At 44.4% G+C, this 60,948-nt stretch overlaps 1 protein-coding gene across 5 annotated transcripts; it reads right to left on the bottom strand.

Moving 5' to 3' along the window:
- Positions 1-385: 385 nt before the first annotated feature.
- Positions 386-52,833, bottom strand: SIN3A (SIN3 transcription regulator family member A). Of its 5 annotated transcripts, none has more exons than XM_066592389.1 (21): positions 52,734-52,833; positions 39,260-39,468; positions 38,488-38,664; positions 38,247-38,353; positions 37,441-37,720; positions 33,440-33,706; positions 28,899-29,051; positions 28,538-28,696; positions 27,918-28,007; positions 27,524-27,642; positions 27,129-27,339; positions 25,931-26,047; positions 23,663-23,901; positions 23,381-23,564; positions 21,843-22,425; positions 21,440-21,609; positions 14,243-14,416; positions 13,442-13,534; positions 3,941-4,035; positions 3,436-3,634; positions 386-1,224 (listed from the first exon to the last, which is right to left on the bottom strand). In XM_066592389.1, exons 2-21 carry the CDS (start codon positions 39,434-39,436, stop codon positions 994-996), a joined length of 3,825 nt encoding a protein of 1,274 aa, XP_066448486.1. In that variant the 5' UTR covers positions 39,437-39,468; positions 52,734-52,833; the 3' UTR covers positions 386-993. The 5 variants fall into 5 exon arrangements, with proteins under 5 accessions (XP_066448486.1, XP_066448489.1, XP_066448487.1 ...); XM_066592392.1 differs by having other exon boundaries at positions 27,918-28,004; XM_066592390.1 differs by lacking the exon at positions 52,734-52,833 and adding an exon at positions 51,570-51,699.
- Between the last annotated feature and the right edge of the window lie 8,115 nt (positions 52,834-60,948).

The following is a 60,948-nucleotide window of genomic DNA, read 5'->3' as shown; positions in this document are numbered from 1 at the left end:
TTCATAACTAGAGTTTCTTATCTATGCTCAGGCAGTACAATGAACCCAACCACACATCCCCACCTGCTAGTGATAATGACAGCCTGTGCATCATTTAGGCTATAAAATTAAATGGCGCTCTCTACCGCTCTTGCACGTAGCTTCTGACATCCGATGGCCAATATAAAAACGGCAATACTTCATAATCTGCTTTATATAGACAGGCAAGACAAAAAATAAAAAGGACTCCATAAAAACTTTTAAAAGATATGCAACTTTCTGATGTTTAGTGTTCCTAAGGAAACAAGAGGTCGATTCTATGTTCTTCCCCCTTCTTGTAAGTACAAACCGGTAAGAATAGAAAGCACTCAAATTATTGCTGCGTCTTCTTTCATCAAAAACATAGTCATACCAAACCTTTTCTTTATTTACACAGTGTTTAAAAAAAAATGGGGGCAGAAGAGAGGACAGAAGAGTAAAAGATAAAATATAACACTCACACTGACGAGATACAGCAGAGAGGGGCCGGGGCAGTTTTCGGACAAGTATACTGCAGTTCTATATATATAAACCACACTCTCAATAGACTCCCTTTGGTAGAAACAGTATAAAGGAGGTTGTGGTTTCCAGATGTTCCCCCCATTCACTATGTTACAAAGATAACAGAAGGTTAAACTAAGACAGCGCTCGCTATAAAATAATGGATGGGACCGAAGATGAATGGGAGAACCTTTGTTATCGGTATTTACATACTTGTATTTACATACCACGGGTGAGCGAGTAGGCCTGCAAAGTGGTAGGGGGATTGGCAGGAGATTCTCGGTAACACTAAACCCCCTTCTCTACCAGAGGGGTTTGCAGTAACTCTTCTGGCAACAGAGAGCTTAATTAACCGCCCTCTAAGTGAGGGTAAAAGGTCCACCCATGCGTCTGTAAAAGATCCTGCTGGTTTAGACAAAAGACCTTAAGCTTCAAACAAGTCACTCCAGAAAGGAATAGCTGCGTCTCATCTTTTTAAGGGGTTTTAAAAGCTGGTCCATATTTTACTCGGTATTTGTTTATATCCACAAAATGTAGGGTCTCCGAGTCCCGGGTAGTGGCACAGGGTACCATACCCTCCACCCCCTCTCCCATCAGCCACTTTCTGGTATCTGCTGCCATCTCCCGGCTCACATGTTCCATATTCCACTTGCTCAGCCATGTTTGGAAGCGCTGGTGCAGTCGTTTGCTGACTCGCTCATGGGACTAAAGAAAGAGGGAAAAAAAAGAAAAAGACTTAAGTTTAAAAAAAAAAACAAAAAACAAAAAACAACAACTTTGTCTCAAAACTAAGACATTTTTATTCTTACGTGTCCCAGTAGATCTTACAATCCTGTGTCTGACTATAAGATAACCGGCTCCTCCCACCCACCCCCAATTAGTCCACCTGCAATCACCTGGACACAGAAGGGATCAAAAAGGAAGTGGACTCTTAGGGCTCCCTGCAGGATTTCTACAAGGCTTTTTATTTCAGGGACATGCAGAGACTTTTGCCGACTGACAAACATTGGGGAAACTATTATCTGCGGTTTATTCTTTTCATTGATTTCTAGATACACTGTTCCTTTAAGTTTGCAGTTTTTAAAGGTTTCCAGATGGAATTTTAAGTTCATTGCATGAATTACATACAGGAAGGAACACATATATTCTGCATCAGTAATTGTAAACCAAAACCAAGAAGGGGGAAGAGGTGTAAATCTATACTAGTTATTCTCCGTGTAGGTGCAACGGCTGGTGTTAACTCAAAACTACTGATGCAAAATAAGAGTGGCGTAAGGCTGCTTAAACCTCTCCTTCATTTATGTCCTTTTTTATTAGCTTTATTCCCAAACAGTTTTGGAGACCAGCTATAAGAACAGATCCCACTGACTGCAATGCGATTCCCATTTCTTAATAAATGCATCAGTTTTGGTGCAAAGAGGATCTATATTGAATGCTCAGAAACGCTATCTTTTCTCCGTAGGGAGAGCACCTAGACGGTGAGTGAGGAGACTCAAAAGGGCCATTCATGCTCCTCTGGGTAATATGCAAATAAGGGAGATGGAATACCACCTCCACAGGGCCAACTCCTACTGCACACCGATGAAGGGCAAATACCGTGAAACAGCTTTCTCTGCATGGAGTCTGGCTTTGCTTTCAATTCCTGGTCATTGTTACAAGGCTTGTATAGAGTCTAGTTTTGATTTGAAGGAATGCTGCCTTCCAATAAGTGGCGCTATGGAGGTATTATTCCATCCTCCTTATTTGCATATTACCCAGAGGAGGATAAATGGCCTCTTGAGTTTCCTCACTCACTGTCTAGGTGCTCTCCCTAAGGAGAAAAGATAGTGTTCCTGACCCCCATCTAAGGCCTCTCACTAGCAAAGCCAGAATCCTACTACACACTGATGAGGGACAAACACCCCGAAACAACTGTCTGAGCATGGAGTCTGGCTTTGCTTTCAATTCCTGGTCATTGTTACAAGGCTTGTATAAAGAGTCTAGCTTTGATTTGAAGGAATGCTGCCTTCCAATGGGTGGTGATGCAGAGGTATTGTTCCATCTCCCTTATTAACATTTAATGCTAAAATGCGGCATTACGGTCATGTGAAATTGGCCCACGATGCTCTGTATAATATATAGGACCAGTTCACTTCTCCGTCACATGGTTCCGCTGCGATTGCCGAAAATGGCATCCAGATAGAAAACTGGATAGAACCAGAAGCTTCTATCACTGAAATGAAGTCCAACATGGTCTCCTTTGCAGTGGAGCTCCTTTGGTTTCTGGCATTTGTGCAGTTTTTGACGATCCAGGTACAGCCTGGGGATGGAGATCTAAAAAGGCCCTTACATGGAAAAGACCATTTAACTTCAGAGGATGCCAGCTGAGTATTCTTCTCTGTATAAAACAGCATATTACATCTAGAGAAATCCCTACTTCTAGTAGACAAAATGGCATCGCCTTTCTACCCCCCCTCCCTCCAAAAAAAAAAAAAGTGCCGTTTGGCTAATAGGATTGCTGCATTCACACCCCACAAGGGCAGCGATTCACAGATGGCTGTGTATGTACATACACAAGGAAGCCAGTCAATCACCATCATGGGTGCAAGGGCAGCAGGGGGTGCGCCCCCTCATGAATACACAGCTCATAATGATAAATTTATTGTATTCCGGCAGTGATTCTATTATGTTGCCCCATCAGCTGAAAGATCAACTTCAGGCATTTTGGAAGCAAAAGCCATCAAACATATCAAAAGAACAGAAAAGGACTTGCTTCTTAATCCGTCCAGATAAGCCCTCTACTCGCTCTATAATGGGGCTTTCCTATCAAACAGATAGGATTTTGCTCTAGATCTCATGCCCCCCTTACACAGGACGATTCTCGTTTGCCCGAGCGAACAAGCCATATTGTCCTGACCCATTATAACGCCTACACACCTGCTGTGCCCTCAATAAGGCGGTACGACGGTACATGTAGTCCTCAGATTTGATGACATATACCATCTTGTAAGAGTTCAGCTTGAATTTGCATTGCAGCTTGTCCAGACTCTCTAGATTCTCCAGCGTCCGCTTTCCATTCCCTTCCTTCTCCTGTTGTTCGCGGCCTCGCTGGCACTTCCGGATTCTCCGCAGGTTCCTGTATAACAATAAAGGACTGATAACGTTGACATAAGTTTACATGTTCAAGCTTTTAAATTCTCTTTTGATCTGCGAGGGGGAAAAAAATACCCCCTAAAGTTTGGTGAAAAGAATTCATACAAGATGAAGCTCAAGAGTGGAGTGGTCAGACTAAATGTGAAGATAAGAATACTGGAATAGCTTCCCAACAGAGGTGGTAGAGACTAACACAAGGAAAAAACCCTACAGGAAAAAAGGCAAAATGTGGTTATTGACTTAAACCAGGGATAGTGTCGTTGGCACAGGTATCAGATGATGAGCTCACCTGGGTAAGAAAACAGGTTTCTGTGCGAGATGCTCTCTCAGCTCTGGGGAAGTAGAGTCACAGTTCATGTATCTTTCCACATAGTCCGACCAGCGCTTAAAGAAAGAAGACAATTTGTGCAGAATTAGTCCCAGAGCCCAGAATGCCAAGACCCACAACAGGCAAGCAGACAATAAGAGAAGAACTGCACAGCGGAGCAGCAGCAAGAAGACCAAGACGCTTACACCTAGGCTCGCTTCAGACTTTGCATATGCTCTAGTTTTCACGTTGTGTTTTATTGCAGCTTGAAAACCGCAGCATCCAGATTAATGTTTTATGTACAGCAGAGTATCCCATCTTCTTGCATTTATGACAAAAAAAATTGCAACCCCGTTTGTGGCAAAACTGTATGTACCAACACGTTTCTTTGCTGTGGATTTGGTCCCAAAAACACAATATTTGAACTGGACCTTCTGCACACTGCAACAAGTCAGATCATGTCAATAAATACACAATAGGCCCATGACTTGCACAAAGTCCAGTCTAACATATGAGCAATATAGGCACATTTTTGCACACGTCACGGGCCTATTGAGTGTTTATAGACAAGATCTGACAGCATTATAAGGCTCTAGGAGACTGATGGCTCATGCCGTTTGACTTGCGGTAGACCAAGGTGTAAAGGTTCCCTTATAGGTCACATGATCTTGACCTCAGGAGCACCAAGTTTATGACACCCTGCTGCTCGGAAGACATCTGGGATGAGAAAAACATACCAAAATAATCTTCTCACTCGGGCTCTTTCCCAGGATAGGGTGTGCTTTAATACCAAATAATCTATTAGTGATGCAGTTACTTCTTACCCATGAAGATTTACTGGCTCCATGGTAGCCATCATTAAGTAGCATGGGGCTATCCGGCTATCTCCGATACACCACATGCTCGGTTGTCTCTAGTCAAAATACTAATGAGCACCTGTCTAAGTGACTGAGTGAGTTACATGTGATGATGTCATCGTCATGTGAACAGTCACTGAGGCTCTGAGCTTCGTCCCTGATCACATGACAGTGATGTCATCACAGGTCCTAACATGCAAAGCCTGAAGGCATCCGTGTGCTTACAGGACCTGTGATGCCACAGTCATGTGATCAGGGGCGGCGCTCAAAGCCACGGTGAGTGATCACATGTCCTGTAAGCACAAGGCCCGTGACCACCCTTAATCCCTTTCACCATTACATTAGTAAGTGGCACCACCAGAAACGCTGGTACTAGTCATACACTATCCCCTTTGCATAGTTAATTATGGAAGCTTCATCAGTTACAGTTCTGGTAAATACCATAGCAAGAATTTTAGTTTAGTTCGTAACAAACAGTAATCAGAGTTTTTCAGGATTCAAAAAAAAAAAAAAGTGTCACACTTTATTCAACATCTCCCCATCCAGCCCTGGAGCCCTACACCCTGCTGCATGGAACACAGAACAAGATGGCTGCAGTCAAGTATCTGCTCAGCTAGTTACAGTGATTCTGCCAGACTGCTGGGGCCTATGACTGGATGAGCTGTCAGATCATCCACCATGAACGGCACACAAACCCGCAGCTGTTTCTTCCGAGCTTGGTGCAGCAGGACCCGTGGCTCCAGCGTGGTACGAGTAACCACTGGAGGTATGGAGTAAGACTTTACAGCTGTGGAAGGTCGTGAATAATAGAACACTTTAATGCTTCATTAAAAGGGTTTTCTGGAATTGAAAAAAAAAAGGGGGTTGCCTCAAAAAGATTACATCACATGTATATCATAGGAGGGGTCTTTTGCTCAGACCTGTTTTGGTTGAAACGCGTTCTTTGGTTACTCTGATGTTTTAGGCACAATTCTGGAAGACTTTCTTCACGTGAAGCTGGATTTTTTTCCTCTTATTCTTCTGCTTATACGAAGTAGTTTATTTTTTGCAATCAGTTTCCCTACTGGACTTCATACCATAAATAAGGACAATTGTGTGAAGTTTAGAGTTGTTTAGACCTTTATCTTGGATATCAATTGCTTACCATTCTGCACATGAAGTGGGAAATTAACCTGAGCACATCGTAAAATATCAGAAGACGCCATCTGTGGGGATCAGGGAGCCTGATGTCCAGCAGAATGTTGAAAAATGATGGGGTGATAAGTATTAAGAGCCCCAAAACACAAATTTTTATAACGAAAATGCACTAAAGTAAATGGGCTTAAAAACAAAATGCGTTGTCAGACTCTGCACAAATATTAAGCGGATCTCCTCACTGCCACTGAATGAGGTAATCTTACAAGAGAAGACGGCCGGTGAGTTGCTTCTGCAGACATCTGCATCTTGTGCATTCATTCAGAAAGAAGCCTCGTCTGTTGGCTGCCCACCATCTATACAGCTAGGCAGAGGACCCTGTCAAGCCTCCAATTCTGACTTGGGGGTGGAGAGGTGTATAGGGGACTCTCTTAGCATCCTATTGATGCTCTCAGCGTTTCCAAACTCCAGTCCTCAGGGACCACCAACAGGTCATGTTTTCAGGATATCCTATGGTAAGAACACCCGGGGCAATGTCTGAGGCACCGACAATAATTACATCACCTGTGCATCACTGAGGAAATCCTGAAAACATGACCTGTTGGGGGTCCCCGAGGAGTGGAGTTGGGAATCACTAGCTAGCCTGAGGTACACCCATCTGATAACAGATGCATTGTAAAGAGCAGGAGTAAGAGGAGAGGTGTGCTCAAGGCACAAGCATACCAACCTCAGAGCAACTGACTCAGTGGTAGACTAAGCTGCAGACTGGGTTAAAATAAATGAATATTTTTTGTTACTATAAAAGTGCGTTAAACATTAAAAGAATGTATTTTTATGAAGGACAGAATCCCTGGGCTTACTAAATGTTCCAATATATGAGGGCTGATTGAAAACTACTTAGACTGTATGTCCGGGTGGTGGATCAGGCGTTTGTGGACCTCATATACGGTGTGTGAGCCGGCAGCTGGCCAGCCATACTCTTCAGCATTTAGCGAAAACACTTCATAAATGCCATCATGGCAGATGACGTAAACCTCTATAAAAGAGCCGTTGCAAGAAGACACAAGGTGACCTTACATGCACTTTCTGCTCTCACTTTGTTGCTATGTGTTGAGCTCATTTGAGATGCAAAAAATAAAAATAAAAAATTCTAAAATCTGAGACCGCTGCTGTACTTTTAGAGAAATGTCCACTTCATCCTCTGGTGGCTCGTACAGAGTGCTTCACTCGCTGGGATAGAAGACTGGAGTATGCCTGCCAACTGCGGGTTCAGTGCTGCCAGATCTACTAGCTGGAACAATACGGGCAGTTCACAATCAGCCCTGGCACTAATATTAATGTATAAGCCAATCTAGTGCAAAAGACTGGAAAAAGTACTATGCAGGTCTGTACATCTAAACCAAAAGCCTCTATTGTTTGGGTCACAGCCTGCATTCATTGGGCAGGAAACAAATAATCTGACTTTTTTTATACTATATTTTAGGAATCAGTATTTTAGAGAAGTTGAAAGGGAATTCCAGAGGTTTAAAAAAATATAAATAAAAATCCATTAACCCCTTTGCATCCACTATCTGTATATGTGCATCTATCCATCTATAGATATCTCCTAATCATTGACGCACTATGCAGCTAGGCCGTGTATGTATGTATGTATGTATATATATGTATATATATATATATATATATATATATATATATATCATTCTCTATCTATAATCTATATCTATACACTTATCTATATCTCCTAATCGTTGATGCACTGTGCAGCTAGGCCGTATATATACACATGTCCTCCACTTTAGTAGCGAATCTCTCCGTAACGTGCTCTGGCGGTAAAGAGATTGTAAAGAGTGGGCCGGCACTTTGCCAGTTCAACCACAAGTGACAGGGAGTTGTAATGATCAGCTCCCGCCAATGAAAGGGATAAAACAGCGGTCAAAGGGAGACACATTACCAGGTAATGACGGGGGATGCCAAAAAAAGAAAAACGGGGACCTCTGTTCCCAGGTATTCCACTGATGATAGCTTAATCCAAGCACACATTTTTGGTAGTTCTACACAGGAGTATGAGAATTATTTTGTATAACGTTTGTAGCACTGCTAGGCTGGGGCCACAAATATCCAAATAGGACATTGTTCACACTTGTCAACTTGGTTGCAGAATTTCCTGCAACTGAGAACCTGTCCCATACATCTGGATGCAATCCACAGTACTGCAGTTTTCTTCACCTCCAGATAAATGTACATATATAAGTGTGGATATTAAAAATATCTTTCTCTAATGCAGATAATATAGTGTGTGTCAGATAGAGTACACCAGGCACTATAGAAACACTGACATCTATAGGAATTCCACCGTGTCCATTAAGGGCTCCTTCATATGGTCTAATTTTTTGGTATTTAAAAACACTTAAACCCCACCCCCGATGCATTTTAAATGCCCACACTGTTTTATGTAGCGATTTTAGTGGCATTCTCCAGAGTCTCTCTTTTCAGGTGACTTGAGAATATCCCTCATGTACACACTTTACTCTTCGTGTGTACACGAGGGATATGATTATTTCTGGTCATTATATAACTTTTATCCTGCATGTATCACCAATATCCCCTCTGCAGCCTCCATCTCTAATTCTCTGTGTTCCCTGGGCTGATGGATGGAGTTTAGTTGCCATGTCATCTCCCATACACTGCACACATGAGAAAGCAAGGTATCTTCTCCATCTCTCTTTAGTACACCCTTATAAGTAACAGCATCATGGAGGGCATTACTACAGCAGTACTGAGCAGTGTAGATGTTATTTTGGTAGCTGAGATACAGTGAACCACTATTTGTTGCAGCAGCAAGTCTGTAAGTCACTACGATTCTCTCCACCTCATTCAGGCCCCTCCTAACACCCTCTATAGACTTCTATAGTCTGCATGAGTCATCTCCTTCACTTTCTATTATCCATCTTGTCATCTCTGCTACTAGAGATGTGCATTGCTTGCCAACAAGCAGTGGACAGAAAATTAGAAGGAAGTCAGAACCTTAGTAGTCAGCACTTTATAAAAAGATTTTTCAGCAGAAAAATATCATTTAAGGTAAATAAAGTGATTCACATTTTTGCTAGTTATCACATAAGCACAAGTTTCTTGAAAGTTCAGTGATTATTTAAGTTCAATACTAATAAAAAAAAACCTTTTTTGGGCATATTTTCAACTGTAAGATTCCAATTTCCTCTCAATTATGCATCACGCTCCCCACATATTAAGGAGACCCTGACACAGATAGCGGGATTTTATTGGGTCACAGACAAATCTGCATCTGAATGTTGCACTTCTCAAAGCCATTATTCACAGCAGGGTTAGTATCACAGATCTTCTAGCCTTGCTATGAACTATGATGCCTTGTGAGACTTTTGGAGTGATCCAATAAAATCCTACTTTTAAGAGACTCCATTTACCAAATCCTTCTCCACTTTGCTTTATTAGTTTAGACTTGTACTAATCCTGAATACCACGCCACACGTAGGCTCCCTTTAAAGTTCAGCAGCTTTCGCCATTGTGAATGGCTCGGCTTGAAGATACTATCCAAACTGCAGATGGAATGTTCTAGAATAGGAGGAGCTGAGCAGATTAACCATTTAGTGAAGCGCCAATTTAATGCCCTAAGGGCTAACAAATTTTTCAGTTTTTTTTTTGGGAACCAAGTTGTATTCTTTAATGTCGTGATATTTGCATACATATAATTACAAAAAGGAAGTACCCAAAAGAAACAGGACCCTTCTTCAGGTAGGTGGGGCATTATTAGTACCAGCTTCGGTTGATAGTTGAATGTCCGCAGAACCCATCTGAGCGCTATGCCAGCCGACGAGGTTATGGAAGGTTGCATTTATCTTTTTTCCCAACAAGTTGTTCAGTTTTTCGCCTATTTTGTGATGTCTTAGTCATGTGAACAACATGTAGCTGCGAAATTTTGTTTCCTCTTCCACTGCTCAAAGCACTCGTACAAAAAAAAAGGCACAAGAAGCGAGTTCGGGGGGGCAAGTGTGTCCTGCTGTTTTTCATCAAAAATTGCTTAGCACTGAGCGCTGTGTGGGCAAACAAGAGACTGACTGGTTCTTCCATCATGACAGCGCCCGGCCCACATAGCGCGTTATAAAAAAATTTAATTAAATTCCATTTATTCTTACAGCATTCAGAATAAATAATGTGATAAAATGCTCTGGGCCAGCACCATTACAGGGATACCAAGTTTAGGCTGCTCCCACCCCTGTGCTAGGGCCAAGTTCAGGGTGTCTGTCTCTCCTCTCGGTTTTTGGAGGAAAAAAACTGATTCCCCCCCTCCCCCTCCCACATTTTATTTCAGTTTTTTTTGCTCCATAGATTGCAATGGGGTTTCAAATAAACAGAAAGCAACTGGAAAGGCTTTCATTCTTTAGGTTTCTGTTATTTGGACAGGAAAATAGTGCAAGTCTGCAGCGTTATTTTTCTGTCAAGCAGAAACAAAACTGAGGCAACAGGGGTAGGGGGCAGATCAGTTTTTCCCCCCACTTTGCTCCGTTTTTGGAGGAGAGGTACAGAGAGACGGAAACCCTAACCGGAGCCCGAACACAGGTGTGAGCAGTTTCTGCTTATTTTGCAGTTTCTCTACATTAAAACCTCAATTTTAAAGACTTGTTTTTGTGTCACCACATTCCCAGAGTTATATTGCTTTTGTTCTTCCATCAAAGGAGCTCTATGAGGACTTGCTTTTTGCGGGATGACCTACAAGTCTTCATTTATTTAAATGAGGGGCTGAGGGGCGACCTAATAACTATGTATACCTATTAGAGATGAGCGAACTTACTAGTTTAGGGCGTTTTTGCACTCGAGCACCGCTTTTTACGAGTAACCGACTACTCGGATGAAAAGATTCGGGGGGGGGGGGGGTAGCAGTGGAAACAGGGGGGAGCTCTCCCCCCCCTCCCCTCTGCTATCCCCCACTCCACCACGCCGCCCCCCGAATCTTTTCGCCCGAGTAGTCGGTTACTCGGAAAAAGCGGTGCTCGAGTGCAAAAACGCCCTAAACGAGTACGTTCGCTCATCCCTAATAACTATGTATAAATATGTCAGGGGACAATGCAGAGATCTCTGCCATCATCGGTTTATACCCAGGACTGTGACAAGCGGGCGCCCTCTATGTCTAGAGGAAAGAAGGTTTCTATACAGACGTCGGAGGTTCTTTAAGAGCAATGAGACTATGGAACGCTAGTGGTGATGGCGAAGATGCTAAGAGTACAAGAGGGGCCCGGACACCATTTTTTCGAGTGTAATATTATATGTTAGTCACTAATTACTCAGAAGGGTTGTTGATCCTGAGATTATTCTGATTGACAGAGTTGGGAAGGCTTTTTTCCCCTAAAATTTGGAAAATTGGCTTCTCCCTAAATGGGGTTTTTGCCTTCCTCTTGGGTGGTAATAGGCTGAACATGTGTCTTTTTTAGCCTTACACGCTAGGTTACGTTATTGTTTTTGTCTAGACAAGATTAATAAAATCTGCAATTCCAGCTTGGTTTCTCATTCTTATGGTGTTCACTGTAGAGTACAAATATGTTAAATTAATTCTGCGAGTCACTACGATTACATGAACACCAAACATATCGCTTGTGAAAAAGTAGCAAGAGTTGTCGTTTTTTTAATGTATTTTTTGCATCATTGCATTCAAAGACCCCCAACATTTTTTTCCTGTCAACAGTGCTGTTTGAGTTTTTGTATTTCACTCTCCTTATGGGACAAAATGTACTTTCAATTGGTACCATTTGGTGATCCATATTACTTTTTGATCACTTTTTTGTGAGGCAAGATGAACAAAATTAGCCATTTTCACCATGTTTATTTGCTTTTCTTTCCTCGGCGTGCTCCATAAAGGGTTAAAAATTGTACCACCTTATTTCTGTGGATCATTCCGAACACTGCGATACCAGCTTTCTGAGGATTTTTTAAAACACACACAGATATATATATATTTTTTTAAATATAATAAAAGGGGGAATGTAGGGTTTAGAAATTTTAAAGGTTTATATTTTTGAGCCTGATAGGCCTCTGGAGATGGCAGGCTTGTAGGCCATCTTCCAAACCTCCAGGTGCCACTGACACCCATAGTGACCCCATTATCACATCGCAGGGGTCTGATGGGTGACAGAGCTTCCGTCCCGTCAGCCTTTTACATGTCACGGTTGCATTCACCCTGGCATGTAAAGGGTTACACAGCAGGGAACAGAGGTTCCTCCCGCTGTTAAAACAGGTGCCAGCCACAGGGGGCCCATCCCGGTATTCTGATGCAGACTGCTGTGAAGAAAGGGGAAGGGGTAAGGCATATAGGTGGTCACTAAGGGCTTAATATACAATTTTGTGGGAAAAGATTCAGTATAACTTGTATTTTATGTGTTTATTTCTCTAATCATTCAGCGCTTAGAAGTCCAGTGGGTGGAGCTATCAGTAATTGATCGGTGTAGGACTATGCATACAGAAACAGCTGTCAATCGCTGATAGGACCGCCCACTGGACCACTAAACTCAGAATAAGCAGAGATTTAAGTGAATAAAACACAAGTTCTACTGACACTTTTCCCACAAAATTCTAATCAGTCTGCTCATCTCCTCCTGCTCTATAGCATGCTGTCTGCAGAATAGAATTCATTTTCCATGTGAACGGTTCCCTTTACAACAATGTATAGTTCACTGGAAATATGCACTTAGAGGATTCAGCATTATAACTGAGAAAAGTCCAATAAACTATCCCAATGGCAACCCGCCAAGTTGTGCAAGCAGCCTGTTACTTCAGAACAGTACATGATAGAGAACGCAACGTATTTACAAAGTTATCAGCTGGTTATGTAGATTCTGTCTATATATAAACCTTAATATGATCATTGGAGTTAAGTATTAAGACCACCTGACGATAACTGACAAAGGCCATTGAACATTGGGGGTGTTAACGATATTAGAAGAACAGGCCTTTACTGAGAAGTGTTAAGCTCTTCTTTAAAAACTGTAGCATAGAGGTTAGTGATTCAGGAAGAAAGTGAAGATGTAGAATGGCATCCTGATGAGAGTCAATGGGAAAAGGAGAGCAGGGGAAAAAAAAAAAAAAAAACAGAACAAATCACTAAGTCACCCTGGATCGTTAAAACAAGTTTATTATATTACAATTTGATTCTAGTTCCAAAACATTTTACATATTTTGGAATTTTAAGAATTCTCTGGATTCTGTAACAAACCACAGATTGGTAACATTCTGTACACATAAAATATTTTATATATTAATATATATTTATATTATAATCAGATCGGACACACTGCAGGTTTTGTTTGACCGGGGTGGGCTGTGATTTGATCTCAGAAGACGGTTTTCTAGGTGTTCTCACACATCCCCACTCCCCCCATGACCCTTTCCCCAATAGGCCCTGGAGGTCGGGGTCCTGCCTATGGTGGCGGTAACCGAGAGCCCCTCAGGAACGAGTAGGGCTTACCTCGGTCTCCGCTGGGTCATCTGAGTTTTCTTCCTCAGTGTCCAGCAGTTCAATTGTTAATTGGACCTGTCCACAACTCTGGGAGAACATCAACTGTACAAAAAAGAGGAAAAAGACACAAAAAGTGAAAGGATCAGACATTTTCTGAATTAAAAGTTTAGTCATAATTCTACTAACGTTCAGATTTATAAATCTCCTTTATATATCACCATTATTAAAAAGGGAAAAAAAGGGCACAAAGTAGTATAAATTTTAGCGCACAAACATCCGCCTACATCTAAACAGTCACCCATCAGAGTTTCAAAGTAAGGTGCTGCCTTGGGGGACTGGTTACTGAGGACTGTCATTTTAGCATTAGAGGCCAGTATAAGAAACAATATATTTTCTCCTGTGCTGGCTGTCCACGGGCGTAGCATTTTTCCACAGCGGGAGAACCCTAAAATCACGATTTTTATATGCGAGAGAAAAATTGCTGCGATTTTCCGCTCGTGTACATCAGGCTGCCCTTTCCATAATTATTCTATGAAACGCGTTCATGGCGTTCCCCCCCGTGCAGATTATTGCCGTGGGTAACGCAGTGAACTATCACCCATGGACAGCCGGCCTTAAGGAGAGCACCTAAACGTGAGTGAGGAGACTTAAAAGGCCATTTACGCTCCTCTTAGTAATATGCAAATAAGGGAGATGGAACAATACCTCTGCAGCGCCATCTATTGGAAGGCAGCAATACCTAAAGTCACTGTTAGACTCTTTATACAAGCAGCAGGGAACCTTCTTATCACAGAGTAACATGTAACTCACCTTGAAGCAGTTCTCATCAGCCATCAGCTGTTCAGCCTTTCGCTGGTAGTTGGCCTCACCCATTGTGCGGGATGTTTGGGTGGCCAGCAGACCCCCTGTAGCATTGCAGCCGCTCTCTGAGAGGTAGAGATCAGTCACTTGCACACAGATTTCATCACTGACTATGTGCTGGAGCTACAGGTATAAGAAAGAGGAGAAAGAAGAAAATCAGTTCTATTCAACAGAAACTAGACCAGCAGGACAATAACCCCCATGTACAGGGACAGTGCCGTCATAATGGAAAGTGGGGAACGTTAGTTCAGACCACACAGAGTTATCAAAACTGTCAATCCACAAATCAATTTTTTACCATTTCCCAGTATACTGTCACAAGGAAAATACTTCACCACTTTATGGCAGCTCTTACATACTGTGCCAGTCAAGTTTGGACACCTGACTAAATTTTGGTTTCTCTCCGTTCAGAGACATTTTGGGATAAAGACTTAAGGCCCATTTACACGCAAAGACAATCTTTCAAAGGATTGAAACATTGACAGTTCTAGCGATAGTTTTGCATAAACTGCTAATGGACACTAATGTCCATTAACAGTTTATTACCTTCATTTGCGTGTTCATGAGCCTCCAGCAGCTGTTTGCAAATCCCAGCATGTGGTCTGGACTTTGCACTGGGCTGCATTGTCTTCGCATGGGCTTCAGCTGAATACAATAATCAGCTGCTCCTGTGGAGAACACAGCCTGTGGTCAACCAAGTGCTGAAATGCGCTAAGTGTGCGACTTGTGGCTGATCAACCACACCAAAGTGCCCAAACTTTATAAATGTTATCTGAACATTTTATACACTATCTTTTTGTATGGAAGAAGAGAGTTGACCGAGTTACACCATTGGGAGAGCGTTGCAGGTTGTCTGTCCATTCAACGCACTGCCACAGCCTTACAGGCCAAAAAACACCACCTCACTTGCAGATATGGAATATGCCGCTGCTCTTCATCCAATACGCTTAGTAAACATTCAGCGGGGTTTGGTGGGAAGTCGTACCCCCAGCAGTTGTCCCAGGAGGTTTGTTACTTTCATCCAGAAAGAGTATACCATCGGGCAGCTCCACATCAAATGGTTAACGTTAGCATTGGGTGTCTGACAGCAATGACATTGTGCGTTAGGGGTTCTATTCATCTTAATGAGTATGCTTGGTGTGAGATAACATTGATATACCATGTGTAGTTGGATCAATGTATTATTAAGCTGCTGGCGAGACCAAAGTGTAGGAGGACATTGCGGTACTCCACTCCTCTTCAGACAGCAAGGATCATTTCTCGCTATTTTCCAAAAATACCCAGCTCTACATGCGCAGTTTTAGCTTGCTATATATATATATATATATATATATATAAAGATCAGTGAGATTAAACCTCTAGGGCCTGGCGTACGCAAAACTCCTATTAAGGGGTAGGTGGAAAGAGACTGATGTGGCTCTGGGATCTGAGCGTTGAGCGCATGTCTGCGTTGTAAGTGTCTATAAAAGCTGGTTCCAGAGATCTGGTAAAGGCTGTTGCAGTTGTTCAGATCACATTTTTAATGTATGTCTGTTATATAAATGTATGTCTGTTATATAAATTAGGCACATGAAAAAACATACAAATATAAGCAGTTTTAGGCATACGTGAGTTTTAAGCCTATACAAAGTCAAACATTTGTCCATTTTTACATAAAAACTGGATACTTTGTTTTAAAAAAAAAAAAAATCCAAGTTTTATTTTTAGACAGGAGAACAAAATAAGACTTTTAAACTTATCGTAAAATCTTTTTCTTGTCTCGTTCATTTGGGGGGGGGGGGGGGGGGGAGACAGCCTAGGATCATGGCTATAGTTACTGCCACTAGGAGGCAGACACAGCAAAAAAAGCCTTAGCAACTCCTACCAGTTATACCCCTCCTGCAGGCACCAAGCTAACCAGTTTGTATGCAAGCAGTAGGAGAAGCAAATCAGATAGAAATAGGTTAAAAGAAATGCTTAAAGTGAAACCATAAACATGAAGCAATGAAACAAGAGTTTACAACCATGTGCAACTCCAGGGAGGAGGCTTCAACAACAATGTGAGTATGGTAAGACGGTTTGGGAGGCTGCTATGTTCCCCAATGAATCAGATGAGAAAGCGATTTTATGGTAAAGTTCAAAAATCCTATTTTCTCATCCGCTGCATTGGAGGACACAGCCTAAGACTATAGGACGACTGCAGAGCAGTCACTCAGGGGTGGGAAAGAGAAGATCGAGAAACATGCAGTCTGCTTATGGACATCAGCAAAACGTTTCAACCGAGAGAGGCGTCAGCAGAAGTGAAAAAGTGTGCCCTCAAAATTTAGGAAAGGTGTGCAAAAAGCTCATGTTGCAGCCTTACAGGTCACACCTGCACAGCGGAGGCACCGTTAAGGTCCGCCCAAGAGGCGCCCACTGCCCGAGTAGAGTGTGTAGTAACACGAAAAAGGGGCTTCCCTGCTCTTGGCACAATAGGTCTCCACCACTGCTGACCTGGATCCATCATGAGAGGCCGAATTTGTAGGCCGCCAGTCCGCATCTCGAACCGCCTGGAATGACAAAAGAATCAGAGCACCTGAAGGAGAATGTATATTTTCAAGGTTCAAATAGTCTAATTTAGGCTTCCCTTGGATGGGTGGCGGAGGGACAGAAGGAAGGCAAAATGATGGCCTCATTAATGTGGAAAGCCAACTCCCCCTCACACAAAAAAGAAGGGGCGGAATGGAGGTTTGGCAGACAAAGCTGTGAGCTCAGAAACCCAGCGGATGAAAGTGATCGCAAGGCTTTCTTACTGGACAACAGACTAGCCAGGATGATGCGCAAGGGGGTGCGCCTGTAACACATCCAATACCAGATTAAGGTCTCACGGCTGGACTTGAAGGATCAGGGTCGGGAACTGCAGGAAGGCTGTGGTTTCAAAGAGGGTCTGTGAATTTGATTTTGTGAGGATTTCTTTTAAGCCAAGAACCTGAGGCTAGAGTGACTAAAGGAACAAAATCTGAGGCCATTTCTTCCGTACCAATCTTGCACGGCTGGCTTTATGCTGTGGAAAATGCAAACTCTTCTGCCCTGCAGCCTCAGAAATAATATTGTGGAGTTTGGTGCCAAAAGGATGCGAACCGAAAAAGAAAAAAAAAAAAACACAAGTTAATGACTGCTTAGGAGGTGGCATTGGCAGCACAAGATTTAAGTCATAGTGTGTGACACAAGGTTATCGAAGCAGCTGATACGCGAGCCAATAGTCTGGCCGTATTTAGAGAGGCTTCGCAAAAGTTCCTGCTTGACCTATCTGCTGGGCAATGTCAGCTATTAGCCCATTCAGTAATGGCAAAAACAGGCCAGTGCCGAATCTACAGCCTCAAAGAAACCTTTGACAAAGGATTCTATTTTTTTCTCCCGTACATTCGTAAAGAACGAAGCATTAGCCATAAGCATGATGATAGGTTTGGACAAACAGGACGCTCTAGGTTCCACTACTGGTGAAGACGACCATTTCTTCACCAAATCCTTTGTAAAGGAGTACAGTATGTCCAAATGCTTAAGCTTGGTAAAACGTTTTGCAGAGAAGGTTCCATCCCCTGGCTAAAAAGGTCTTCAAATTCTGTATGGAAAGGCATTTCAGGTGCCAAGACAACCGATTACGTGGATGCAGTTGGCAGCTGATCCTTCACCTGAAGGGTCTTTTCACTGCCACCATTAGGCAATCGACCAGGGAGGAGAGCTTAGAGGACTTTTCCTCATCCAGGTCAGAGTCCAAATGAGACTTGAAAAGTTCACCATTGGAGCGACTTTAATCTCTGAAAGAAAGCTCAGAATGGGCCTCTCAGGAACTGGGAGAGGATGCTGATGCTGGAAGGATGCCTCAAGCGATGAGGCCTAGCAAGTTTCGAGATCTACCACGTGGAGGGTCGTGTGAGGCAAAATCATCATCAGACACACTTGATGGCAGTTGAGTGGTCCAGCCTGTAAAGGACAGCGATGAATGCTTTGATAAGGTCTGATACAGCTCGAAAAATGGAGAGCCAATTCCAGTTCTGCAGATTAGGAGGTTGGACAGCAGGAGTGCCTGCAGACAATTCACCAGCCACCCACCTCAGTTAAAGACCGGTGGGGCGTAACAGCTCTGACTGTACACACTGAAATTTGGTACTACAGTTAGCACAAGTAAAAGGTGTTGCTTTGGCTGAACTCTATATGGGTTCGTTGGCCCTGGTGCCAAGTACTGCGCATTAGTGTGCTGAGCGCCCTTATATGTGCCTGCTGTTATGGGTGCTGCAGGAGCAGCAAAGGAAGAGCGGAGCTCGCTGCCAGGCAGCACGTACCCGGACCTGGGCTGCTGTGGAAGTGGAGCTGAAATGCTGAAGGCACACTAGTGGTCCCAGCAGCAGCAGAGAGCAATGTGCAGACAAGACCTGAGGGCGGGTTCTGTAGCAGAAGAGGCCGGGAGCCAATGAGAAGAGGGGATCCTCGTGCCAAGAAGGAAACTGTAGGAAGGCCAGGAAGCCCATTCCCCCCCCCCCCCCCCCCCGCACCCGAAGCCCCCATTGGACCACAAGGGCAAAGAGCCTGTCCTCACCAGAAGTGCCCCACAGTAGGCTGCTGCCAGGGCCTAAATTTTACAGCCTGGAGGCTAGTAAGCCACGGCTGAAAAAGGCAACTCCCAAGCACCTGAAAGCTCCTCACTTCCCGCAGTTTCAGCAACAAAGTGACGTAAGAGAGTGGGGTCCGCACTGCCCCCTGGGACTAATCACCCACCGCCCGCATGGGCATGGCGGTGGCCAGTGAAGAAGCCACGCTACCGGCGTAGAGAATTGAAAAATAGTGCAGGGGCCATTACAACCCCCCATTCAGAGCGGCTAGCAGCGGTCCACTCCCCCACGAACAGGCACTAAGCAGTAGTCCTGCTGGGGCCCCAGAGGAAGGGAAAAGGGGGACAAGGTACCCCTACCTACCAGAGTCATGCTGTTGGGGAAGGAAGAAGTCATGGATAGCACTTTGGTGGACTTCGCGACAGAGGGTTGGGAAAACAGGATACTTACCCGGGTGGAGAGAAATACTAACCTTTCCCTGCGAAAGTAGTACAGTTCCCGGTTTCCAGCAATGTACCCACCACTGCTCGCCTGCCTTTGAGAAGGGAGGGCGTGCTCCGATGTGGGGCTGATTATGAGCGGCAGATCAGGGTCAACCCAATGTTGACCGAACCTCCTTGCCTTCTGAGTGTAGGACTGTCAGACGTTAAATCCACTGTGTTCGCCCTCCTCCGTGAGGTAAGCAGGGAAACAGTCCAAGAAGAAATAAAGTCATTTGATGGACTCAAGGGATATTGTGTGCTGCTTTATTCAAAACACATAGTGCCATAAAATCAGTACATGAGCTTGGAGAACGCGTTTCGGACTACATACGAGTCCTTGTTCACCTGGGCCGGTTGATTGGACTCGGGAGGTGTTGCTGCGGTGGTGGTGGAGTGCAGTTCCCCTAACAGGTGAGCGTCTCTTTATACATTTTTCTATGTGATATAAGCAGGGAAGGCCTAGTGCCAGCCCTGAAGGCCCAGAGTCAGGAAAACTGAAGAAGACCGATGAAAGAAGAGGTCTGCCTCCTATAGACAAAACTGAAACTGGTTACCTTGGTGCCTGCAGGAGGGTATAGTTGTTAGGAGGAACTAACACTTTTTTGCTTAGTGTCCGCCTCCCTGTGGCAGAAGCTATATCCATGGTGCTAGGTTTGGCCCCCACAATGCAACAAAAGAAACGTATTAAGTACAGCCGTACACATCTATACTGTAAAAAATAAAATATATATTTTTTTTAATGGGACAGAAAAGCATGACGTACTATATGTGATTTTTCTGTCCTACAGGAAAAAAAACCTGTAAGGAAGGTCAAACTTAGTAGAAAGTATGCACTTTTAAACTAGGCGTTTGACCAAATTATTATCTTTAGGTACATCAAGCAAGGTTTTAAAACCACTTTTTACATTGAAACACATTCACTCTACGAATGGCTACAAAGTGATCTGAACAGCCCCTACAACACCGGGAAGTATTTGTTCAGACAAATTTTAATATTACAGTTGACATCTGTGTGTAAATACCTACATTTTCTAAATTTTCCTTTTAATGCTATTTTCCAGTATTCTTTTATAGAGTACCTGCACGTTCACCTTTGGGGCGCTTCTGCTCCGTCAGACTTTTTTCCTTATGGCAGCTGAAGACGGCCCCATATAGCACTATACTTCTAACTTCTAAAACTGTAAAGGCAGGTGCTCTAAGGGCGTTTTCACACAGACATAATATTCCACCATAGAGAAGTCAGCACCAAGCTTCGTATGTTTAACATTTGCAAATCGGCAGCAATTCCATTGTAACGCAAAAGCGGCAAGTTAGACATGTGGATTTTGGCGCGGATTTTTCCACAGTGTTGAAATATTCCACCATGTGTGAAAACACCCTATGCACATATCCCATAAAATTTTTTAGGGCACCTGCCTGAAGAGGCATTTTAGCTGATATCGGTTCCAAACAAGGGGATGGTGTGACGTTTCTCATCTTCCCTTGCCCTCAAAAGCAGTGGAGCAAAAAAAAAAACGCTATCAATTTTAAATCCATACCCTGCAGTTTTCATATCTACCACTAGATGTCAAAATATTAGAAACATAGTTGTGAAAAGTTACGCTGGGACTTCCTGGCCAAGAATTCTACGGTCAATTCTCTAATCATAGTAAGCGAACTTTCTTAGTGTCCAATCACATTAGAAAAAAGTAGGTTGATGGTTGAACAAAACAATTGTCTGGTACGTAGACGCAGCCATACACATTTTAGTCCATATTGGCTGGTAAAGTTGTTTGAACGGGCCATAAATGTTCAATGACAGCGGGTCACAGATCAATGATCTTCCTGAGAACGTTTGTTTATGAACTATCTTTTGTCGAAAGGAGAAACATTGCTGAAAACAAAAAGCTTTTTTGCCGGACTACTGAAAGAAATTTATTCAAGCACGGTCAACCCATTTCCAGTTGATGAGTCATCGCTGAAATGATCTGTGGTTGTTAAATTAAACGATTATTTTTGTTGAAATCTTCCATTTCCATCAACTGTAGTCTAATGCCTATGAGCACCTGAAGTGAAGCACGAACCAGTTGCGGAAATGTGACTGTGTTACAACTCACCTGCCTGACTATGCTCTGTATCAGCTTGTCCATAGTAAAAGCAATAAAGGCATGGATGGTGAACATCTCCCGCAGGGAGTCTTCATACTGGTTCGAATCCATATTCCCGTCCAGCAGGTTACGGACCATGTCTAGGAATGCCGGATAATAATCCACAGCCTCTATATCCACTGTAATACAGGAAAAACACACATAAGTGCATGCTCATGAGAACCACCATTACACATGAGCACAATATTCAAGTTTCTCAAAAAGTTAGACAAAAACAAACATTTTGATAATCGTAGCTTTTTAACATGAAGGTCTTCATTTTTTACACTTGTTTTTAAACACAGAAGAAAGTGGGAAAGACTTCGTATAGACAAAAAAAGTCAATTCCAGTGCCCCCTTAGGCTACACTTACTTGGTTCTTTGAGCCGAAGCTGGATGGCCGGACTGTCATTCTTGTCCCTCTTTAGGCCCAGCACCTCTCTCTCCCACTCCCTTTCTCTCAGCTCCTCCTCCACTTGTTTTTCCGCTTGGTTGTAAATGCGTAAGAGGCGAGAGCAGAGTATCTGGTGCAGTCGCAGGAAAATGTACCAGTTATTGTTAACGAAGAATAAGTTGTAGGCGTCCTCCATGCTCCTGAACTTCTGCGCTGCAGTGTTTGCAAACATCAACTTAGTTTTTGGTGGACTGCTTGCCCCCCCTCCCACCACCCCATTGTGTTTCTTGTTAACCCCATCTTCTGTTTCCGCAGACTCCTCCTCATCTTCCTCCTCTACATCAGACAACTCTCCTCGCTGCGAGAAAAGCAGATCTGGGATGAAATGGTAAATGATTTGTTTAATCTTGTACTTGTCCTCCTTCTGTATACCAGTCTGTCGCTTCACATGATGGATAATTAGAGAAGCGGCATCCTCCAGAATCTGCTTGTCCTCATATGTCAGTGAGAGATGAGGTCCTGTTGGGACACCAGAATTGTCCTCCGATGCTTGCTCTTGTCTCTGTGTAAAACACACAGGTTTTCATCAACATTTAATACAGATCAAAAGCACAATAGTGCAAAGTGCAATGGAGGTGGACAGAGAAGTGTCACCAAAGACCCAATCATCCATCTATACATTTACCACAAAGGCAGGGAAAAAGACTAAATCCAGTGGTAACCTACAAAAGGGGTATTCTACCTTAAAAAGTGACGGCATCTCTAGGATGGGTTGGTGCTCCCAGAAGTCACATTAATATATATATTATATATATATATATATATATATATATATATATAGCGCGCAAATCGTGGCTTTATGGAGCATGCTAAGATTTTGTAGTCTCGCAATGTAGTAGACATGTGGATGAACCCATAGGAAAACATTGGCTTTTTTAGCACTGTCCCATCGCTACAAAACCGCTCGTACGGATGCAGCCTAAGGCCTGTTTCCCATGAGCTACAAAATTGCGAGATTTTGTAGCGATGTGACATCATTACAAAACACATGTATGTAAGAAGCCCATGGTTTCTAATGGGTACTTTTACATGTGAGAGGTTTTGTAGCCTGAAAGAACCCATTGCAATCCATGAGATTCAGGCAGGTTCCACACGGGCGAGTTTGTCATGATGCAACAGTGCTACAAATCGCATGTATGTGCAGCCCATGCTTTCCTATGGGTTCTTTCACATGAGCGAGGTTTTGTAGAGACAGATTCTGTAGCCCGTGCTAATGCAGCCTGACATACATGCATTTTATTGTGATGTCGCATCGCTACAAAATATCATGATTTTGTAGCCTGTGTGAAAGAGGCCTAAATTAAACAGCCTAATTAGCATATATACATTTATTTTACTTTTAACTGAATTATACCAATACTACACACAGAATAAGGTGAGGGTGAAGCGAACTTCCTATCCACTTCTCAGTGAAGCCTCCTACAGACATATGGTGCCTGTGATTGCAGGATACTAACCTCATCATAGATGCTCTCAATTTCATTAAGAAGGCTCTTAGAGCGAAGGACCTTTGTGTCTATTTGCTTATAGTTTATACCCTGGTGGTCTAGTGATTTCAGGTAGTACTTTTCATTCTGTTCTCTCCAAATCTTATTGAAGCCTCGCTGGGCTTCCCTCCATTCCTCTTCCTTCATTTTCAACCTACATAAGATGCAAAGAAGTAACAAGTTAAAACAAAGAGATTAACATATAGGCTGTATAGAGCATGGCTGTGTTATATGCAATCTGATACAATGCACCTTTTCAGCACAATTGGGACGGCAACAGCTGGGTTTTTCTTTAGGCCATCTATGATATCGGCAGCTTTGTCTGCATATATCCTTTGCAGTGCCTTGCGGTGGATGACTTCTGAGGTTCCCCCTAAGGTGTTGTCCAAACGAAACTTGGCCTGGTCCTCTGCAGATAACCGCGAGAGCTTCTTCTGAATTGCCTCCAGGACACGGATCGTAGCCAGATTGGTCTCCAATACAACATCCAGCTGTAGCAAGTCAAAACACAAATATCACTGAGAGCAGGTCTACTGCATTCAATGAAAATAGTTACATTGAACAGGTTAACCTGTCCCCACTAAGGACCTGTTACACCACTGCCCCATCATGTCATTGGCTCATGCCCTTCTCTCTTCCAACCCACAGGTCCTCTGCTTCATGCACCAAAACCTGGCTTTTATCACAAATGCATGCTGAGACCAGTCTATAAACCAGTCAGGGATAAGCATATATCTATCCTAAGAGAGAAGTAAAAAGGACATACATGGGTAGACTATGTGGTCTTTTTCAGCCATTAATGTCCTATAGAGCATTTGACAAGCATGGCAGAGAAGGAGACCCATGGATTATGCTGAATATTGCTACTCCAATCGATACGATCAAACTTTGGAATTTTTAAAGTCTGAATAAAGCAAAGTCACTAAATAGAAAGTCAAATGCTAAAATAATTGTACTGCGTATGCTACAGCATATATAGGCTGCACTGAAACTACACACACAGAAGCAAGCTGTTAAATACTATGCTGCCAATAATGTAAGATAGCACCCAGCTAGCCATGTAGAATAGAAGGCTGTGTTACATATCGTACATCAAATGCACTTAGATGGGCTTTTCAAAATAATTTTAAACCCCCCCCCCCCCCTCAAGCCTTAGTCACCCAATGGAAGTCTGGTACAAAAATGTTCCATTGTGATACCACAGAGTCCTCTGGCCCCAGGCTTGTTTACAGGACGGCACTGATGACGCTTTGTTTCGGGGTCTCGCATTGACTGCAAGGTCACTGCTACAGCCAATGTAAATGCAGACCGGCAGGAGGACAGGAGCAGCAGAACGTGCACAGACAGGTATTAACTACCAACCCCCCCCCCCCCCCCCCCGGCCCTCACTCCTCCATTTTCATCTCAAACCCTCGTGCCCAAACCACCAATGTTGCTTTATTCAAAAAATTTCTAAACCTAATATGCAAACATCATTGTACATTAAATAGGATGCTACCGCAGATAAAATCTAGGGGAATTGGAATAAAAACATGATACTATTTGCAAAAACATTAAAACGCCATGTCCACCTTCACAAACAATTTTTTTATTGTCCCAATAAGGCTAGAATGCAAACTGAATCAGCTTTGTAGTAAGCCTTGATTAAACATTCCTGCAGCTCCCTTTCTTACAGCTCCCATGCAGACTGGGCGCCCTAATGGTAACAGATGACCCAACTCTGCAGTCTAATCCCTTCTATCTGGCCTTCAATATGACCAATATGGCTACCAAACGTGCATCAAACACTAAGTCAGGGACAAAAGGAGCCCACTATGAAACTGCAAAATTACAGTACATGGAATTTGTCTGTTACCATGGAAATACAGTCTGTATAGGAGCTGTAGAAGCAAAATGGTAGTAAATGTTTAATGTAAACCTATCACAAAGTGGCTTCATTATTCATTTTAGATTTATTGGGAAAATATAAAAAAAACGAAAAAAAAACATGTTTGCTGGTTTTGCATTGGCTTTTAGCAAAAATCAGTATCTAACTTCACTGTACTGTAAGCAAGAATGCAATAACTGCAGCATAAGCATATCCGCTTGTGTCCACACTGAGCTTTACTGACCTGACTTACTGTTACGATCATCTTTGACCTTCTTTGCCTAAAGGTTATATGTATGGCTACATTATGCTTTGGAATCATTTATCTATGCTATGCTGGGTAGGGGTATGAATAATAAAGTGCAGTTCTATAGGAGATAAGCAAGTTGCAGTGATTTTCTGCTTGTTACTTAGATGCACTTTGCTTTGGCAGTGATCATTTCACCTCCAGGGAGGGCAAAATGAATTAGGCATTTAAAATAACGCAGCCTATCCACCACCACGTCACTGGTTTAGGGAAAGTCGGGGGGCTTCTAAACATACAAAGGTTGTCCAGTCCTACAGAGGTCAGCTGGTTCAGAAGACTTGTCTAATCTACATTGGGGGTTACGGTGCAAGGATATGTGTGGTATACACTTGTAGTACTGCCTTACCTCAAATCGCTCATCTTCACAACGATAAATGTGTTCCTCATACTGAGTCTTTTTAGAACTGACAAATGTAGAATCTTCTGACCAGGAGGGGAAGGAAACCCAGGTGTCATTAAGGACCTGTGGAGGGAGGCAGGTACAGATTATCTCTTCACAATGGAAATACACCAGTGTTACATCTTCATTTACAAAATAGCATTTGACTTCTGTAATCGGTAACACGGTGTAGCATATCATCGCAATCATTTTCTGGTGCGATTCCTGTTTTTCTGACTGCCTTGAAAGCAGTGAGTTAGAAGGAGCAGCTGTATATAGTAAACTGAATCCAGAAGACTCAATGGATTTGGACCTGATAAATTTGAACAGGATTTTGATTGTACTACTTGGAAAAAAATAACTTAAAAAGTTAAAGTACAAGGAATTTGATTGTAAGCAGGGTGTTTACTGGTGTTTTTTACCCCTGTATTGTATTGGTAAGTCCTAACAGCTCTAGAAAAGTAGACCACGTAGGCTCTGTCACATCTGGTGGGAAACGGTCGCAGATTCCATCAAAAACTCTGGAAAATATGATGGACCCCAATATAGTCAATAGGGACCATGGGAGCTGCTGGGGTCTGTCATATGAAGGATCTGTCCCCACATAGTATTCCATTTTTCTGTGCCTATAAATGGAAGAGGAAAAACAGGATTCCCAACATAGACGTGAAGAGAGCTTTAGTTACACCATATATGTGAATACAAGGGAAGTTGGTTTTCCTGTGACAGAGCAAAAAAAAAAAAAAAAGCAAACTCAGTTATCTCAAGTAGCTCACAAAAACATTTATGCCCAATGTCCACGGGTGGATCAGATTCCGCATGCGGGAGCCCGCAGCAGAATCCAACTCCGCCCGCGGCCACAGCATGCCTGTCCAGGTCTTCTATTTTCTTCACTGTGGGTGTGTGTGGAAGCGCCAGGTGTCCGCAAAACAAATCTGCATGCTTTATTTCATGTGCGGGCGCCCATACTTCCCACTATTGGTGGCTTGATTTACGGATCTTCAGCTTAGATTCTGCAAATAAGATCTGACCGTGGACATTGGGTCTTACTCTTGTAGCAGCACTGCCACTGTGTAACGTTCTCATGACAGATTCCCAAAGTTCACTGAACACTAACCATTGCTTCGGCTATTAATCAGCTAAACAGTTAAACCTGTCTAGTTACCTCTTTGCAAAGTGGGGTTCGTCCTGTGCATTTGGGCTGCTGGAAGCTTTTGGGTAGTGCCCTGTAACTGGAGCCTAATCGTTTACACGACGCATAATCAATTTCCATAGCAATGCCTTCTGTATTCCTTTCTTTTGGGAAGCTTTCCAGATGTGAAGACTCCTTGTAGCCCAAAAAGTTCTTGAACCAGGTGAACAACTCCGGAAATTTGCTGCTTATAAAAAAAAAAAAAAAAAAAAAAATTAAAATAGTTTTCAGGATTTAGAACAGGCCCATCATAAGTCAATAAAAACATTATTAAACGCTCTGTATTAAAAAATGGTTACCAGTTTGGTCTTTTACGAAGTTTTAAAACCTTAAAACACTTTTTTTTAAAGAATGCCTTAGTGACTCACGCAAGAAATGGGGACACCAGCTGGACTAGTTCTGACCGAGAGATGACCTCCTGATTAAAGATGACCAGACATCGTAAGAAGTTATCGTACGCCTCCGAACTTCTCAGAGCTTTACGGACCTAATAATGGCAGGAGAATAGTAAGAAAAACTCAAAAACAAGAATAAAGCCCTCAATAAGGATTTACAAGGTTTTAATACATGAATGAAAAATCACAACCAGTGTGCACAATGCACTAATGTAAAAGAGAAATAAAACAAATGAAGCGTGTATCAGATGTCTTTAGCTGTGTACACCTTTTAAACGTATCGGATATACCTCGCAGAAGTCCATTTCAAATTACTCTAAGTTGATCAAGAAGGAAATACTGGACAGCATGTCCCAGCCATAGTTACCTTGTCGAAGAATTGAGACTCTGCCCCTGCGCCATGTTTGTTTGCATCAGTCAAGGACTGGTCCTTTGGGATAAGTATTTTCGGTTTCTTCTATTAAAAGAAAATGTGTTAGCTAGAAGGAACCACAATACATCCAAATAGTGCGCTTAAGAAATATTAGGGGATTTTCCTCTTTTTAAAAGAAAGTTTAGCATCTTAAATCGGGGGCAAGTACATAAGCAAGGTTTCATTTCCTAAACGGAACCAATCAGATCTCCAAAGCACCATAAACTAAGTTACGGTGTCCTTAGGGGACATGACAGGAAGCCGCTCTTGCACTCCAGTGCTGTCACCAGGCAAAACCAGCAGGCAGCACTAAAATCTGACTCTTTAAAGAGTTCCATGCGCACTCTCCTTTATAAGTCTATGGAAAAGCACTGAAGAGTCAGATTTTCATGCTGCACACTGACTTTAGAGGGAGACATCGCTGGATCTCAAGAGTATTAAAAAAATGCATCACCTTGCTCCCTGTCATGTCCCTTAACAGCACCATCACTTAGTTTATAATACTGTGGGGACGCGGCAGGTTTCCGTTAATGAAATCTGGTTTCTGTAATCAGAGTGTGTCGTTTCAGACTCACCTTAACAGGCGGCGTGGCTCCAGGTCCCGAATGTCGGCGTATCTGACATCCATTCTGGCTGGGCCTCTGCTGTTTATTGTTCATCTGAGGTTTTTTCACAGTGCCCCCGTGGTCATTTCTCACAGACTCAACCTTTTCTGCTGTAGTTTTGCTCAAAAGCTGAAAATAAATGAATAAAAACGAACATGTAAAAGCATAAAACGGTACTTAAATGAATGCGGCTTTGTGGCAAGGTGCCGTATTCAATCTTCTCTTAGCCAGGTTTCTATTCTCAACATGAACATGTACAAACAGAATAGTCGGCAAATATCACACTGCTAGAATGTGATCAAGTCCAAACACTGCTCTGAATACCGCTTACCACTGAGCTGTTGGCATCGGGCAGGAACTGGCCAAACTCCGACAGGAGATCTTCCTGGTTCTTGAAAAGTCGAGCAACCTGGGCATAGACCTCTTGCTCCGTCAGAGCAGGCGTGTAGTTGCCCCCTGCTTCCTTGGCGTTACGTTGTTCCTTCTGTAAAGACGAGAAGCATTTACAGATTGCAGGTCAAATCTGGTCACAGTAGATATACAACTATCCGAAACGGAAGATTATGGTTAACCCTTCATCTGTGCAACTAAACTAAAGCAACTGTGCAGAAGGTCTTCATTACAGATGTCCTACTGCTTTGGTTTTAAAGAGAACCTATCATTTCTGAGGGGAAAATTTATTTATTTATTTATTTTGCAAAAAAAGGCATCAGATTATTCTGTGAGATTATAAACCAAACTACAGATGGTCCCCTACTTGCTAACAGGTTCAGTTCCAGGAACCTGTTCACAAGTACATTTGTTCGTATGTCCAAACAAATGCTTGTATGGACAGGATCCCGGGTGGATCCCACTCCATACAACGTCGGGTTCCGGCTACTTCTTACAGCCGACACCCATCCGAACCCAGCGGCAGCAGTTTCGACGAGCCCCACCGCTCATCGGAACGGTTAACGTTTTGTCCGCAGCGGTATTTAAAGCGTTAACAGTTCCGACGAACGGTGTGTCGGAACTGCTGCCGCCGGGTGTCCGCTGTAAGAACAGCCTGCACCCGACGTTCAGGGGGCCCGTACAGTGTCCCGCAATAAGATCGTGGGACGCTGTGCGGTTGCTAGGCAGCCGGGGACCTCCTGAAAGTCCCCAGGGCTGCCTATGCAGAGCACTTATCTGGCGCACGGCTTGATAGGCGCTCTGCATAGGCAGCCCTAGGGCCTTCCAGAAGGCTCCCGGCTGCCTAGCAACCACACAGTGTCCCACAATCTGACTAGACAGGCTTGATAGAAGCCGCCCGGTCCCTGCACAGTATGATGTAATGCCATAGCATTACATCATACTGTGCAGGACAGATTGTTCGTAACTTGAATGTTCGCAAGTCGGGGAGTATCTTTACTAACAACCACTTGTCAGTGAGTATTTATGTATGTGAGTGCTTCTGATGCTCCACCCCTGCTGATGTCATTGCTCCACCCTCTGGTGACGCCATCGAAGGTCCTACAACATATATAAAACAGAGTCTGACTGATGGAAGAACAACACAGTTAGGGCTTTTGGAAGGGGAGGATAAAAATAACACACTGAGAATACAACTAAGCTGTTATTATCTCAGAAGACACAACTCAGCAGTCCTGACAGAACACACTGACCTACCACCACCACAGAGATCCTGTGGGCTAAAGGACCTGCGGTGATGTCACTGCTGTGGGAGGAGTCTAGCTGTGTTTGTCTTTTGTGGTAATCAAGCTACTGTGAGTGTGATGTGCCACCAGAAACACTGGGACTAGAATGTCCCAATAATTACTAGTACAGATATAATACTGAGGGAAGGGTCTTGTTTTTCTACTTCTATAGGCAGCTTGTAACTTTCAGCTTGTGAGATGTTCTATGGTCCTTCCCTGTGAAGGCAGCAATTGTGAGGACGACCAATTCTATATAGGAAATGGAGCTTGGTGCTCAGATCTGACTAGGGTTCAGCATCAATTCTCCCGTGTCATGCTTTTGTCAACTTGCTGGTCCATAGGACACACAGAATGGATTCTCCTATCCCCTTAAATTTGCCAAAAGTGAATCTGAAACCTGGTGAATTCATCAATGCATCCTAAGGGGCAGCAAACCTGAAAAACGCAATTTGGGCGAAAGACCTTTACAGAACATTGTTACATTATAAGCCAGGTCATAAGACTTCGGAGTGTCCCCGGTACAGGCAGAGGATAAGCAGCTTGTAAATGGGTAAAATTGAGCATGTCACTACATACAAAGCCAGCAGCAGCCAAAAAGTGGGAGACCCTCAGACAGGATTTACCCAGCTTCTGCATCTGCTGCTTTTAGGCCTCATGTCCACGGGCAAAATTGAATAGTGGAACTTGTGCGGATAATCCATGGTTCAATATGCCCATAGACATGCATTGGGCATCCGCAGGTAATTAAATACCTGCGGATGTCATTTTATCCCGGCGAGCGGATCACACACGCGGGATAACAATCGCAGCATGCTCTATTTTCTGCAGTTTTCCCGCACGGACGGCTTCCATTGAAGTCAATGGAAGCTGTCCGCTCCGCGGCACGGCTGCGGATGTCACTGTGGACATGCGCGGCGCATGCTTGGTGTCCCAAATGCATCCATCGTGCAGAAGAAAAAAGAAAAAAAAAAAAAGATCCAGGCACGACGGGGGGAGGGGGAATGACCTGCGCCGCGTCCGGACAGGTGAGTGTCATTTTTTGGCCTCATGTCTGCGGGCATAGATGGAATCCGCTGCAGGAATCTGCAATGGGAAACCGTGCATGAGGCCTTAGGCCTCTTTTACATGGGCTACAAAATCGAGCGATTTTCCAGCAATGCGACAGCGCTACAAAACGCATGTTTGTTTAACCTATGCTTTCAATAGGTTCTTCTACATAAGCAACCTGTTCACTGATGCCATGCTGTGAGAGAGAAAAATAAATAAATCACGGTATGCTCGGTCTGCAATGTGCTATTTTTGTAGCTCCTTGTTTATCGCATCGCGCGAACTTGCAATTTTTGTGTGATGCGATACATTTTTAATATTAGAATCTTCTATGAACTTCATGCAATTTTATCGTGCGGAAAAAGCATCGCTTTTTCAGTAGCATCAGAAAAGTACTTTTTTTTTAACCGATCTGGTTTATGAAATGGTGTAATCTACACTATTCATTGCTCATTTTTTGTGGTATACCAATGCATACCTCCCCGACGGAGTCCAAGAGGACATTCCATGGCCCCTGCAGGGTAATTTAACCCTATGCAAACATTTACATTGGACTGCTGCATGTGGAGATCCGGCTCCGCTCTTAAAAGTGCCAGAACTTTTTTAAAAGCTCCTGTGCAGATCCATGCTCACCCATGTTAATAACCCTGTGTAGTCGGATCCTGCAGTCTATTGCATCTATCCCCTGCTACTTGCTCCCCTGTGTTTAGGCACATAGACAGATAGAAGGGAGTGTGAATGCAGAACAGTCTACAAAGTTTATTGTGGGCTTCAGCCTACATTTCAGATGCATTAGAGCAATAAGAAAAATGGCTTCCTTTACATTTATAGCAAGCAACATGCTTAGGTCTCCTTCCGACAATGAAATGCCGAGATAACAAGGACCGTTTTATCTGGGGTTTACGGGCTGTTGCCACCAGTGTTGTCAGCTGTATATACCAACAGTGCCGAGCCAAAAACATGCATTAAAAGAAGTTATGGAATACAAAACAAGGATGTTTAAAAACTTGCCAGGGACCACTGACTGCCACTGAGGGAAAAAGAAACCTCTATGGGCTATAGAACATGTTGATTGTTTGACATAGGAGATACAGCTGAGCTTTCCAAATATGAGAAGAACACCAAGACTGCAAATCTAAAGAGGAAATGACAATGACGTATTGGAGAAAGGCCACGTTTTGGACACTGATGCTTGATGCGCATATTATGTAACCAGAAGCAGGGTTGTGAGAAATGGAAAAAGTAAAAAAAAAAAAAAAAAAGTTTTACTCACTTGGTAAATCCCCGCCACTCCAGTGATCCCCAACTGACTATTGCTGTCCAGCCATCCTATCATTCTGACTACAGCTGAGAACAGTAATTACATGTGGGTATTCACAACATCATTACTGTTGAACAGCAACAGACAGGCAGGGATGACCGATGCTGCAGGGGATTCACCATATTATTAATACTTTATCATATCCCTGCTTGCAGCCAATTATTTAACGGTCCCAGAACAACCCCCTTTAAATACATTTCATGCAAATGTAAACTTTGTAAACTTTAAGGATATATCAGTGTCTAAATGAATCAGTAGTTAAACCCTGTTTTTCCTGCAGTGCTATACCCCTGTTGTACATTGCAGATGCATAGATTCCAAGACTACACTATTGAGGACTTCTCCTCGGGATAGGTCATCAATAGTTGATCACAGAAGGGGGGGGGGGGGGGGGCATTGCTTGGAATTTCCACCAGCTTATGGAAGTGAAAGTGGCGCTCAGGTGAGCATCACGGTCACATCAATACACTGCAGGCACAGCACTGTTCATTGCACATTCAAGTGAAGGGGACTAAGTTGCTCTTAAACCATGTGACCAATGAGTGTGACATGACTGGCCTGAGAAGAGGATGCAGCACTCACCCCAGTGCCATGGTCTCTTCAATCAGCTGATCGCCAGGGATCTCGATGAGCAGTTGACTCCTGCTGATCAACTACTGATGACTTATCCTGAGGACAATAGCTTAGTTCTGGGAAAACCCCTTACAATTTTTAAGCTTCTCTATGATGTAATATTTTGAAAAGCATGAATATTACGCTTTTAAGACGAGGATGGGGGGGGGGGGGGGTAAAAAAAAAATAATAATAAAGCAAGCAGCACATTCTAACCTGGTATGTGTGCAGAATCTCGAGGAAGGCTTTGTAAATGTCAGGCTGGCCCTGGAAGCGATTCTTTATTTTGTTCACATAATTGATGGCATGGTTGAACTCCACTGGCTGGTTATTTTGCATGGTTGGAGTAGCTGCAGTAGCTGTAGGGGTGGCATGTGCCAACGGTCCTGGTGTGTGCGGCTGTGCTGGTGGAGACCGAGGAGAGGGGTACTGAATCGGTGTGCTCTGTTGATTTGTCGGTGTATGTGCCTGTGATGGCACCGGCTGCAAATAAATAAAAAAAAGTCAAGTTTCATGTCCAGTATTGAAATAAATAAGTGATACAGAACATAGAATGATCTAGCAAACAAGGGGAGACCAGATGATTCCGAAGGTTTGAACGGGCCCAGCAAACAGTTTTCTCCTGGTTCAAATAAGCAAATAGGTGCGAGGTGCGGGTCTGGTGTGCAAAGCTCAGCAAGTCCTGACTCCAAGGACTAACAACGTCATCCAAATAGAAAGTAAACTGAGCACCACAACCAGTGATCCCAGATAGTACTTCTTTATGGATCCATAAAGGGCAGAGCAGCAACGTTTCAACCCCTTCCGGAGTCCTTGTCAAGCTCTTGGTTAGCACACAGCACGCAATGTTTGTAAACAGCGATTTCTAGGCCACGGAGGTGCAGCCAATAAAAGTAAATATAGGTCTGTCTTGTCTTTCCTTTTACATCATCTACAGTAAGGGCGGGCTCACATGAACTGGACAGGTTACTGATGCGGATCTTTGCAGAGGAAGACCTGCGATACATCGCAAAAAGTAATTGCAAATGGTCACAAGAGATCACAGACTTTATCGTTTTCCATGCAGATGTACGCAATGCATAGCATGTCTTCTGCGCAGGACAAAGACCTCTCACTCCTCTCCAGCCGGCATTCCAGCTTTTCTATCCATTTTCCTAAGTAGTGAGCATTTCCGCCGCTTATACCCAATGTTAATTGCGTATGGGCGACGGAATGCTTGCGTCAATTGATTTCAAAGAAGGTCATTCACTCGGAATGTGTACTAAAATAAAGCATGTCGCTCATGGAATCATGTCTGAGCGAACCAGCGAAAGTCCATGCCTTTTATTGCCCATATATTGCGGATCGCCCGCAGGGACAGCGATTGCGGAATCTACATTCTAAATCTACCTGTGTGAGACCGGCCTTAGTATTGTTAGTTAGGAAAAATGCGACAGATTCCTTTTAAACACTTGGTGACTAGAATATTACGGCTACAGCTGAGATCTTGGCGTCATACTAAAGCCCAGGATTTCAGAGAATACAAAACTCACTATTTATGCTGCAGTCTTCTGGGTACGTGGCTGGTTTTACTTCCAGAAGCTGGAAAATTTGCAGAATTTACTGTACAATTACAGAAATCTCCCTCCCATAATGCAGAAAGTTTCCACAATGAATCCGCAGCATTTTTTAAAAATGCAACAGATTCTAAATCCGCAGTATGTCTAGTTCTACTACAGATTTCAATCCTTTACAAATAAGGGTTAAAATCCTCAGCAGATCCCAATTAATACGTGCTGTGTGAAGACGCCCTACGGCCACCTTCACACAGAAGATTCATGCACAAGATTTGTTTTGTGCGAGATGTACAAATCTCACACGAATATAAACCCCATTCTTTTGAATGGGGCCATACATGAGTGATTTTTTTCCCCCCTCATCGTATCCCGAAGTGGAAGAAAAAAAAAAGAAAAAGAAATCCCGGCATGTCCCATCTTTGGTTGTGCTCTCACGTCACATCGCCCATTTTTAATTTTTTTTTAATGGGGCCGACAGCATCCCACCGCATGCTAGATGCATGCAAGTGTGATGCGAGATTTCCCACTGAAAACAATGGGAAACACTCCGCAACACTCTCCCCGAAGTACCATCCGCGTCGAAATCTGATGTTGGCAAACGCAATATCGGGCAGTTTCATGGCCTGGTATCGCATGTGTGAAATTAGCCTAAGGCAGAGGAGAACTTCAATTGACATCAGGAGGATCACAGCTGATCATCATCATCACACTCCCATCTGCAGTGACCACAAGTAGGTAACAGAGGAGCTATGGTACAGGTATCACCAGTCCTAACCTAATTTTTTGTTTCTTGTCCCAGCCTTCTAAGAGCAATGACCTTTTTTTCTGTCAGCATAGCCATTTGAGGGCTTGATATTTTATAGCCCAAGTTTTTTTGATCGAACCATAAAATGCATATAAAATGTACTGAAAAAAGTAAACATTTTTAAGCAAATCAAAAAAAATAGCAATTTCATATTTTTTTAAATGGTACAGCAAAAATGGCACTTTCACTTTTTTCTGTGGGTTAAATACTATTATGGCAATACCAAATTTATATAAATGGTTTGCGTTTTACTGCTTTTATAAAAAAAAAAAAAAAAAAAGCATGTTGCAGTATTTCGTACTTTTAACATGAGCCCATTAAGCCCTGCCACTAACTGTTTAGATGATGTAGCGATGTTGCCTGTAGCATTTCAGTTAAAGCCAATGCAGGGAGCGGTCAGCGAAACAAAACCATTGACAGCTGCTGGGTATGGAGTGGGCTCAGCGGACCCCCACCCATGATGAATACAGACGTAATTAAGGGGGTCATTAGGATGATATATGCCTCTTTAAAATTTTTACCATTAAACTAAAGGAGTAAAAAGATGCTCAGTAACACATCTAACCCTCCCTGTGCCCAATCAGTACAATAGTGACCTCCATGATACATTGTGCTTCAAATTGTATATTGCTTGGTGGCATTTTCACAAAGAGACCAAGATAGACGGGTATGGTAGTGTGACATGATCTTTTTTATTCTAGAATTCAGGTGTAGTGGTTGTGAAAGTTTTCCCGACAGCAAAAGGTTAAAACTGATTTATAAAACCGATCTAAGATACTTTACTTTTCGATAGCCACTACTTTCAACTAACTTTTGCCAGATCACAGAGAAAGGGCAGCAATGGTTATCCGTTGGGGTCCAAGAACTAAAGTGGTTGCATGTTCTGCAGGACATGTCAGAGCTTTAGTTGCTAAGGCTACATAGACTTTTATTTAGTGTAACTCAAAACTTAAAAACTGTAAGAGTCGCACTAGAAGAGGTCTCAGTGTAGCCCGAGCCTTAAAAGCCAACTCATCAGAAGATTCATGCTGTCCAAAATCCCGAGAGGCTCTCATTACAGAAAGCCAGGTTTTATTCTGAAACTCTGCGGCTAGATTGACAGGTTCCCCTATATTTGTATACAGCAGCGACTTGTCAATCTACTCAAGCCAGGGAGGGAGAAGTCAGAGGGCAGCGGGTCCAATGACCCTTCTTCCCGTTCCTTTGTTAAACTCTTTTCTCTGAAAAGCCGCAGTATTTCAGGAGTAAAATGTAGCTCTGTAATGAGGGGGCTGATGAGATGCCATGCTGTTCATAATTTGGACCGCATGAATCTTTTGATAGGCTCCCTTTAAAAGCGAAATATCTCAAGTAAAGAGTCTTTAATCACAGGCAACGCTACAGTTTATTTTCAGAACACAGATGATTACCTAAAACTCCAAGTCCTAGACAAGTATGGGAGGCTATAGATTAGCTTTTAATAGGGTTTTGGTGGTGCTGCCTTAATAATCTCTACATAGGCTGTTAGACGTTGGCCATCCAGGCCTATGTGTTATGTGATACTAGCTGATGACTGCTGGTCACATCTCATTACTACCACCATTTGCCCCTTTATTTTATATATCATTTGATGCTGACTTTGTCCTTTTTGAATAATAAAGTATTTACATTATATTTAGGGTATATTATCCAGGGGTATTTCTTTCCTTTGGCAATTAGAATTGTATTTATATAACTCGGGGTATTCCTAGAGCAATTGTGTAATACATTCCCAAGTCCTAAACAAGAGCATTAATACTCTCCACATTTTCACATACCTGCTGAATTATTGCATAATATATAAGTAAAAAGGAAACAAGGACACATATTACACTTACCTTATTAACTTTTGCTGGTGCTGGTGGAGGAGTTGGGTGCACTGGAGGAGGAGCAGTCTGTGTGGACGGTTGTGAAGGTGGAGGAACCGGTGGAACGGGGGGCTGAAGACCATGGGTTGTGATCTGGTGGACCTGTCCAGGTGTTGTGACATTTACCAAGTCATTTGTCTGCACCTCAATTTTATACCCAGGTGGTAAAAATGTGTTAAAACCCATTATGAGGTCCGGATGGCCTTTGAATAGCTGGGAAACCCGACTGATGACACCTGGAGTGTCAATGCTGGGAAGGAGGTCACAAAAAAGAAAAAAAATTAAAGTTCATATACACATTAACAAAATCTAACAGCACATACACAAAACGTAGACTGCGGATGTGAGCGCACGCTTAGAAAATGATCAAAATAATATTCGGTTTGCATTTAATAGAGCAGCAACAGAAATATGTGTAAGGCTGCCTGTCCACGGCCATGATGGAATATCGCTAACAATATTGCATCGCGGGGGAGGAGGGGCGAGCACTGACAGGGCTCCGCAATGAGCCTAACAGATAGGCTCACCGCGGAGAATGGTGACAAATTGCAGCATGCCGCGATTTCAATCTCACAAGCAGAGAATCACTATGACTCTCCGCTTGTGGACATTGGGCTGTGCTTTCCATATTTGGCCTATGGAAAGCTTTTCATAGCGTGATATGCAGGCGATTTATTGCAAGCGGATGATCGCCAGTGGACAGACGGCCTAAAGCAGGTACAAACCATGTCTGCCATGGACAATGCAGGTGAACACAACTGTCGACGCCTATTTACCTCTGAGATTTGAACTCCTTCATAATATCAAGGAAGTCATTGTAAACCTGGGGCTGGCTGCCAAACTGCAATTTAACCTGATCCAGGTAAGAAAGTGCATCTTCCACCTGAAAGAAAATGAAAACTCATTACATTTCTGTGTCATTGATGGTACAGATAGACCATATCCAACAGTGAGAACGTACATCACATTCTGTTCCAACTGATGACACAGACCACCACTACCTTCTAATCCTCATACCTTTAGTCTCTGGAACTGCTGACCCTGGGCAGGAGCAGCTGGCGGGGTTGAATGTGGATGACTCTGAACCCCAGGACCGCCATGGCCTGGCACAGGGTTGGTGTGATGATGGGCACCATGTACTGCTGCCAGAGCTGCTGGTCCATGACTGCCAGAACTTTGAGGCACGGTTGAAACCTAAGAGGAGATTAACATAAACATCAACCATTCAAAATATACCAAATCTCGCACGAATATGAAGCCCATTCTTTTTACAAACAAATTACAACATGTCCTATCTTTGGGCATGCCAATGCATCGCCCATCGCTTGTAATGTGGCCGCCGGCAGCATCGTAACACGTGCTAGGTTCAAGTGGTGCGATGCAAGGTCTCCCCATTGAAAACTAGGGGAGAAACTCCTCGCCGAAGTGATGCAAGGCGGTTTTGATATAAAAACACATTGCACCCGCAGGAAGGGGGGAGGGGGGCGGACGGGGACGCATGTTGGCGAGCGCAATAACACGCTCGCCCGTGTCAAGTTAGCCTAATATGGCTTGCATCTCCACGGACTTAGATGGCAGCTTTAGTGTGCAGAGTACAACTACCATTGGGGCGGGGCTCACTCTAGTTATTGGCCCATTTTCTTTCGGAGATTTTACTTTTTTTTCCTTTAAATATTTGACATTACAATATTTTATAGTAAGAAAAAAAAGGAAATCTTGGCTAAAAACTACACATGAACCTCACCTAGCATTATGTAAAATGTATTACATGTTTGTTAGTAGGTTTTACCTGATATCCAGGCGTCACAGAGTACTGGATGCCTGTGGCGGGCTGCATGGCATCAGACTGCGATTCATAAGCAGGAGGGGCTGGAGCAAGGGCACGTTGATGGGCATATGGTTCAGTGATACGTCGTTGCTGGGGTGGGTAGGGTGCTGGCTCTGGATCATCCACTCTCCGCTTCATCCTGAAAACATAGTCGGGTGCCAGCGATGTTCCTACAAATGTGGAAGAGTCATTGTTACAAAAACTGCACAATTAAAGTGAACCTTCAGAATAAGCTGCTGTGTAAATATGACGATGACTACTAGTTCTGGCCGTTACAGGACTTGTATCCTGTATTTTGCACTGGTTTTCCACTCTGCACGCTACCTCCCCACTTCTCAGCTGCTGCAGCATCTTCCTCCTCCTCCCCTCCGCATTCACTTCTATGGGCAGCATGAGCCATCCCCCTCCTTCACTTCCTGTTCATTGTCTTATCTCTTACTACAGAAGGACAAAGTATTAATAAGCCGCAAATTAGAAGCAACCTTTTGTGGCCAGCATGTTAAAGGGATTTTTCTGCACAGCAACATTGTTCTAGATGGATACAATGATTTGCAGTGCTGCTGGTTATCACATTGCCCATCGTATTAAACACAAGTTAACGGCTCAAAGTGCAGTATCACGTAACGTTTAAAGACCATCTTAACTCAAATCCTGAACTTGATGCGACTGCTGACAACCCCAAGACCTCCCAATATGAGGCTCACGAGGGTCCAGGAAGTTTAGGATCTATTTTGTAGTAATTCCAGGATTTCGACCATGTTTGCTCTAATGAAGCCAAGCCACCGGCACATACGTGTCACATCAGGTCAGTTTTCATCCATGCATGCTATCGATCAAGTCAATAAAAAGGATGAGCTGTGGGAACTATTTTTACTAAATGCTGGACAAGCAGAAGCCAGATTAGTTTCACTGCCAAGAACTTCTGTAATGCACCACGATTTTAAACAGGGAACCAGTCACCTCCTTTGCACCCATTGGGCTATCCTCATTGCACGGTCAGCCACTAAACAACCTTTCCCACCACCGGCATTCGGCAACATGCCTTATTCCAGTGAAGGCCTACCAGTCCGGTGGGCGAACCCAAACCTTGCAACCACCAGAAGGATTCTTTGAAACCACGTCCGCCTGGCCTTTGATTGTCCCCCATGTCCAAACTGTGGCTTCTCTTTTGCCCTGCTACTGGCAGACACCTCCGCACATGTACGGGCAGTGATGAGGAGGATGTAGAGGACAATCCAAGGCCAGAGAAGCATGGCTTCAAAGAATACTTTCGCAGCTGCAGACTAAGCCCTCATCAGAATACAGTATGGGAGTTTTATTAAGGGTGTTTCCTAAGATATGCGGCGTTATTGGTAATTATGGATACGCATTATGAAAAGTGGTTTGGTGGCTAACAGTGGGCTGGGGATGGATTGATGGGTGGAACAGAGGTGACAGGTTCTCTTTAAACGCTTGCCGCAGCTTTATTATTAGGGCAAGAGCTTAGTATCGTACGAAACGTCAGAATCTAAGCTTTCCTAAGACACCTCATACCTCAATAAGTGCAAAATTCGGGGGGCAGCCCAAAAAATGTTACTCCCTGGTGCTCCGTGCCTAGGGAAGGGGCATCAGCAAGAAAAGTCAGAGCCTAGTGAAACTAAAAGGGGAAAAAAGCTGTCAGTGCTCGATGAATAGCCACACACCCAAATCAATACTACAACGAAAAACAAAAAGACTAAGGACCTGAATTCCTGCCACTGGGACTCCTTAGGCCAGTGTCAAAGGACAGTAATACAGACATGTTAGAGGACGTTGCATCTGCAGGTCAGCAGTATTTCATCACTATTCACCTTATATACGCTGGCATTAGTTTCATTTTCAACTCGGTAAATACGGATCCATATATGCTCACCGAAAGCAACTACAGAAGCAAAAACTACCAGAAGTAGCGCGGGCTACAGTTTAAAAACGCAACTGTGAAAAACACAGCCATGTAGACAGATACATAGATTTACAATGACTCCGTATTCCAGTCTGCAAGACATGGACCAAATACGGAGTCAAAATATGCTTGTGAGGATACGGTGAGAACCTGCATAGGGCCAATACTGATATCTACTGGGTCTACCCAATTGTAGTATGGCTTACTGCAGAGCGGTGGCGGCGCATCATGCTCAAGACTTCCTTGCAGAATTTTGTACACTCTTGCTACTTTACTCAGAGCCATAGTTGTGGGAAACAAGGTATGTGACTTCTTGATACAGTCCAGAGTTATTTCAGTGCAGATTACGTAACACACGCTTTTCTGGAGAGAGTAGTCCGTCAACATGCTGAGCGCGGAGAAGTTAGCGCACCCCACCTCGGACTCAACAGCTCCATTCAGAGTCAAACTTTATAAGCTAGAACTAAACGGTTGGTCAACATTATTCGACTACTAAGGCCCAATGTCCACGGACGGATTTGCAGTGCTGGATCCAGAGTGAGCGTTTACCTCCGGATCCCGCAGCAAATACAGCCCATAGGACATGCTAGGCAAAACGCTTTTCCGTGCCCACGAGTGAAAATCAACTGGAAATCACATCTACACTGCTCAATACTTTTGTATGAGCAATATACATGCGATTCCAGTATGGAGAGGACTGGCCTACACAGAGTATCCCAGCAGTATACTTGTGATTCATGTGTATATAATTAGTATACATGGGATTCCAAGCTTGGAGAAGACTGGCCTACACAGAGTATCCAAGCAGTGTACATGTGATACATGTGTATATTCAGTATACATGTGATTCCAAGCATGGAGAAGACTGGCCTACAGAGTATCAAGAGTCCAATACGACTGCGCGGATAGAACTGGACTTTTGTATACAGTCCTCCCCGATGAGGCACCAGTCCGTGTGATGTCCAATCTACGCAGACCCAGCACAATCATGTGCACTGCAACGTCCCATTTCTCATCCAAAAATACTACAAGTTGTTTTCATGCGGTCCGTGTGAAAAAACATCCATGTGCACAGCCTCATACGCTAGAACGGGGGCCATGTGTTGTCCATGGAATTACATGCACAATGTTCAACCTCAAAGTGTGCCAGTGTGAACTTAGCCTTGGTGATAGAGCCCGCAGAGGGGAAAATTGGTGATAAATGCTCGATACAAGTCAAAAATAGTCAGGTAACAATGTGATGGCCTTTTCTGATACTGAGAACAATCTTGCAGATATACCTTTTAATGGCTAACAAAAAATGATGTTGTTACATCAAGCTTTCAAACCTACTTAGGGTTCTTCTTCAGGCATAATAGATATATATGATTCTTCAGATCTATCCTATTAAGCCTGAAGAAGAACCCCCAGTAGGTTTGAAAGCTTGCTGTACCATCATTTTTTGCTATCCATTAAAATGTATCATATATACAAGATTACTTATTTCCTTATTGAGAACCATCCCATTTTTACCTGAGGAATAACACTACTTCTGACCATTTTGACTTGTATATAAATTTGTTAGGCCATCTGCTGGGAAATCTTCTTACTGGACCCCAACATTCAATTGATGTCTATGGTCTATGCTCCCAGTCCAGTCTGGCTCCTAAAACACTTTGCTTTAAGCCAGGGGTGGTGAAATGTAACAGACCTTCTAGAATAAGCTGCCATGTGTACATGAGGAATAAGGAAAAGAGTTTGGCACAGTGTTAGCCAGTAGAACAAACTGTGATTGTTCTAGGTGATACATACAATATATGCTTCTTCAGATCTATCATATTAGGCCTGAGGAAGAACCCTAAGTAAGTTTGAAAGCTCACCATTACATCATGTATTTTTGTTAGCCATTAAAAGGTATCATATCTACAAGATTACTTGGTTCTCAGGAGGATAAACCATCACATTTTGTTCTACTGGCTAACACGGTAATAAACTCTTTTCTTTATTCCTCATGTACACACAGCAACTTATTCTGGAAAGTCTGTTCGCTTTAAGCCAGGGGTGGTGAAATGTAAGTGATTCAGGAGCCAGTAAGACTGGACCAGTTTAGACTATAGACACCAATTGAAAATCATGTTGGGGTCCAGTAGGAACATTTCCCAGCAGATGGCCTGACAAATCTTTAGGGTCATGAAGACAGTATGAGTTATGTTAGACATCATACATAGTAGATCAGGAGCGTCATGGACTCCCCGATTTTCAGATTCATTAAATGAAGGATTACTACGGGTGTATATTCACCTGTAAATGTACAGAACTACTGCAAACACCTCCATCTGCTAAATACAATAGTTTTTGGCACCGTTGATTCTTAAGTTTAACCCCTTCCTGCTCCAGGACGTACATTTACGTCCTGGAGCGTCAGGGTATGTATGCGGGGCGACCTCCCTGCATACAGGGCGGGCGTCAGCTGTCTACTACAGCTGACACCTGTGGGCAATAGCTGCAATCGGCCGTTCGTAGCTATTAACCCTTTAAATGCCGCTGTCAATTCTGATAGCGGCATTTAAATCCTGCCGTACGCCCCCCCCCCCCGAGATCGAGGGAGCCGTGCAGATGTCATGGGGTGGCTTGATAGGCTGTCAGAATGCAGTATGACGTAATGCTATAGCATTACGTCATACTGCAGGAGCGATCAAAGCATCGCATATTGTAGTCCCCCAGGGGGACTTAAAAGTAAAGTTAAAAAAAGATCAATAAAGTTTTTTTAATTATTAAAAAAAAAAAGGTACAAAATCACGCCCTTTTGCCATATCTGTAATTAAAAAAATCTAAATCATAAAAAAAAAAATACATATTTGGTATCGCCGCATCCATAAATGTCCGATCTATCAAAGTAGCACATTATTTACCCCACACGGTGAACATAGTCCAAAAAAATAAAGAACACCAGAAATGCACTTTTTCAGTCACCCTGTCTCCCAGAAAAACCGCAATAAAAAGCGATCAAAAAGTTGTATGTATTCTGAATTAGTAGTAACGGAAAACATCGGACATCTCAGAAAAAATGAGCCCTCGCTGAACTACGTCGACGGAAAAATTTAAAAAAGTTATTGCGCGCACAAAATGACCACAGAAAATAATTGAAAAAAAATTAAATGCCTTTGAAAAAATAAAGAGTAGTATAGTAAAAAAAAAAACACTATACAAGTTTGGTATTGTAGTAATCGTACTGACCCATAGAATAAAGTTATCATGTCGTTTTTGTTGCAGTTTGTGCGCCGTAGAAACAAGACGCACTAAAAATGGCGGAATGTCTTTTTCCCCATTTTACTCCACTTAGAATTTTTTTAAAGTTTTTCAGTACATTATATGGTACTTTAAGTAGCACCATTGAAAAATACAACTCGTCCCGCAAAAAACAAGGCTTAATACAGCGATGTCAATGGATAAAGGAGTTATGATTTTTTTAAAGGGGGAGGAAAAAACGAAAATGGAAAAAAAAAAAGGGCTGTGTCATGAAGGGGTTAAAAATCTAAGCAGCAAATCAGATTTGGTTTACAACATAATCAACATTATATGTAAGCTAAAGACAGCATTTACATGAGATTGTGGACTGACCAACTGCCTTACCGAAAACATTGTGCTCTACTTTCTGGCTGTGCAGCTGCCACTAGAGGGAGCCTAAGAGCTTACTGCATACTGGTATACAATACACCCAATGACTTGGTATACAGGAAGCTCCCTCTCTCAGGTCAGCATAAACCAGTGACAGACGCCCTGATCCAGCCATGGTCACTTATTTTATACCGTTCAATAGTTTTCCTGAAATCTATTATCTCTTGCAGCCAGGGGTCCTCATTCATGAGTGGAAGGATAACCCTGCCCTCCCGACAATGATGGACAGTCTTCTCACTATAGTGTGCATAGAGAGAAAACTGCCAATTAGCAGCAGCTCAAACACCAAGAACCTACATGGTGTGCAAATAATGGAGAGGACTGAATCCTCAGGGCCCGCTGCAGGAGTTAACGGCTGATTTCAAAACAACTGTACACCTCATGACCAGCGTATGGCAAGGGGATTTTAAAAGCATCTAGTAGAGGACCATGATATATTATATATGGATGAAAATTGATAAGTCACTTATATGGTCACTAATTTTTTTTAGACAACTTGTACTTCTATGATAAGCAGTGTGAATACTAGCAAAAGTGCAAATTACTTTATATAAAAAGATGATTCCGTGCCTAAAAAAAATCCCTCTCATCTGCTGGCTACTAGCAGTCTCTCTTCTTTCTAATCTGCTGGCCAAGACTGAGAACAGAAAGTAAAGGAGAGCGATTACTAATGGAGACGAGGAGGAGGAGAGAGATGGAAGCAGACTCACACAGATGTGCTATGACAGGTACCGGTGAGTTATTTACGGGGTTTTTTTTTAACTACTAAAATCACATCTACACTGCTCAGTACTTTTCTAGTGTTCTCCCAGATATAATTTTTTAGGTGTTTGCTACAGGAAGCAAAATCTTCTGTTTTCTCCATTTGCAGTGTATAGGATAGGTACATACACGCAAGCAAATGTTTTCCTGCATGGCACCGTGTTGCGATGCTATGCAGGAAACACATTACAGTAAATTTCATCTCTCGCCAATATCGCCCATTGCTTCCAATGGGGCCAGCACAGCAGCTAGGCTACACCCACCAGCTCAGAGAGAACTGAAAGCTGGAGATGAAATTGGTGGTAACTCCACACGAACTGCCCGATCCCCCCACCGAGAAGGCAGATTGGTCATAGTATCCAAGTCTGTCGGACACGGTTCAGCCCATCTGCTTACAACCGGATTGACGCCGTTGCAAGCAGAGAAGGCGGATTCTCGGCAGCAGGTAATGCCGTCCCCTGATTGTGACATTAAGCAGATTTTTCTAAAAAAACACATTTAGGCTATGTTCACGTGCCCGAATCGGCGTTAGATTTTTGGCGCAGATTCCACCTCTAAAGCCCTGGCAGAAATATACGGCAGAGCCACATTTCTGATGCGAATTTGCCTCAGATTGGCACACAGATTTAATGTCCACCTGCGAGAGTCCAAGGACAGGATCCATGGCCAGAAGTGACATCTGCTCCGTATAGATTACGCCATAAATTGCAATTCCAAGCAGGGAGACACTATGTACAGATTTGCCATACATGGGGTGGACATATGGGTTTGCTGCAGATCTGCAATAGATTACTCCCGTTCAATTCGAATTCAACTGAAATGGTGAAATCTGCTGCAGATCATCTCTGTGTCCACCACCGACATGCAGGAAACCTGTATATGAGTAAGCAGCTGTAAACTTCACACGGGCGAGGGCGACATTGGGGAGTGAACTGCGGCCCAATATTGCCCTCACCATCCATGTGAAAGCCCTGTGGATGCAAGACATTTTCATGTGTAAACAGCCTTGCATCACTGCAGGAATGAAGGGAATCCCCTGCCATGGCTGTGACAGCCGCGGCAGAGGATCGCGGAGTTCTCCTATTGCTTTCAATGGGCCCGGCGGTCCCAATCCACCGATTGGGAACCACTGCTGTACTGTGTATGGGCTGCTTAAAGGGGTATTCACAAGATACAATGCCATCACCTATCCATAGGTTACTGATAAAACGCTGATTGCAGGGGGTCTCACCACTGAGCCCCCTGTAGATCCCTAGAAGCTCACCCGATTACGTTCCTAGAGCTGTGAATGTGTCAGGAACTAACACTAAGAAGAGCCATTATAGGGGGCAGGAGGGAGGTAAAGGACATGGCCGAGTACAGTCAGCCCCGCTGACATGAGGGCCTTTAAGTTCGCCGGATAGTTGAGGTTGGAGGAAGACAGAATGGAGGACAGTGAAGTTCGGCACAGGATCCTTTCGTTCCAGAAAATATGCTGCCACCAGAGCTAGCTGCCTGCCTGTGGCTTACCTCCCTCAACAGGGAAGCTGGGGTAACCCGCTGTCAGGCAAACAATTAACCCGCCATCTGATTAACCCCTTAGTGACCAGGCCTGTTTGCGCCTTAATGACCAACTAATTTTTTCGGATTTCTTCGTTGCCATAACCTTGATTTTTGCTTCAGCACACCTACATGAGGGCTTGTTTTTTGCAGGGCAAATATTTTTTTAAATGACATCCTTTTAGGATACATATAATTTACTGTATAACTTCCCCCATTTGTTTATAAGGTTTTATTTTTACGGCATTCAGTGTGTAAAATAAACAATATGATGATGTTCTCCAGGTCGGCACGATTCTAGCAAGATCAGAAAACTTTATTTTCAAAGATTAGATTTTGTTTCGCCGCATTCCAAGAGCCATAACATTTTTTTTTTATTTTTCCATCAAATGAACTATAAAAAGGGTTTGTCTTCATTTATCTAATTTTTGGAAACCTATGACATTTGGATTGTTTTTCCTTTTTTAAAAGGAGGCAAGATTAAAATCTTCAATTCTGGCATGTTTTGTGTTTTTACCGCCCTTCACCATGTCGTATAAATAATATGTTAACCTAATACTGCAGGTTAGTACGGTTATGTCATTACTAGGCTGCATTCAGACGACCGTATATCGGCTCAGTTTTCACGCCGAGCCGATATACGTCGTCCTCCTCTGCGGGGGGGAATGGAAGAGCCAGGAGCAGGAACTGAGCTCCCGCCCCCTCTCCACCCCTCTGCACTATTTGCAATGGGGAGAGCCGGGACGGGGCTAATTCTCGGAACGTAGCCCCGCCCCCCATCCCTTTAATTGCAAATAGTGCAGAGGGGCGGAGAGGGGGGCGGGAGCTCAGTTCCTGCTCCTGGCTCTTCCATCCTCCCCCCCCCCCTCCTGCAGATGAGGACGACGTATACCGGCTCGGCATGAAAACCGAGCTGATATACGTTCGTGTGAATGCAGCCTTAAGCTTTTTTTTCTGTTTTTTAATTATTGCTGCATTCAGACCCTTGACTTTTTTAATTTTTTCCCCCACGTGTGAGATAGGCAAAATTAGCTATTTCTACCATGTTATTTTGTATTTTTTGCATGGGGTGCAACTACTGGGTTAAATAAAGTACTACATTTTTTCCTCCGGGTCATTACAAACACGGCAATACCAGATTTGTGATTTTTTTTTTTTAAACATAGTAAACATGAAAGGTAAGGGTTTTGATATTTTTCTTTCCTTTTTACACTTTAACTTTTTATTTTTGTTCCACTAGGGGATCTTGTATATCGCCATCTTTTATCATTCTTATAATACACTGTTATACTCCAATATAGTCAATATAGCAGTGTATTATAAAGCCTATGAAGCTCAGCCAGAGACTGAGCCTCATAGGCCACCATAGTTGGCAGAACCAGAAGCAATATTCAAGCCTCTGGGTGCCATAGCAACTTGCGGGCGTCCGATAAGTGATAAATGGGTTCCTCCACTCCCCATTGTAAGAGCAAGTGGCAGCACCCACTCCCCCTGGCACTAGCTTCCGATACCACCCTTTAAAATAGCTATTGCATCAGAATAAATCCCCTTAATGTCCGCCATATAAAAGGCGTATGGGTGGTCGTTAAGGGGTTAAGGTATATGGTCAACCTTATCCACATGAACTGAAGGCATACAGGAAGATGTTGGACAATCCAAATACTCAAAATAGTAGCCCCACATACTAGCCAAAGCCGAAGACCCTACCAAGTTGCTGCTATAGATGTCAATGTGTAATACGTCACACTACTGAAGGGGGCAGCACTAGGAACCAAACTGAGATGAGCCTCCATGTACTGCAGCGCACGATGCCAAACAGGTATAAAAGAACATTTCCCACCAAAGCAGAAACCACCAGTAAATACAGGTTTATTCCGCCCTCGGATACAAAGCATTAAACCGTTCTCTGGGGCTACTAGACTGATGGCGTATCGCCAAGACTGGGCATCAATATGAGATGGACGGGTTGTCCCATGCTTGCCACCCTCCCCGATCAGCTGGCTGTTCACCAGGAACGGCTCTGTACCAGACAGTGTTCCAACACAGGGCAAAGCCAAGAAGTACAGGGTTGTGCCGTGTCAACAACCAGCTGATCGGCGAGAGTCGGCCTATTCTGGGATCAGCAGAAGTACATCAATTTCATAGTCCCAGAAAAGCCCTTTAAACAGGACCCGAGGCTTAAACAAGCTTCTGCCTTGTCATAGGGATCGGGGGGAAACAAAATTCCTTGGATATTTAAAGGGAACTTCATGTCCTTTATGTTGTCCTCACTGTGGGCAGCATAGAGTAGTGACAGACCGGCCGATTCCTGAGGCCAGTCACTTATAGGGTAATGTCTAGTGGTGGTTAAAGGGGTTGTCCCGCGGCAGCAAGTGGGGTTATACACTTCTGTATGGCCATATTAATGCACTTTGTAATGTACATCGTGCATTAAATATGAGCCATACAGAAGTTATACACTTACCCCCTCCGTTGCTGGCGTCCTCGTCTCCATGGCGCCGACTAACGCTGCCTTCTCCTTCCATTAGACGTGCTTGCGCTGTGCGGTCTTCTGCTGTGTTCAATGGGGCCGCTCCGGCGTGCTCGCGCCGGAGAGCTGGTCTGCGCATGTGCAGAAGACCTCGGCAGTGCGAGCATGCCGGAGCGGCTCCATTGAACAAAGCAGAAGACCGCACAGCGCAAGCGCGTCTAATGGAAGGAGAAGACAGCGTTAGTCGGCGCCATGGAGACGAGGACGCCAGCACCGGAAGAGGTAAGTGTATAACTTCTGTATGGCTCATATTTAATGCACGATGTATATTACAAGGTGCATTAATATGGCCATACAGAAGTGCATAACCCCACTTGCTGCCGCGAGACAACCCCTTTAAGAACTCACAGCTCCCAAACAAGACGAGTCCAGTTTATTCATGAGGACCTAGTAGCTCATGAATAACCTGGACTCCTCTTGTTGAAAGCTGTAGGAACAAGCTGTAAGTTCTTAACCCCCACTACACAGCGCTGAAGTCAGCATCTATCACTACTTCACGCTGCCCTTAGTGAGGGCAACATACAGTGCATGAGGTTCCCTTTAACCAGGAGCCAGTTTATGTTTGCTTTTTAACAAGATGTTGAGAACCAACGAGGTTCTAGCTGCCCTCACTATCTGACTGCTGGGAAACAGACCACTAAGCAGATTCATGGAAACCCTGAACCCAACGCTAAAGGTGCTGGCATAGGAATGATGTGCCTGCTTGTGCTAGACATGGGCTGGGACCCCCACCAATACTTTCCTATAGACGTTTTCTGGCATTATTTATATGGGTGTGGGGGTCTTGTAATATCTAGAGCAGGCCTCCCTCTAAGGACCTGGCACTTCCATGGCTTGTGGTGGCACTCCATTGGGTATAAAGCATGCCATTGTCACAGTATGAGATGTGGTAGCAGCCATGATGCTGTGACTGGGCAGCCCAGCTCCTCCGGCAGACCTCTAGCATGACCGGGTGACAACATACAGCTAGTCACCGAGCGGCTGGACAGAGAAGGGCCATGTAGAACAAGCTGGGGGCTCATAGGACTAGAAGAGGACTTGATTTCCCCCCACTTTTCTTTGCTCCGGGTTGCACAAATTAAGTTCTTTAAGTCTTTCCTGATGTTTTGGTCTTCATACCTACAACTGTTTATGCAGCTTGTCTTGGGACTCATTCTATTTTCTCAGTTTCTATCTGTGGATGAGATCTCCAGAACTGAACACCGTTGTTCTCATCAGAGCTCTGTACAGTGGGATCACAATCTCCCTCTTTCTACTGATTATACCTCTAGCTTTACACAAGCATCCTACTTGCTTTCTTTGCTGCCGGATCGCCCTGTGGACATTTTATGGCTGAACCCCTGAGTCCTGCACTGAGCAGGGGGCCCAATGACCCTGGCGGTCCCCCTCCGCTCTACCAGTCTAGGATTCTATCCTCCTCCTCTAAAGTCCTGGAATAACCCACCGTGTGCCCAGCTGGAGGCACTGGTGATGCTGGCAGACTGGCACACTAGACATGTTAGCTATCATATAGGTGCCAGTGACTAGTGTCCTGATACCCCATGTGTATATGTATGATGCAAGGCAGTCTCCCCCCCTACAGAGCAGCCCAGCGCCCCCTGGCAGTGCCATCACAATAGAGCACGGGGCACCACCAGCCTCATATCACCCCATAAGTGTCAGATCGACTTCATAGTGGCATCTGAAGGATTAACGTGCCGAGCCCCGGTCATCCCGCCACCATCATCTCCGGACATCCCAGCGATCCCGAGCCGTCGCCCGATCCTCAACAAGGAACAGGTCACAGCTGATTACTCCTCGCAGCCCCCCCGGGCAGCGACCACCCTGCTGCCCCACGTGTACGTCCACCCAGCGCCACTCACACTAGGATTACCGCTCGGTTCCGGTCTCCGGTAAGCGTCCACCCGTTCTTCTCTGTCACAGGGGGGAAATCCCGCCTCCGATACCTCGTACTGGACGCGACAGCTTATTGGACGCTCACAAACGTCGATCACATTAAGGAACCAACAGACTGCAGAGGCCCAGCCACCAGGGAGGTGTGTGGGCGTGGCTTCAAACCACGCCCCCCATAACTTCGAGCTCTACCGGGCAGGCGCGAACGGAAAATGGCCGTCAATGGAATGAAAAGGAAGATCCCGCCCACTTGTTACATCAATCATTACAGTTGCCCCGGCTCTTTGTACAGCTATTGGTTGCCATGCACAGTACGGGGCGTGGCTTGCAAGTGTTCGAAGGAAAGCTGAGAACCGCGCCCCCTCTCCGAGAGGAGACCCGCCTCTTCTGTTAAGACACGCCTTTCGGAGTAAGACACACCTCTTCATGTCGTGTTTACATGGTAAAAAAGGGAGCCCAGGCCGGAGAGCGGCAGTGGGTGGTGATGGTGGCGGGGAGGACGCATCGCGCTGCACGCAGCAGCCGGGGGTCTCTGGGGACAGAACGTGATCCGGGACACTCACTGACGGCCGGAGCAGCTGCTGGACCACCTCCGTGCGCGGCCGGCCATGCTCTGCCACCCGGTAGCCCGTGCACGGACGGGGATCACACAAATAATCCGGTCGCAGGGAGGCTGGAGCCGCTCGGCGGTGCTTACTGCACCGGACACCCCGTACATAACACTCCGCCCGGTGCAGCGGGGCACAGTCACCCATAGCGGGATCAGCCGGGGTTACGTGGAGGCGGCGGGGCTGACACCTGCCGGTCCGCCTGCTGCCAGCTGTGCGGCTCCTCCGGGCTGGTGGGCACATCAGCGTGTCCGGGGGCGCCGACCTCCACGTCCCCATGTGCGACTCCTGTCCAGCCTGGCGCCCCGCACTCAGCAGCTGCTCCCCGGCCTCACTTTCCCTCCGCAGCATCGCCGCTCCGCGCATCAGCCCGTCCTCTTCCCCGACTACTAATCCTGGTGCCGAGCGCCCCCGCCACTACCACCTTGCAGCCCTCAGGAGTGTGCCCAGCAGCCCCCCATGCGTCCAGGACCCGCCCTTCACCTCCTCTGCCCTCTGTGCACCGTCCCGCACGGTTCTCCTTACCTCACTCTACGAGTACCCGCTCGGTTCCGGTCTCCGGTAAACGTCCACCCGTTTCTCTCTGTCACGGGGGAAATCCCGCCTCCGACACCCAGGACAGGGCGCCACCGTGCGCGACAGCTTATTGGCTGCCTTCATACGCCCATCAAGAGCTGAGACCAATAAGTTATCGAGACAAAGCGCTTAGAGGCTGTGGGCGTGGCCACGGAGAGAAGCCCCGCCCCGAGCCTGAGTGCTAATAAGCAGGCGCAAGCGGAAAATGGCCGTCAATGGAATGAAAAGTAAAGCCCCGCCCATCACTCCACGTCAATCAGTTCTAGTGCCCCGCCCTCTTCGACCGCTATTGGTTGTCTTCTGGAGAGCTGGGCGCGACATGTTACCACGAAGAGAGTGCAGAGAACACCCTCCTCCCAGTAGACACGCCCCTCCAGAGAAACACGCCCCCGGGTGGTGTTTACCTGGTATAAGAAAGGCGTGCAGGCCGAGCGGAGAGAAGGGTTTAGTAGTGGAGGGGGGAGTGCTGGGCTGCCGGCGGTTAGAGAGGGCCGGAAGGAGGTGAATGCGCGCTGCTCAGGCTCGGAGCTCTCTTAGTGAAGGTGTAACACGGTGCCGGCTGTTCCTGCCTGCCGCCGCTGAGGGTCTTGTGGGGCAGCAGCGTGCAGGGAGGCCGCCGGCGCCTCTCATTGTATGCGCTCTGTGGCCTCCATATATGAGCACAGTGCCGGCTGCTAGTGGGAGAGGGACAGGCGGCGGCAACAGGCGGCAGTGGTGCGCTCAGAGCTGGAGAGGCGCTGCCGGGAGGACCTGCGGGGTGTAAGGGCTGCAGTTTTAGTCTTCAAAACTTAATAAGTGTAAATATATAATTTTTTTCCTTAAGTGTCCTTTCAATCCTATAGAGAATTCCTGACCATAAAGATGCCGGCCGAGAGCGTGCCACACAACATGCACCAGAAGTGGAGAATGTCCCCAACACAGCCCCGTGTTACCCTTTACATCCATAATGTAACATGTGCAGTGTTTATTACCCGCCCTCTGCTGCGTCCTGATCTACACGCTTATTGTACTCCATAAACACCGCTGGTGTGAGTGGGGTAATAAGTGTATTATGTGATGAAATGCCGTTCATGTAAATGAGCCCTAAGAAGGCTAAATGCAGCTTCTATGTCAGCGGTATACGGGCTGCACTGGTTGTGCATGGGCTAGCCGGCACACCGACCTGCCCCAGCGACAGCAGCCACCGGACTGAGTGCTGAAGTCAGAAGAGCGATCCCTGGATGGGGTGTGGCGGGTTGTACCGCCCTGCAGAAAGTGTAGTCCGTACAGATTACCAGGGGTTGGGCGTCCGGTCCGTGACCGTACAAAGGACAGCCGGTAACCTTTCCGCTCCAGTCCAGGGACAGATTTTGTCCCCAGCAAGGGCTGGTCATATGAGGCCTCTTTCACACGGGCAACAAAACCACGTGATGCTACAATGCTACAAATCGCATGTATGTGAAGCCCGTGCTTTCCTTCACATTTGTGATGCCGGCTACATTGCGAGTCAAAAACCTTGCGGATTTTGCAAAATGCCCGCGACTTGCGAGGTTTTATAGCCCCTATTTCCCTATATATAGTTTTTGAGTGCCCCTATGTTACAGTCCTGGGTATAAACAGATAACTCCTCCTTCTAGCCCCCAGGGCTCACACCCACATGCGATTTTTTTTAATGCTGCAATATCGCTGCGTTTTTTTAATGCGATTATCAATGGGACTTTCTAATGTTAACACTTCGCACAGAAATTGCAAAGCACCACCATACGATGCGTTTTTAACATTAAAAAGTCCCATTGACATCCACATAAAAAAAAACGCAGCGATATCGCGTAAAAAAAAAAAAGTGGGTAGGAGCCCTCAGACCCCTCCCCCCTCCCCCTCTGCACAGAGCAACCAGGATGATTCCGGCCAGCGTTGGGCACTGCTGACTGGGGTCACCCTGCTCGCTCTATGTGGGCATCTGTCTGATGGCCAGGAGTTATTTATTATTGGAGGTTAGATTTTTATCCTCTGAAGCCCCCTTGCTGTTTTTTTTTGTTTTGTTTTCTATGGTCCTTAAGGTACCTTTCACAAAGGACAGAATATTCCAAAACAGCATTGCGGAATCTGCCCTCCTGCAGAATATTCAGCACTGAAATCTGCACCGCTAACATGCAGATTTTGGTGAGGAATACAAAATGAGATGATTCTGCATCAAAGTCTGCAGTTAGCATTGCAGAATTCCGGAAAGGCATATCCCAGCCCACGTGAAAGGTCTATAAGAACAAGGAGAACGTGTGGTCATATACTTGGGCGATTGCTGAATGTCAAGTTCAAACTACTGGCCACTTCCATCAACACTTGGGTTGGATATTAGATTGGGAAAAGTGGGATATCATGCCATCAAGAACAAAGACATTCGTAGGTTTGGACTGGGATTCTCAGGAAATATTTCTCTCTCCTGTGGAAGGAAAATAGCAGTGCAGGGTCTTATTTCTCAAGTAAGCAGCTGCAATGGCAGTTCATTGAGCTTATGGAACTCATGCCTCGTATGGAGAGAAATCCAGAGTTTCTAGAGTTACAGCCCTGAAAGTTTGAACAGTTGGTGCACCCTGCCATCTTTAGCTTGTCCATCCCTCAGATGGTATAAAACATCTTATCTGAGTAATCTTCAATCCAGCCACCTTATGTCCTATATATTACTAATGTGTAGAGATGAGCGAGCATACTCGGTAAGGCGATTTACTCGAGAGAGCATCGCCTTTTTCAAGTACCTGCTGGCTCGTCCTTGAAGATGCGGGGGTTGCGGAGGGGATCGGGAGGGAGAGAGAGATCTCTCTCACTCTCCACGCCGCACCCCGAATCTTCAGGGGCGAGCCAGCAGGTACTCAAAAAAGGCGATGCTCTCTCGAGTAAATCGCCTTAACGAGTATGCTTGTTCATCTCTACTAATGTGTCTCAACCGGGTGGAGGATTATACAGTTCATCATTTATGGAGTCTCCTCGAGAGGTATAGGTCTTCAAAGAGCTTAGAGCCATATGATATACTCTTTCACCTAATTTTCAGAGGAAGAAGCAGTCTCTGTAAAGCAAAATACAAAATGAATGCTCTACAACAGTGGCACTTGATCAGAACCCCTTCTCAAGGAAATGGGAAGGATCAATGCATGCTCAGAGTTGAACTTTATCTATGTTTCTGCTGTGCATTTTTGAGGTTCCCTGAACATTGTTGCCGACTTACCAAATCAAGATCTTGCAGTCCCGGGAGAATGGGCTTTGAATTCAAGCAAATCACCAGGATGTGGGGAGTGGCAGAGATGTATCTCATGGTGCGCAGGTTCAACTCCAAGGTGGCAAAATCTCTACAGCATGAGGAGAATCCCTTAGCAGTAGATACTCATCCTTCCCTTGGAGGTTCAGGCTGGCCTTTATATTCCCTCCAGTGTCCATGATACCAAGGGTATTGATGAAAATCTGGGAAAGACCAGACCACTGTTAAGAGTAATCCCTTAATTTAGGTAATACTTGAGGGTCATCAAAGCGTCATCAGCCAGGTATTTACAATTTCCTGTACAGTGCATCAGAGAAGAATACAACATGGAGCAGCAGTCAAGTTTTGTTCCAGAGCTCTTCTCAAAGTAAAAAACTCATTCACCAGATTTTTTTATTGCAGAAACTAGAACAAAGGAGTCTACAATGGACCTATCATAGGTGGACAATGCCCTACGCTGCACCTCTGCAGTATTAAAAAGAACGAATTCTTATGAAAAGTTTGATAATACGTAATATGATGCTTGCATACGTTATAAGATAAGCAGTAAAAAATTTGGATATAATGACTATATACCCCGCTCGCTTTCCAAGGACTCATGTGTCCACAAACTCCGCATTAAGATTAGGGATGAGCGAGTATACTCGCTGAGGCACTACTCGCTCGAGTAATGTGCCTTAGCTGAGTATCTCCCCACTCGTCCCTAAAGATTCGGGGGCCAGCGCGGGGCGGGGGAGAGCGGGTAGGAACGGAGGGGAGATCTCTCTCTTCCTCTCTCCCGTCCGCTCTCCCCTGCTCCCCGCTGCGACACCTGTCAGCTGCGGCGGCCCCCGAATCTTCAGGGACGAGCAGGGAGATACTCGGCTAAAGCACATTACTTGAGCGAGTAGTGCCTTAGCGAGTATACTCGCTCATCCCTAATGAAGATGTATTAACTCTTTAAATAACAAGTGTAACACAGGTCATATTAATATTTTCACCCCTTTTGATTACACTTTTATTCTCAAACTACATAAATCTCATGGGCTAGTCCCACAGGGAAGACTTCAGTCTTTCACCTTCCTCGAGCTAGCCTCCAGGGAGCACTTGTCTTCCCTCCGTTCCCCAATTTGAAATTTCCTATTGGTTAGGAAAACGTTGAGCTCTGGATGACTCAGATTAAAGTTGCAACGTGAGCATCTTCACAGGGGCGTTCCCTAGGGTGCCCAACTTTGGTAAGTCATTTGGTTTGTTTCTTACACATTGTAAGGTATACAAACCATTACAATTTATTTTTATTATAAATGTTTTTATTAACCAACTATACATCCAGCATTACAATAATATCTCAGACATTATTAACGTTTTCACTGTTCAGGATCTGAACCGAGATACATTATATTGTAACATAGACCATCTGTGACTGTCCATTAGCAGATAAAAATATGAACGTCATCCCAGCTTGTATGTTCCATTTTATATAACCAAAGACAAAAAAAAGAAAAAACAATAACAAAGAAAAAGGAAAAAAAAAAAGGAAAACAGAAATAAAAACTAGACCTGCCAGAATCCCGTATTTATACATCGCCTCTTTTCTCTGTATGATTTTAGCTAGCAAAACGAGCCTGTTTTCAGAAACTGTTACCATTGTGTCCATTTATTTGAAACAGACTCTTATCCTATCTAATGGAGACTTGCCGAAGAATATGGAGGCCCCCCACGGCAACCGCACAACCAGTAAAACACCCTAGACAAAGAAGCCCCCCACCGCCAGCTGCTCCTGGAACCAGCACGTATGGTGAAAATAATTTCTCAGCCTTTCTCTTACCCTCTGCGGCAACAACTGGACAAAACTCCCCTAGGTCTTAAAAAAGGACTGCACCAATTTTTCCCTGAAAAGCGATGTCTCAGCCCAATCCATTTGGAACAGAAACGCTAGTTTCTGAGGGCAGAAATTTGTCAGGTGCAAGTTGGTGTATTCGCGGACTCGGGACCAGAAAGCTTGTATCAAAGGGCATGTCCACAAGCAGTGATATAAATTAGCATTCGGAGCTTTGCACTTGAAACAGTTTGGAGCGGAATATATTCCCATATGGTATCCTCTGACTGGGGTTAGATAAGATCTTTGGACGACCTGTAGCCTCATTTCCAGGAATCTTGCCGAGGGTAGGAATTTATAAGCCGACGACATAGACTCCATAATCACCGTGGGTGTAAAATTTGGGTTATCCAGAGACCATTGTCCAACCCCCGGATTGATATTATCCTGTTCCCGCATATTCCGTATTGCTCTATACAGCATAGAAATCATGCCCAGCATACCCATTGACCTTGAAATCCATGTGCCGCCCGTCTGTGCCCAATCAAACTCCCGAAACTGTGGCAGGAGTCCAAGTATATAGTGCCTGGCCTGTAGATATGAGAACAGCGGGATTGAGAGGTTAGGGCATTTTTGTTTCATTTCCTCGTATGACAGAATGTGCTTCTCCCTCTTACATAGCAATTTTTCTACCGAGTCAATACCCTGGGTCCACCATTCAAAAAAGATGTTATGGGGATTACCGTCTTGGAAGTTGGGATTATTAATTAAAGATAGATACGGAGATATGTGTTGTGACGCACGACTGTCACGGCGTAATTTATCCCATATCCTCCAAGCCGTGAGACTCAACGGGTTATGTTTAACACTCTGGTAGTTCTGTACATGAAAGATGGAGTATATTTTTTAGTTGTGTTGGGCCAATCATTCTTTGCTCAAGCGGTTTGTTTGTGAAATGCGATTGAGGATGTATTCAATCGTGGATAATACGGGCCTGTGCTGCTAGATTGTAGTCTCTTATGTGGGGTAGGTTGATTCCACCATTGGCTCTATGTTTGTGTAATATCTTGATGGCTATGCGCAACCTCTCCCTCCCCCCCCCCCCCCAGATAAAGTTCCTGTAGAGATAGTTGATTTTTCTTATATCTCTTAATTTTAAGTATATCGGTAGAGAATGTAGAATATACAGCAAACGTTGAAATTCTGTCATCTTTAGGAGATTGGCTCTTCCCTAAAAGGGACACCGTGAAGTTTTTCCACAAGCTCAGGATTGTTTCCAGTTTTTTAATGTAGGGTTCGATGTTTATGTTGTATAATTTAGAGGGGTTTCTTGTGATCTGGACCCCAGGTATTGTATGGAATGTTTTTTCCAATGGAAAGGGTATTGAGCTGCCCATAAAGGCTTAGCTGGCCCCCTGAGCAGTAGAGCTTTGGTTTTATCTAAGTTTAGGGTATATCCCGAGAGCCCCCCAATTCTCCCAATCTCTTGTAACAGCGGTGTTAGCGTCTCCCTAGGATTACTAACTATTGGCAGTATATCATCTGCAAATGCTTCTACTTTAAGTTCTAGATCAGCACAGCACACTGTGAAAAGTGTGGTTTGCGTTAGGTATTTAAATAGTGGATCTATGGATAAATTAAAAAGCAGCGGGGAGAGAGGGCAGCCCTGACGAGCCCCTCTAAATAAATCAATGGTCTGGGCATTGAGGCCATTAATTGTGAGGGTAGTGGTGGCATTTGTGTGTGTTGCATTAATATAGTTTACAAAAATCTGTCCAAAACTGCGTTTTCCCAGTATCGTATCCAAAAATGGCCATGCCATTTCATCAAAAGCTTTCTCAGCGTCCAAACTTAACAACATCGTCACCGGACTGTCAGGGTTCTGTGCGGCTACTGTTGCCGCTATGGCAGCTCTGCGTTGGGTCAATACTGGCACTAGGTCTATTTGAAGTATTTTGTAGTATTCTGCCGAAAACCAGTCTGGCCCCGGCGATTTTCCCCCTGCCGCCGTCGCAATCACCCCTTACACCTCCTCCTCCCGTATAGCCGCATCTAGTAGGGATGCCCGTTTAATCTGAAAGTCTGGTTAGACCTACTGTTTCCAAAAAAGTATTTATATCTTGGATATCAGTTGGTTCTGCTCTGTATAGATTTTCGAAGTAGTCATACAGTATTTGGGCCACCTCTTCCTGATTTCTTATTAGGTTGCCCCCACCCGGTTGTCTCAGAGCTAGGATTGGCTTATGCAGTTGTCGCTGTTTGGTCAGATTGGCTAGTAGACGTCCTGTCTTGTTATCCCATCAATAGAATTTATTTTTTGTTAATTGGGTCTGGCAGTGTGCGTGAGTGTGTAAGAATGTATCTAATAAATGTTTTGCCGTGAGGTATACTTGATATGAGTCATCACTGTGGGAGTCTGTGTGTTCCTTTTGTGCCGTCAACAGGGAGTTGTGTAATGCCTCAAATTCTTTTTGGAATTTTTTCCGTCTATGGGATACGTAACCTATGATATGGCCTCGCATCACCGCTTTCGAAGCCTGCCAGAACAATGCTATGTCACTTTCATGTTCCCTATTGTCATCTGCATAATTATTCCAGTGGAGTTTCAGGTACTCTCGGAAATCTTCCGATTCCCACAAAAAAGAAGGGAAGCGCCACAGCCGTGACAGCCTCCGGGAGGGGACCAGCTGTAATTTGAGTGCAAACGAGGCATGATCAGAAAGAGATATTAGATGGATTGTGGATTGATGGCGTTAGTCAAAAAGGCTATTTGATATTAAGAAAAAGTCAATACGTGAAAATGAATGGTGGGCATTCGAGCTGCATGTATATTCTCTATTAATGGAATTAAGCAGTCGCCATGGGTCGCATAGGTGAAGCTAGTCTATCAATGTCAGTAACGCGTGTGTAGTTAGGACTGGTTGGATGGAAGGGCCCGTCCTGTCCAGAGAGTCGTCCTGCACACTGTTGAAATCGCCTCCAATAATTAGGCAATCGCTCAAATATGCTTGTAATTTTTCTATCAATGTGGAGTAAAATTTTGGTTGGTCTGTATTGGGGGCATACATGTTCACCGGACAGTATGTTTGTGAGTCTATGTGTATTCTCAGTACAAGATACCTTCCCTGTGGATCGGC

Source organism: Eleutherodactylus coqui, chromosome 2 (genome assembly GCF_035609145.1).
Source record: "Eleutherodactylus coqui strain aEleCoq1 chromosome 2, aEleCoq1.hap1, whole genome shotgun sequence".
Lineage (NCBI taxonomy): Eukaryota > Metazoa > Chordata > Amphibia > Anura > Eleutherodactylidae > Eleutherodactylus > Eleutherodactylus coqui.
The sequence above is the reverse complement of the archived record's forward strand: the minus strand, read 5'-3'. Positions and strand labels throughout refer to the sequence as shown.

What these genes read in the sequence shown, in the direction of transcription:
- SIN3A (XM_066592389.1), bottom strand. Translation starts at nt 39,436, where the DNA reads ATGAAGCGGAGAGTGGATGATCCAGAGCCAGCACCCTACCCACCCCAG. An exon ending in CTGTGACGCCTGGATATCAG is followed by an intron (nt 38,665 to 39,259) that starts GTAAAACCTACT and finishes ATCTCCTCTTAG; the next exon opens with GTTTCAACCGTGCCTCAAAG. An exon ending in ATGACCCAGCGGAGACCGAG is followed by an intron (nt 4,036 to 13,441) that starts GTAAGCCCTACT and finishes TCTTTCTTTAAG; the next exon opens with CGCTGGTCGGACTATGTGGA.